At 42.5% G+C, this 72,089-nt stretch overlaps 1 protein-coding gene across 1 annotated transcript; it reads right to left on the reverse strand.

The window, feature by feature from the left end:
* Positions 1 to 9,503: 9,503 nt before the first annotated feature.
* Positions 9,504 to 34,181, reverse strand: LOC148513870 (uncharacterized). Its single transcript, XM_088481237.1, has 3 exons — positions 34,101 to 34,181; positions 15,813 to 15,872; positions 9,504 to 13,689 (listed from the first exon to the last, which is right to left on the reverse strand). Exon 3 carries the CDS (start codon positions 13,507 to 13,509, stop codon positions 12,052 to 12,054), a length of 1,458 nt encoding a protein of 485 aa, XP_088337363.1. The 5' UTR covers positions 13,510 to 13,689; positions 15,813 to 15,872; positions 34,101 to 34,181; the 3' UTR covers positions 9,504 to 12,051.
* Between the last annotated feature and the right edge of the window lie 37,908 nt (positions 34,182 to 72,089).

The raw sequence follows: 72,089 nt of genomic DNA on the forward strand, positions 1-72,089 counted from the left end.
TCTTCACTCATCTCAAAATATCTCCCAACCCGACCTCTCTGCTCAGCACAAGAACTGCGTCTCTCATCCCCACGCATTACTTGCTCCCATTTACGGTTACAGGACTTTCTTCGGGCTGCACCCACTCTATGGAATGCCTTACCACACACAATAAGACTTACCTCTACTCTTCAATCCTTCAAGCATTCCCTGAAAACTCACCTCTTCAGACAAGCTTATCAGATTCCAGAACCGACCACATAACCTTCATAGCTTCCATGTCTTATCACATCCCCTCTCACAGTCCACACATAACCTCACATATTGTCTTTCTTTCACATACTCCTGACATTTTGCCGACATTCCTGTGTGACTGGATCATGCAGCCCACCAAGAAACTCTGCATTCTGGCCAGACCAAATTGCAATATATATAGCACCTATCCTTGTGTATCAATGCCTGTTTCCCTATAGATTGTAAGCTTGCAAGCAGGGCCCTCTTACCTCTATGTCTGTCTGTTATTACCCTGTTTTGTTCTATCAATGTTTCCAATTGTAAAGCGCAACGGAATATGCTGCGCTATATAAGAAACTGTTAATAAATAAATAAATAATCAATGTTTCAGGGCCATCTGCCCCTTCATTAGGATGTCATAGATATACAACATTGAAAACAAACATACTTTTATAACTTACCCCACTGGACATGTCAATTTTCTCCCAGTCTCTACGTTGCAGCGGCTCCCGGAACTCAAACAGCACACACGCGAGTAACCTCAGTGTGCGGCTGGCAGTCACGTGGCCCCGCCAGGTGCACAGGATGTTGAAACATGCATAGTAGGGGATCGGGAGTCATGACAACACTGTGTAACCTTGGTGATAATATGAACATAGGTGGACAAAGAAAAAATGTAACAAAAAAATGCTACATAATAAACAATCAAATGTGACTGGTGAAAAACACTTGTGTACAAAAACCATCAACTAAGAAACGTAAAAAAGTGCAAATAAAAAGATCATATGAGTGTAAGAATTGAAATATGGGAATGAAAGTGACAAGTGAATAATAGATGTATATTAACAAAATATGTAAGAAAACCCTACCAGATAGCCCACAACTCTGGCCAATAGGTATATTAATGAAAAAATAAAATATCAATGCAATAAATAAATAATTAAAATGTCATACCATTATCAGACTCCCCGAAAAATCCATGTTTCAAGCTGCAACAATTTTTTGGACCTGTTGCCTCTTATCGAGTCTGGAACACAGTCAATGATCTTACAGTGGTTATGCTGTGCTTTAGCAAAAAAAAATGCCTGGCGACCGGTTGGTCACTGCTGCCAGAAGAGTGGCTCTGATGGCTGCCCCGATGTTGAGCCATTCTCTCCTTGAAATGGCGATCTGTCTTGCCCACGTAGCCACGTAGTATAACCCACATGGGCAAGACAGAATATACACCACATACCACATGCTGCATGTAAGGGGCCAATTAATACTAAACTTTTTCCCAGAATGGGGATGAAAAACACAATTCCCTACCTGCATGTAACTGCACATGACGCATCCAAGGTGTGAGGTTCTGGTTTTGTTGTGGGCCCAGGGTGGTAATAGGCGCAGACACTGAAGCAGATTCAAAGAGTGGCTTAACAGACATGAATGTGGCAAAACAGAAAGTCTGGGTATAGCACTAAAGTACACTTGGGAACTGTAGTGAGGCAATGGAAAAAGTAATTAGGTAGTGATAATAGAAGGCAGTCCAGTATTCCAGGTTTTGTGAGGCTGAAATGAATTGCAGGCTGAAGTAATAATGTCCAGAGGAAATGCAAGTGGAGGCAGGTTGCAGGGTAACAGCTGACACAGGTACTCAGGCAAGGGAGAGGCAATGGAGGAGGCAGGAGAATCCAGCGGGGTTGGAACAGGCAGGGTGAAGCAGGCTAAGTAATGATCCCAACAGACAGGTGAATGAGCACAGTAACTCTCAGCTCTCGATGAGAAACATGTTGCATTGGCAATGAAAGGAAGCTCTGCACTCCCTTAAATACCCAGTGCCGCACTGTGACAGGTTGGATAGGGCAACTAGGTCACATGTCCGGAGGCAAGATGGCGGCGCCCATGCCAGAACGGAATGGAAGCACCACCATGCCTAACCAGACCAGAGTGACAGTATGCCCGCACAGGACTATGCGCAGCCAATGCACCCCGCCAGACACGAGCGCCACCGCCAGATGCCCCTCGCCATAGCATCACAGGTATTACCTGCTGGCCAGCATGCCAAGAAACCCTGGTTGTGACAGTACCCCCCTTATGGGTGGCCTCAGGACACTCACCAGGCTTTTCAGGGTGGACAGCTTGTAATTTCCTGATGAGTGCGGGAGCATGGATATTCCGGGCAACAGTCCAAACAGCGTTCTTCTGGGCCGTAATCCTTCCAGTCCAGAAGGTACTGCAATCGACCCCTACGAACACGAGAATCCAGAACCTGGAATACTTCAAACTCCATGCCTCTTTCAGTCTGGATGCGAGGGGGAACAGGGAGAACTTTGAGTAATTTGTTTAGGATCAAACGTTTCAGTAAGGAAATGTGGAAGGAGTTGGGGACTTTTAGGTATGAGGGTAGCTAAAGGTGATAAGCCACAGGATTGATTACTTTGGTGATGGAGAAGGGTCAGACGAAACATGGGGCAAATTTCATGGAAGGTACTTTGAGTTGTAGGTTCCGGGTGGATAACCAAACCTGGTCTCCAACTTGCATATAAGGTACCTTCCTTCACTTCTTATCTGCCTGAAGTTTGTAGCGAGGATGCTTTCTCCAAAACAGTACTCACTTGAGCCCATATTAATGCAAATCTCCGTACAGTATCTTCCACTGCTGGCACATCAAAAACAGGCAGACTTTGGAACTCAGGTACTCGAGGATGGAGACCGTAAACAACCTGGAATGGGGTTTGGTTTGTGGAAGAGTGATAGGCATTATGCGCAAATTCAGCCCAGGGCAGCAAATCGGACCAATTGTTTTGAGATGAAGACATAAAAATTCGTAAGAATGTCTCAAGTATCCATTGCTTTGTGGATGATAGGCTGTGGAGAAGTTTAGCTTTACTTGCAGAACCGAACAAAGAGCTCCAAAATCTTGCCACACGCGGTCTGGGACTATTTCGGCAGGAAGTCTGTGAAGTTCGAAAAGACGGAATATGTGCTGGACGAACAGATGAGCTAAATCCGAAGTAGTAGGCAGTTTCTTTAGAGGTACATAATGGACCATTTTCGAAAATCGGTCAACCATGACCCAGATGGTAGTGTAACCCTGAGAACTCGGCAAATCAGTTACAAAGTCCATGAAGAGATGCATCCACGGATGTGATAGAATAGGCAGGGGCAACAACAGGGGCTTGACGTGAAGATTTGTGTTGAGCGCATGAAGTACATGAAGAAATTAATTCCAACACATCAGTTTTCATCGATGGCCACCAGTAGGCTCTCTTTGAGAATTCCAGAGTCTTCCAAGTACAGAATGACCTGCGAAACATGAGGAGTGAGCCCATGTGAGAAGCTGCTTCCTTAAATCCAGAGCCACAAAAGGTTTTCCTGGTAGGAGGTTGTAACTAGATGGTGGCAAACACCCTTGACTCCACTACGAGGGTACTGGGTAGAATTTCAGAATTGTTATCACATGAGAGGGATCTAGACAAAGCATCTGTTTTCTGGTTAAGTGCTCCAGAACGGAAGGTCAGAGTGAACTAGAAATGTGCGAAGAATATTGCCCATAGGGCCAGACAAAGACTCACACTCTGGATGTTCTTGAGGAAGAGGAGGTTACTATTATCGGTGAAGACAGTGAAAGGAAACTTAGCCCCTTCCAACAGGTATCTCCATTCCTTTAGTGCTGCTAAGAGTTCTTGTTCTCCTATAGCATAGTTCTTTTCAGCAGGAGAAAATTTCTTGGAAAAGAAACCACAAGGGTGAACTCGGTTATCTTCATAATGCTGGGACAGAACAGCTCCCACTGCCTCTGATGATGCATCAACCTCCAATAAGAAAGGTCTATCTAGGTCTGGTTGTCTGAGAACTGGAGCTGTCATAAAAGCTTGTTTCTAAAGCTGGAAGGCTGTCTCTACCTCAGGTGACCAAAGGGCAGGATTAGCGCCTTTTTGGGTCAGGGCCATGATGGGAGCCATCAAAGACGAAAATCCCTTGATAAAGCGTCTCTAGTAGTTGGCAAATCCGAGCAGTCTCTGAATGGCAATGTTTGAGGTCGAGACCAATCCAGGATCGCCTGAACCTTTTTGGGATCCATTTCTAGACTGGAGCCAGAAATGACGTAACCAAGGAATGGCACACTGGGTACACTAAAACAAATTTCTCCAATTTGCAGTAGAGGTGATTCTTCCTTAAACGGGATAGTACTTCCTTCACATGTTTATGATGCTCTTCTAGAGAAGATGAAAAAATCAATATATCGTCCAAATAGACAACTACTGAAACATATAATAAGTCTCGGAAAATTTAGTTAACAAAGCCTTGAAAGACAGCAGGGGCATTGCACAATCCAAAGGGCATCACGAGGTATTCAAAGTGCCCAACTCTGGTATTAAAAGCGGTCTTCCACTCATCACCAGAGCGCATACGAATAAGATTATAAGCCCCTCGAAGATCTAACTTAGAAAATATGACGGATCCTTTGACTCTGTTGAATAACTCGATGATTAATGGAAGCGGGTATCGATTGTTGACAGTTATATCATTAAGACCCCGGTAGTCTATACATGGTCTTAATCCACCATACTTCTTACCAATGAAAAAGAACCCAGCTCCTGCAGGAGAGGTGGAAGGACAAATGAATCCTTTGTCCAAGTGCTCTTTGATGTATTCAGACATTGATTTGGTCTCTGGCAAGGATAAAGGATAGGTGCGGCCATGAGGAGGCATCTTGTCAGGCAAGAAATTGATTGGACAATCCCATTCCCTGTGAGGAGGTAAGATATTCACTTGTTGTTCAGATAAGATGTCAGTAAACATTTGTTACTCCTTGGGAATTGCTGGAGATACTAATGAGACTGTTTTCCTCACAGGTCATATCTTGGGAAGACAGGATTTCTGACAGTCAACTCCCCATGAAATGATTTGCATTGAGCACCAGTTGATCCTGGGATTGTACTGGCATAACCAGGGTAGCCCTAAAATTATTTCTTTGGAGGCCTCAGGTATCATTAAGAATTTTAGAGACTCAGAATGGAGTGCCCCATTATGGACCAGTACTGGTTGAGTTTCCTTGGTGACAACTCTGTTAGCCAGAGGACGTCCATCTACAGCAGTCAGGGAAATTGCGTGATCAAGGGATGAACAAGGAATCTGTAGCTTGTTTAAACTGGAGGTCATAAAATTTCCGGCTGCTCCAGAATCTAGTAAAGCAGTAACGAAGACAGGTTTTGACTTGAGATCTATGGCTAAGATCAATACGAAATCTTTAGAATTTTGGGGACGGGCTCATAACTCCTAACTTGATGTCCCCAGGGTAGGAGTGGGCGTTTCCCGATTTTTTGGGAACAGGAGACCACCAGGTGACCAGATTCTCCACAGTATAGGCAGAGGTTTTTTAATATTCTTCGCTGACATTCCTCTTTGTAGAGATGTGTATGATTCACCTGCATTGGCTCTTCATCTGTAGAAGGAGGGGTTGAACTTGTAGTAGAGGGAGGAGTAGATGACCTTTGCCGGTCAGTTCTGTGCTTTTTAGCCTGACATTATCTAAAGCATAGGTCAATCCTTTTACAGAGGGAAACCATATCGTTTAAGTTAGCAGGAAGGTCACGGGTGACCAGATCATCCTTTAGTCAATCAGAAAGCCCATGCCAGAAAGCTGAGGTGAGGGCTTCCTCATTCCACTTGAGTTCTGATGCTAAAATCTGAAACTGTACAGCATATTGGCTGACAGGACGGGATCCTTGTTTCAGTGTCATAATACTAAATGAGGCAGATACAGTACATCCAGGCTCATCAAAAATCCTCCTGAATGATGTCACAAGGTCAGTGTAGTTATCCAGCAGAGAATCTGAATGCTCCCAGAGTGGGGAAGCCCAATCCATGGCTGAGCCGGACAAAAGAGTCACAATGTAAGCCACTTTAGTTCTTACAGTGGGAAAATTATCAGGCTGTAAGGTGAAGTGTATATCACACTGATTCAGGAATCCACAACAAAGCTTAGGATTGCCGTTGAATTTACTTGGCATAGGAAGGTGTAAGCGGGGGGAAGTCCTGTAACCTACATTTGCAGACAAAGGAGCAGGTGTAACTACTGTTGCACTAAGAGTGGATAGAGAAGTTTGCAAATTATCCTGCCATTTAGTTTTTCTTGCATGAACTGAGCCATTTGGTGCTGCATAGCTTCCAGGTTTTCCAAGCGGCCCGCAATATACTGGAATAAATCCACTCCAGGCTCCTGTCCCATGGTCAGGTCTATGGAGCCAGTGCAAACTGTGAGGTTCTGGTTTTGTTGTGGGCCCGGGGTGGTAATAGGATCAGACAGTGAAGCAGATTCAAAAATAAATGTGGAGTTTTTAATGAGTGGCTTAACAGACATGAATGTGGCAAAACAGAAAGTCCGGGTATAGCACTAAAGTGCACTTGGGAACTGTAGTGAGGCAATGGAAAAAGTCCAGGTAGTGATAACAGAAGGCAGTCCAGTATTCCAGGTTTTGTGAGGCTGAAGTGAATTGCAGGCTGAAGAAATAATGTCCAGAGGAAATGCAAGTGGAGGCAGGGTGCAGGATAACAACTGACACAGGTACTCAGGCAAGGGAGAGGCAATGGAGGAGGCAGGAGAATCCAGCGGGGCTGGAACATGCAGGGTGAAGCAGGCTAGGTAATGATCACAACAGGCAGGTGAATGAGCACAAGAACTGAGAAACACGTTGCACTGGCAATGAAAGGAAGCACTGCACTCCCTTAAATACCCAGTGCTGCACTGTGACAGGCTAGAGAGAACATGTGACACACCAGGATAGGGCAACATAGGTCACATGTCCGGAGGCAAGATGGCGGTGCCCATGCCAGAACTGAAGCACCACCAGGCCTAACCAGACCAGAGTGACAGTGTGCCTGCACGGGACTACGCGCAGCCAATGCACCCCACCGGACACCAGCGCCCCTGCCAGACGCCTCTCGCCATAACATCCTCACAGGTATTACCTGCCGGCAGGCATGCTAAGAAACCCTGGTCGTTGTACCAGGCATTTGAAGCATCCATTTTGCAGCTCAGGAAATTTTTTGTGACTGGTGCCTTAAATGATGTAATATCAGTTTTCATTACATAATCTTTAATATTACGGCTGCATGTGTAACTTGCCATGACTCAGGTGTTGTGTAATAAGGAAATATCTGGATCAGTGGCAACAAGAGGCCACCATTTTTTGACGTGTCGACATGTGTCAAATTTTCACATTAAATTCATTAATCCATGGTATAACCTGTTGAGCATATTTCTTCACCTTAGCTAATAACAGCTGATGTCTACTTTTACTCAGTTTTTAGCTTTTTTGGAATAACTTAATAGGATACCTTCGATTCAAGAATTTCTTCATCATTATATCTAATTGTTTACTAGTTTCTGTTTTAGAGTAGGGTAGGCCAAACACTGTAGATCGAGGATGAAAGCTGTTGTATCGCAACAAAGTATTGTGATCTGTGGGCTTTACATACACAGATGTGCTAATGATGGAATTATTGATTTTAATATTAATGTCAAGGAAATTAATCTCACAACAACTATGTTGAGTGGTTAATTTGATTGGACTAGATGAGGCATTTTGTGCAGAGGCAATGGTTAGCAGCTCTTGCACATCTACTCTCCAAAATATCAAGAGGTCATCGATGTATCAATAGTACAAAAAAATACGCTCAGCGATAGCTGGATTTTCAAAAAAGAGACCTTGTTCAACTTGCCACATGTATGTTAGCAAAAGACGGGGCTGCTGCAGAGCCCATAGCACATCCCATCCTTTCTCTATAAAATGTACCATCGAATAAAAAATAATTGTGACAATGTAAATTCAAGAAGTGACAGAAAAAAGCTGATCACTCAGTTCACTGAGACCACCCACTGCGTCTGCATAATCTCTAACCCACTTGTGCAAACTCGGCATCACAGCTGACCACACAGTTCGCTGAGACCGCCCCTTCTTCTCGTGATTAACAATAGATGTATGTCGCCCTAGCGGACTAATAATCACTTAAAAGAGTAGTTTTCAGAGCATATATATGAAATAAACTAATAAAAAATACTTTATTTACAAAAAGGAGTACAATGCTTAAAAAGAATGTTACAAAGAAAACAAGTTACAGAGGTACATACATGTATAGCAATATAAACAGGAAGACTTACAAATTAAATCTCAGCTAATTGCCCCCAGGAAGGAATGGTAGAAATGCAAGGTATGCAGGTTACACTTCAATGCGACATTGATCCCTCAGTTTGAACCCAGAACACAGGACTTCAATCCTTTTTTAACAGCAGAGCCTCACACCTAAAATGATGTCATCCCAGTCGTCTCTGAGGTGGATTAAGATAATTTGGGGCCTGGAACCTCCCAGCTAAATTTTAAATTCCTTTAAATTTAAAACTGAATAATCCTTTATAACTTCCCTTGTGGAAGGATTACCTAAAATATGGGGTGTTCATCTTACCTCTCCTTATTTAGCTATTATATGAGTGTAGATATCATGTGTTTGTGTATTCTTGACATATCTCATATCTTTGAAACTGTACATCCCAGTGATTTGTGACTCGCACCCAACCTGGATGCTGATTCCAGTTATGTGTATATGATTTTCCAAGCTTCCAGCTATCACTGATACATCAGTTTTATCTCATATTCCATCTGAAATATGACTGATCTGTGATCTGGCTATATATAATCACACCTGAATGTCAGACAGACTACTCTTTGTTTTACCCCCCACGGTGCTTTCTACCTATAGCTGAAGACACAAAGGGCTGAGCAATCTACATGTCCTGATGACGTTACCCTAATTGAATGAACACACAGATGGGCTCTTAATTCCATTACCTGGGCTATTACAACAGAACCTTAACCAAAAGGCCTTTCTGCCCTGTACATTTCAAAACAATATTTATCATGTGACAGTGAGATGTTGAACCGATTTCCAATTCCTGGGTATACTTAACAATTCTTAAAATTCTGAATGTGAAAAGAGGCCTTTTCAGGAACATACAGAGCTAGGTTACATCTGCATGTCACATGGTTAGCTTGTCATCTGTCCTGTCTTTCATTAACCTGTAACAGGACTCACAGAACACATGACCTAATAAGGACAGTCAGCTTTGCTGCCCTCACACTTTCCTCAGTTAGAAAACCAGTTCTATGGCTTTTATTACCAACCTGTTATTACATGAAAACTATAAGTTACACTATGTGCCATATCGCTATATTCTTCACAAGTATAAGATAGACCAGAGAGGATACCTGTCAGGTGATATAGGGCAGTGTGTAGGGTTCAGGCAGGGATATATATATATATATATTTATTTATCAGTGACTTGCAGTGAGGTAAATGACCGGGGAGGCACTGGCTGGTATCAAAGTCATACTTACAGATACATATATGAACATATATGAACCCGAGGGTTCATGTGGGCCATATATAAAAGTAAGGCAGTATATAGTGCTGGAAATTTTGCGAGTTTTGATCAAGAATGAGTGGAAAAGGCAGACAGGGGAGGCAGCACCTCACCTACCATACACTTTTTGCTCCAGAGTTTTGACTATAAAAATTATTAGAGTACAAGGAATTCCAGGACGGCATAGAGGGCCCATGGTGGTCCAGAAAGTGGGTGGATCAGTTGACGTGACCATATGATCACATCGTGACCCGCCCCCCACCTCAATACAGTGCCAAGAAAACGCATTGTCTAGCAAGGGGCGGGGCTATGTTGACAAGATTCACTGTGAATCGCCTCAACCCCCACTTGTAATCTAAAGATGTGCCCAGCTAGTTTGTTGCTCTATTCAGCCATGTGGCACACCATGCATCTCGTGCCACAGAGTAGCCTTGAGTCACACCACACAGACTTTCTTAATGTAACGTAGCGTAGCACTGGAAAAAAGTCATATTGTGTAATACAACTTTTTGTCCACCAGGTGTCACTTTTCCTAAACTACACAGCACATGCATCAGAGTTCCAATGCATTTTCTGTATCACTGCCCGATGTTTGACTGACAGAAGCTGTGATTGAGTACACTATAGTATAGCATTTTGGTAATGGAATCAGGGCTGTAGAAGAATGTGTAAAAGTATTAAATAATAACAGAACAGTATGTGTGTGAGTCCTGTACTGTTAAAATATATATATATATATATATATATATATGTATATTTGTCTCATGGGCTTAGATAGGGGTCACAGGCATGCACAGCTTTCAATGAGACATTAAGACTAGGTAGCGCAAGTGCCTTTTATGCAACTTTTTACCTTCAAGTGCATCTGAATCATAGAGCAAATCAATTTAATAGCACAAGCAGCTACTGCTGATTAAAATGATATGCAGCATGCCTATATTCTGTGAGCCAGTTCGGGTTTATCTGCACGTGAAACGTTACATTATACTAATAGCGACTATAACACTTTAACGTAGTGATTTGCTTGCAGATACACCCATACTGGCTCATAGAACATGGGCATGATGCATATCATTTTAATCAGCAGAAGCTGCATGGGCTAATAAGACACATTTTAGGGTACAAAGACACATAAGAGATGCATAAAAGACACTCGGTGCTAACGAGTCACACAGCACTCCTGTGCTTTGTGGGCCTGATTCAGAGCCGCTCGCTCTGACAGAGCGCTCACTCTGAATCAGGGCCGGGCTTTTTTTTTTTGGGAGCGGCCTCTTGGCCGCTCACATAGCTGTGGGTGACCACCCACAGCTATAGCGAGCGGCCTTGATGATGGGCACGATGGTCAAGACCATCACGACCTTTGGGCTTGCGATGAGACCCTTGCCGTAGGGTCTCATTCATCGCAAGACCCAGAGAGCTATCGGCTCTAACAGAGCCGGAAGCTCTCCAATGACATCACTTGTAATGTCAGTGGGGCTGCCCCCAAACGGCAGGCGTTCTCATGGGAATGCCTCCATTTGGGCAGCCACCCCCCCACCAAAGGGGGCGAGCTGTCAGTCAACATTGACAGCTCACCTTCTTTGGTGCGAGACCCAGAGCGACGGATTGCCCGTTGCTAGCCAGGTCTTGTGCATGCGCACGACAGAGCCGGCTCCATCGTGTGCATACGCTGTTGGCCGCCATCGACCCGGTTGTGAGCGATCAGCGCTTGCAACCGGGTCTGAATCCCGCCCTGTGTGAGCAACTTGTAGCACACGGAGGACAGATGTATATGGACTCATCTCTATTACTGTGCTGCAAAGTACCTGTCCCCAAAAGTTACCCTACAGTAGATGCATTTTACTGTACTGAGTCCCAATAAAGCAGCCGTAGAGTAGCTAACATTGACGAGAAGATGCACACTAAGCATTACATAATGACAGAGCGACTGAAGTTCAGTTATTTTAAAGAACTCTACTGAACTGGAAGCATTTCTCTCAACAATCCAATGCAATACAATTTTTTTATCAGTGGAGCACTTGCCACCTAGAGGTTAAGCAGTGTATTACAAGAGGTTAAGCAGTGCATTACAAGAGGTTAAGCAGTGTATTACATGCCATGGCTTATCTTTCATTGTAGAGGCCTGAATAGCTGGGCATATCTGTATATGTGGGTGGCTGCGGGTGTGTTGCAAGTGGGTAGAGGGGGTTCCACACAGGAGGGTGCTTGAGATGGTTGAAGGTGTGGAAGTCTTGCCTACTTTTCTGGGTGGTGGGGAGCACCACCCAATTTTTGGGAGCCTCCTGACCATTTCTGGGAGTGTAGGCAAGTATGAATTGTGGTGATGCAAGATAACTTATTTATGAAACACTTGCTACATTCAGGCCCTCAGAGTGAATCATCAGATCATTAATAATTATTATCTTTCTAGTAAAACACTGGCTGCATTCACAGCATTAAAATGTTTTTTCTCCTGTGTGAATCCTCTGATGTCTGACAAGATGTGACTTATGGGTAAAACACTGGCTGCATTCTGAACATTTATATGTCGTCTCTCCTGTGTGACTCCTCTGATGTGTAACAAGATTTGCCTGCAGGGAAAAACACTTGCTGCATTCAGAGCATTTAAATTGTTTCTCTCCTGTGTGAATCCTCTGATGATTACGGAGACTAGACAAATAAATAAAACATTTACTACATTCAGAGCATTTATATGGTTTTTCTCCTGTGTGACTCCTCTGATGTATAACAAGATGTGTCTTATGGGTAAAATATTTGCTACATTCAGAACATGTAAATGGTTTTTCTCCTGTGTGAATCCTCTGATGTATAACAAGATGTGACTTATGGGTAAAACTTTTGCTACATTCAGAACATGTAAATGGTTTCTCTCCTGTGTGAATCCTCTGATGTATAACAAGATTTTTTTTAATGGTATAACACTTGCTGCATTCAGAACAATTATAACTCCTCTCTCCTGTGTGAGTCCTCTGATGTGTAACAAGATGTGACTTAAGTGTAAAACACTGGCTGCATTCAGAACATGTAAATGGTTTCTCTCCTGTGTGAATCCTCTGATGTCTAACAAGTTGTGACATTTGGGTAAAACACTGGCTGCATTCAGAGCATGTAAATGGTTTTTCTCCTGTGTGACTCCTCTGATGTAAATCAAGATGTGACTTACGGGTAAAACATTTGCTACATTCAGAACATGTAAATGGTCTCTCTCCTGTGTGAGTCCTCTGATGTATAACAAGAATTGATTTACTGGTAAAACTGTTGCTGCATTCAGAACATTTATAAATCTCTCCTGTGTGACTCCTCTGATGTATAACAAGATGAGATTTCCTGGTAAAACTGTTGCTACATTCAGAACATGTAAATGGTCTCTCTCCTGTGTGACTCCTCTGATGTATGACAAGATCTGTTTTAATGGTAAAACACTTGCTACATTCAGAACACGTAAATGGTTTCTCTCCTGTGTGACTCCTCTGGTGTATAACAAGATTTTTTTTAATGGCATAACACTTGCTGCATTCAGAACATTTATAAATCCTCTCTCCTGTGTGACTCCTCTGATGTGTAACAAGATGTGACTTAAGTGTAAAACTGTTGCTACATTCAGAACATGTAAATGGTCTCTCTCCTGTGTGAATCCTCTGATGCATAACAAGATTTGACTTCTGCATAAAACACTTGCTGCATTCAGAACATGTAAATGGTTTCTCTCCTGTGTGAATCCTCTGATGCATAACAAGATTTGACATCTGCGTAAAACACTTGCTGCATTCAGAACATGTAAATGGTTTCTCTCCTGTGTGAATCCTCTGATGACTGAGAAGCTGTGATTTATATGTAAAGCGTTTGTCACACTCAGAGCACAGATGCGGTTTCTCTCCTGTGAGACTCATCATATATTTGGTGAGAAACAAATAAGCTGTTGAATGTTTCTTCAATTCAGAAAATGAGAATAGATTTAGTGAATCCTCCAGAGGTGTAAGAAGAAATGACGTATTTATTTGGCTTGGTCAGAGAGCAATGTCCCTTTCCGCAATGACTCCTAATATTCTTATTGGAGGTCCTGCTCAGTTGTCCTGCAAGAAAGTTTTAAATAGAGGTGTTATATTGTATACAGAACATAATGTATATTTATATATGATAACATATCGCTGTAACTAACCATTGCTTTTAGATTTGTGTACATTGCTAACTTGGGAGGACTCCACTCCCAGTCAGATGTGCAGCACAAAGACCTCTCCCCTCAGCAGACACCAATACTTTTATAATACACACAGTCTGTTATTGTTATTAAGGAAATGGTACAATCCTCATACTCTGACCCCAGTACATGCAGATTATACATTACTCATCCACTGCACTGATCATAGATGGGTAACACATGCTACCGATCCTGTTACTACTACACTGATGTACAGAGTAATATGTAAGATACTATGATGGAGTTAAAACCTATATACCCCTTTATATATACTAACCTGATGTACAGAGTAATATGTAAGATACTATGATAGAGCTGCCACCTAGATACCCCTTTATATACACTAACCTGATGTAGAGAGTAATATGTAAGATACTATGATAGAGCTGCCACCTAGATACCCCATTATATATACTAACCTGATGTACAGAGTAATATGTAAGATACTATGATGGAGCTGCCACCTAGATCCCCCTTTATATATACTAACCTGATGTACAGAGTAATATGTAAGATACTATGATGGAGCTGCCACCTAGATACCCCATTATATATACTAACCTGATGTACAGAGTAATATGTAAGATACTATGATAGAGCTGCCACCTAGATACCCCTTTATATACACTAATCTGATGTACAGAGTAATATGTAAGATACTATGATAGAGCTGCCACCTAGATACCCCATTATATATACTAACCTGATGTACAGAGTAATATGTAAGATACTATGATGGAGCTGCCACCTAGATCCCCCTTTATATATACTAACCTGATGTACAGAGGAATATGTAAGACACTATGATGGAGCTGCCACCTAGATACCCCATTATATATACTAACCTGATGAACAGAGTAATAAGATACTATGATGGAGCTGCCACCTACTGTAGATACCCCTTTCTATATACTAACCTGATGTACAGAGTAATATGAAAGACACTATGATGGAGCTGCCACTTACATACTCTTTATATATAAAATAACCTGAGTCAGGTTAGGTCTCTCATATCCAAATATTCTGAAATACAGAATTGTTTGAGCATGCCTAAGATAGTGATACCTTTGCTTTTTGATGGTTTAATGTATACAAACTTTTTTTAAGGCACTAAATTATTAAAAATATTGTATAAAATTACCTTTAGGCATTCTATATAAGGTGTAGATGAAATATAAATGAATTTCATCTATGTACACAAACACAAACTTTGTTTGAGTCACAAAATTATTGAAAATCTACTATATAAATGTGAAAATTTGTCCTTCTGTCTTTCTATACAAATCCACAGTTTAGAGGATACGATCGTGAAATTTTACATACGACCGAATTAAAACATGGCGGAGGCAACTAAAAAAATGTTAAATCGAAAATAATTACTGTTAATTTTTAATTCATGAAAAACCACAGTTTTTGCATATCATTCGCCCTCTACAGGTCAGGTATAGAATTACAAAATGATTTAGCTGATCAGCTATTTTTTCTTTTCTATCTTCTCTACTAAATCGAAATTAATTACTGTTACTTTTTAATTAAAAAACACAATTTTTGCAGAGCATTCGCCCTCTACAGGTTATGTACAGAATTAGAAAAGGATTTAGCTTATCTACTATTTTTTCTTTTCTATCTTCTCTACTATATAAAAGCGAAGATCGTGACATTTTACATATGAGCATATTAAAAGATGGCAAAGGCAACTAAAACAAAATTTGTAAATTGGAAATTAATTACTGTTAATTTTTAATTAATTAAAACCCACAATTTTTGCTGGACGCTCATTGTGTGGCCTCACAGCATATGGGTAGGGCCTCAGAGCAAGCGTTTTGTGTTGTCATGTTTTGTCATTATCTTAATGTTTATTATCAAAGAGAGCTTTAGCAGGCTTTGACAGCATTCTCAGCTCTCTGACTGTACCAAATTATGAATCAACATTCACTTCTTTCTTACAACTGTGTCAAAATGATGACTATGGGCAAAGCCTATTTTGCTTTCTCCTACCTGTTCCTGTAGTTCTCACTACCTGCTGCTGCTTGGCTGGGTCACAGCAATGTTGGGGCTCTGTTAAGATAAATGAATATATATGTGAGATATGGAAAGTCTACAAGGAGTGATCACTGTAGGGCTTCCTCCCCCCAACCAGCACCAATGTTATAACAACATCACCCATGTAATAAATAGATTTTCATGCCTGCAACCAGCCCTGAAAAAAAAAGGAATAACATTCAAAAAGTAGCAGACAGCTTATACCTATACACAGGACAGCTGCTAGTTTCTATGAGCTTCTATATTTCCTGTTACCTATTTTAATGTATAAAAGTCACAATGGGATGTGGAGGGGGGAGTTAAAGGTATTTTAGTATGATTGTATAGTGTGAGACAGTGGAGCTAAAGGAAGAGAGCACACATTTGATTTTCTACAATACTCTCCACTGTGCATGAGAATATATGAAGGAAGTGACTGAAGTGAGAGTGCCAGGGTTAGGGAGCAGAGCTGCACTGAATGTGACAGGTGAGGCAGTAGAGTAAAGGGCAGAGGTGAGAGTAGAGTTGTAAACTGAGATGTAGGGAGAGAAGGAGGTGAAAGTGACAAAGACAGCCCAAAGGAAAGAAGAGAGTTATGGAAGGCATTTTATATGCAAGTAAGAAATTAAACCTCCGAGTCTGTAGTCTGCCTCTGGACAATCATGGGTTAATGTTTTTAGTGAGATAATGGGGGGAGGAGTTAAGAGGGGTTAGCCTATTGAAAGATTTTGTGGGAAGGGTTTCAGGGCCATTTTGTGGATTGATTCAGAATCCATTTTAGTGTGTTCTGGCTTGGAAATCGGTTCCCGCCCGCCATCCCCTTGGATTTCTGTTTGTTTAGGTATCGGCTTTGTTAAGGCTGGAAAGAACGGTGGCAGTCGGTATCTGTCTTTTGCAGCTTGAGGTGCTCTCCCTTCCAATACATGGCTTAGGCTGATTATACCCTACTGGGGTCAGCGGCAACTGCCTAACCAGGTTTGCCTTATGCTGTGTCATTGGGGTGGGAGTTGGATACCTTGAGGATGCTAATGGGCTGGATGCTCGCCACCCATTTGGAAGACCAGAATCAGTGTGCAGATAGTGATATTGCTTATCGGGGCCGTTCTGTCTGCTCCACCATACTATGTCTATTCTTTCCTTCTTCTTCCTTTACTTAGTTAGTTGAAATCCTAAATAGTAGGTTAAATAGTTAAAAAGTTTATTTTTCAATAAAGCTGACCTTTCTTTCCCCTTAGGTAAGTCTCCGTGTCTTTATTTCATTATGGTTAAAGTGTTAAGATGTTTTACTCATGTTGGTAGGAGGGAGCACTTATCAGACGATGGGGAGTTTAGATGGTGGTTAGTGAGAGAGAGAGGGAAATTATTTACATCAGAGATTTCACAACAGTGTAACAAGACCAGATCAGGTTAGTGCACTGCTGGAATGTGTGGGTGAGGTGCCTGGGAGATGGCTGGTAATGCAGGTAACAATGGCCCATCTAATGGATGTATTATAGGAGCGTCACAGGCGTATCAGTGAGAGCTGCTGTATTCCCGCCATAGCCACACAGAGAAACTGCATCTGCCACTAGCAAACATTACTTCACCATACAGGCTCACTGGGCATGATTCAGAGCTGGGCAAAATTTCAGCCGCAACTGTATCTTTATGCAAATGCCACAGACGATGATCTTCCTACTTTTATATAAGTCAAACATGTTTGCCCCTTATATACTATCTGACTGCACCAATAGGAAAAAATCAAGCACAATAGCTACCACCAAAAAACATAAAACATATAAGCTTTACATGAAAAAAACAAACACATTAGCATTGATTAGAGAAAAATAAAACACCGCACATCACTTAAAAAATAAAACATATAGGGCCTCATTTACCAATGAGTTTGATCACTCACAACAAGTTATATAATGAACGGCGTATGGTAAACGGTGCCCCAGCCAATCAGCTCCCAACTGTCATTTTTCAAACAGAAGACAAAAAGGAGCTGATTGGCTGGAGCACCATTATCATACACAATGAGTTTTATCACTTGTTGTGAGTAATAAAACTCATTGATAAATAGGCCCCAAAGGCTTCACATGAAAAAACACAAACACATAGGACCCGCTAGCAAAAAAAAAATACATTGACACTGAAAAATATAAATAACAATTGTGACCACAGAAAAAAAATAAACATATAAGCTTTGCATAAAAGAAACAAATACATTGTGGTCCCCATCCCACCCACACTGTGTTCTCTTCCCTCCTCCCACCCACACTGTGTTCTCTTCCCTCCTCCCACCCACACTGTTCTCCCCTTTCCACACTGTGCTCTCTTCCCTTATACTACACACACTGTGCTCCCCATCCCACACTGTGCTCTATTCCCTTATCTCACACACACTGTGCACCCCTTCCCTCCTCCCACCCACACTGTGCTCCCCTTCCCTCCTCCCACCCACACTGTGCTCCCCTTCCCTCATCCGACCCACACTGTACTCCCCTTCCCTCCTTCCACCCACACTGTACTCCCCTCATAGGCAAAATGCAGGGGGGGTTTCCGTCTGCCTGAAAACCCCCCTCCCCAGCCCACACCATGACCACAATAGAAATAGTAATATAATAGAATGTTACTATCCCTGCATGTTCTTCTCAGTATCACAAATGAAATAATTAGCACCACATGTGTATCAGCCAGTATTAAATCACCTGTGCACCAACTAGGAGATCTGGAAAACATGCACTGTTAGAGATGTACTGCTATAGAGCCCAATATGTACATATATGTATAGGGCAGTGCTAGGTACTTCTGCTGCTCCTCCAGGCTCCCGGACTTGCTCCAATGCTCTGGAATGGTGCCCACATATAAAATAAATACATTCTGCTCAGGCAGGATGGCCTACTGATGCATCTAATAGCTTACTGTGATCACTGGTCCTGTATATGCTGGAATTATTACACAGAATACAATTTGTATGACGATTATTAAAGTATTAATTCTGCCTCTTCATTGACAGGCCACACTTGCTCTAAAATTAAGTATTTGGAAACCCCCCTCTGGAAATCCTGCATTTGCCACTGCTCCTACTGTGCTCCCCTTCCCTACTCCCATCCATACTGTGCTCCCCTTCCCTCCTCCCACCCATTCTGTGCTCTCCTTCCCTCCTCCCACCCAAACTGTCCTCCCCTTCCCTCCTCCCATCCATACTGTGCACCCATTCCCTCCTCCCACCCATACTGTGCTCCCCTTCCCTCCTCCCATGCATGCTGTGCTCCCCTTCCCTCCTCCCACCCACACTGTGCTCCCCTTACCTCCTCCCACCCACACTGTGTTCTCCATCCCTCCCACCCACACTGTGCTCCCCTTACCTCCTCCCACCCACACTTTGCTCCCCTTCCCTCCTACCCACACTGTGCTCTCCTTCCCTCATCCCACCCATACTGTGCTCCCCTTCCCTCCTCCCACCCACACTGTGCACCCTTTCCCTCCTCCCAGCCACACTGTACTGTCCTTCCCTCCTCCCACCCACACTGTGCTCTCCTTCCCTCATCCCACCCATACTGTGCTCCCCTTCCATCCTCCCACCCAGACTGTGCTCCCACTTCCCTCCTCCCACCCACACTTTGCTCCTCTTCCCTCATCTCACCAACACTGTGCTCCCCTTCCATCCTCGTACCCACAGTGTGCTCCCCTTCCCTTATCCCACCAACACTGTGCTCCCCTTTCCTCCTCCAACCCTCAATTTCCCCCCTTCCCTCCTAGCACCCACACTGTGCTCCCCTTCCCTCCTCGCACCCACACTGTGGTCCCCTTCCCTTATCCCTCCCACACAGTACTCACCCTTCCCTCATCTCACCCACACAGTGCTCCCCTTCTCTCATCTCACCCACACTGTGCTCCCCTTCATTCATCCCACCCACACTGTGCACCCCTTCCCTCCTCCTACCCACAGTGTGCTCCCCTTCCCTTATCACACCAACACGGTACTCCCCTTCCCTCCTCCCACCCACACTGTGCTCCCCTTCACTCTTCACACACATACTGTGTTCCCCTTCCCTTATTCCACCCACACTGTGCTCCCCTTCCCTAAGATGGAGCTGCCACTTAGATACACCTTTATATATACTAACCTGATGTACAGAGTAATATGTAAGATACTATGACGGAGCTGCCAACTAGATACCCCTTTAAATATACTAACCTGATGTACAGAGTAATATGTATGATACTATGATGGAGCTGCCACATAGATACCTCTTTATATATACTAACCTGATGTACAGAGTAATATATAAGACACTATAATGGAGCTGCCACATAGATACCCCTTTATTATATATATACTAACCTGATCTACAGAGTAATAAGTAAGATACTATAATTTAGCTGCCACCTATATATCCTTTATATAAACAAACCTGATGTTCTACAGAGTAATATGTAAGATACTATGATATAGCTGTCACCTAGATACCCCTTTATATATACTAACCTGATGTACAGAGTAATATGTAAGATACTATGATGGAGCTGTCACCTAGATACCCCTTTATATATACTAACCTGATGTACAGAGTAATATGTATGATACTATGATGGAGCTGCCACCTAGATACCCCTTTATATATACTAACCTGATGTACAGAGTAATATGTAAGATACTATGATGGAGCTGCCACCTAGATACCCCTTTATATATACTAACCAGATGTACAGAGTAATATGTGATAAACTATGATGGAGCTGTCACCTATATACCCCTTTATATACATTAACCTGATGTACAGAGGAATATGTAAGACACTATGATGGAGCTGCCACCTAGATACCCCTTTATATATACTAACCTGATGTACAGAGTAATATGTAAGATACAATGATGGAGCTGCCACCTACTGTAGATACCCCTTTATATATACTAACCTGATGCACAGAGTAATATGTACGATACTATAACGGAGCTGCCACCTAGATACCCCTTTATATATACTAACCTGATGTACAGAGTAATATGTAAAATACTATGATGGAGCTGCCACCTAGATACCCCTTTTATATATACTAACCTGATGTATAGAGTAATATGTATGATACTATGATGGAGCTGCCACCTAGATCCCCCTTTATATATACTAACCTGATGTACAGAGTGATATGTAAGATACTATGATGCAGCTGCCACCTAAGAACCCCTTTATATATACTGACCTAATTCACAGAGTAATATGTAAGATACTATGATGGAGCTGCCACCTAGATACCCCTTTATATATACTGACCTGATGTATAGAGTAATATGTAAGATACTATGATGGAGCTGCCACAGATACCTCTTTATATATACTAACCTGATATACAGAGAAATAAGTAAGATACTCTGATGTAGCTGCTACCTAGATATCCTTTATATAAACTAACCTGATGTACAGAGTAATATGTATGATACTATGATGGAGCTGCCACAGATACCTCTTTATAAATACTAACCTGATGTATAGAGTAATATGTAAGATACTATGATGGAGCTGCCACCTAGATCCCCCTTTATATATACTAACCTGATGTACAGAGTAATATGTAAGATACTATGACGGAGCTGCCAACTAGATACCCCTTTAAATATACTAACCTGATGTACAGAGTAATATGTATGATACTATGATGGAGCTGCCACATAGATACCTCTTTATATATACTAACCTGATGTATAGAGTAATATGTAAGATACTATGATGGAGCTGCCACCTAGATACCCCTTTATATATACTAACCTGATGCACAGAGTAATATGTACAATACTATAATGGATCTGCCACATAGATACATCTTTATATATACTAACCTGATATATAGAGTAATATGTAAGATACTATGATGGAGCTGCTACCTAGATTCCCCTTTATATAAACTAACCTGATGTACAGAGTAATATATATGAAACTATGATGGAGCTGCCACAAAGATACCTCTTTATATATACTAACCTGATGTATAGAGTAATATGTAAGATACTATAATGGAGCTGCCACCTAGATACCCCTTTATAAATACTACACTGATGTACAGAGTAATATGTAAGTTACTATGATAGAGCTGTCACCTAGATACCCCTTTATATATACTAACCTGATGTGCAGAGTAATATATAAGACACTATAATGGAGCTGCCACATAGATACCCCTTTATTATATATATACTAACCTGATGTACAGAGTAATAAGTAAGATACTATAATGGAGCTGCCACCTATATATCCTTTATATATACTAACCTGATGTTCTACAGAGTAATAAGTAAGATACTATGATATAGCTGTCACCTAGATACCCCTTTATATATACTAACCTGATGTACAGAGTAATATGTAAGATACTATGATGGAGCTGTCACCTAGATACCCCTTTATATATACTAACCTGATGTACAGAGTAATATGTAAGATACTATGATGGAGCTGTCTCCTATATACCCCTTTATATATACTAACCTGATGTACAGAGTAATATGTGATAAACTATGATGGAGCTGTCACCTATATACCCCTTTATATACATTAACCTGATGTACAGAGGAATATGTAAGACACTATGATGGAGCTGCCACCTAGATACCCCTTTATATATACTAACCTGATGTACAGAGTAATATGTAAGATACAATGATGGAGCTGCCACCTACTGTAGATACCCCTTTATATACACTAACCTGATGTACAGAGTAATATGTAAGATACTATGATGGAGCTGCCACCTAGATACCCCTTTATATATAATAACATGATGTACAGAGTAAAATATAATGTACTATGATGGAGCTGCCACCTAGATTCCCCTTTATATATACTAACCTGATGTACAGAGTAATATGTAAGATACTATGATGGAGCTGCCACCTAGATGCTCCTTTATATATACTAACATGATGTACAGAGTAATATGTAAGATACTATGATGGAGCTGCCACCTAGATACCCCTTTATATATACTAACATGATGTACAGAGTAAAATATAATGTACTATGATGGAGCTACCACCTAGATACCCCTTTATATATACTAACCTGATGTGCAGAGTAATATATAAGACACTATAATGGAGCTGCCACATAGATACCCCTTTATTATATATATACTAACCTGATGTACAGAGTAATAAGTAAGATACTATAATGGAGCTGCCACCTATATATCCTTTATATATACTAACCTGATGTTCTACAGAGTAATAAGTAAGATACTATGATATAGCTGTCACCTAGATACCCCTTTATATATACTAACCTGATGTACAGAGTAATATGTAAGATACTATGATGGAGCTGTCACCTAGATACCCCTTTATATATACTAACCTGATGTACAGAGTAATATGTAAGATACTATGATGGAGCTGTCTCCTATATACCCCTTTATATATACTAACCTGATGTACAGAGTAATATGTGATAAACTATGATGGAGCTGTCACCTATATACCCCTTTATATACATTAACCTGATGTACAGAGGAATATGTAAGACACTATGATGGAGCTGCCACCTAGATACCCCTTTATATATACTAACCTGATGTACAGAGTAATATGTAAGATACAATGATGGAGCTGCCACCTACTGTAGATACCCCTTTATATACACTAACCTGATGTACAGAGTAATATGTAAGATACTATGATGGAGCTGCCACCTAGATACCCCTTTATATATAATAACATGATGTACAGAGTAAAATATAATGTACTATGATGGAGCTGCCACCTAGATTCCCCTTTATATATACTAACCTGATGTACAGAGTAATATGTAAGATACTATGATGGAGCTGCCACCTAGATGCTCCTTTATATATACTAACATGATGTACAGAGTAATATGTAAGATACTATGATGGAGCTGCCACCTAGATACCCCTTTATATATACTAACATGATGTACAGAGTAAAATATAATGTACTATGATGGAGCTACCACCTAGATACCCCTTTATATATACTAACCTGATGTATAGAGTAATATGTAAGATACTATGAGGTAAATTTACTAAGAATCGAGAATGGTCGAGTTTCATTTTTTTTTCTCGATTTGCATCGCTGAATCTCAGATGATTTTATAATTTTTCATCTAAAAAATTTACTAAGAAGTGAGTTTAGCTGAAAGTGAGTTGGCCGATGGTGAAGCAGAACGAGATATCTCCCCTCAAGTTGCAAGAGAAGATACGATTACTCACTCGAGATTGCAGTGTTTTCTTTCTGCAAATCTCTCCAAAGCTAGCAGCCTGCACATATCAGTGAGATATGTGCTAGCTCATTGTGTGTTAAGACCTGTAAAAAACAGGTAAAAATTTTATTTAAAAAATGGCATAGGCTCCCCCCCATAAAGCTTAACCAGCCCCAGACTTGCCAGCCTGTCCTGGTACCTTAAATTATGGGGAACAAAATGAGTAGGGTACCACCGTAATTTAGGTAATTTAGGTAAGAGTGTGAGTAGTGATCGCCAGAGCGACAGAGTCCAGAGCAGAAGTAAGGGAGGTGTTGTATAGGGAAGTGGCTTGTTCAGGGCAGGAGAGAGAGAAGATAGGGGAGAGAAGCGAGTCAAGCAGGGAAGAAAAGGAACCTGTGTCGTTAGCGTCAATGTTACGCTTAGTAATGGAGGCTTTTGGAGGTTGAGGGGAAGGAGAGAGGGACAGTTTAAAAGAGAGAAGGTGATGGCCATAGCCGGCACCCATAGCCTCACACACAGACCTATAATCACACACCCCCATAGCTTGCACCCACAGCCTCACACACTGACCTATAATAACACCCCCCCATAGCCTGCACTCATAGCCTCACACACTGCCTCATAATCACACACCCCCATAACCTGCACCCATAGCCTCAAACACTGCCTCCTAATCACACACCCCCATAGCCTGCACCCATAGCCTCACACACTGCCCTATAATCACACACCCACATAGGCTGCACCCATAGCCTCACATACTGACCTATAATCACACACCCCCATAGCCTGCACCCATAGCCTCAAACACTGCCCCCTAATCACCCACCCCCATAGCCTGCACCCATAGCCTCACACATTGCACCCTAATCACACACCCCCATAGCCTGCACCCATAGCGTCACACACTGCCCTATATTCACAGACCCCCATAGCCTGCACACATAGCCTCAGACACTGCGCCATAATCACTCAACCCCATAGACTGCACCCATAGCCTCACACACTGCCCTATAATCACACACCCCCATAGCCTGCACCCATAGCCTCACACACTGCCTCCTAATAACACACCCCCATAGCCTGCAATCATAGCATCACACACTGCCTCATAATCACACATCCCCATAGCCTGCACCCATAGCCTCACACACTGACCCCTAATCACACACCCCAATAGCCTGCACCCATAGCTTCACACACTGCCCCATAATCACACACCCCCATAGCCTCAACACTGCCCCATAATCACACATCCCCATAGTCTGCACCCATAGCCTCACACACTGCCCTTTTATCACACACACCCATAGCCTGCACCCATAGCCTTACACGTTGCCCCAAAATCACACACCCCAATAGCCTGCACCCATAGCCTCACACACTGCCCCATAATCACACACCCCAATAACCTGCACCCATAGCCTCACACACTGCCCCATAATCACACACCCCCATAGCCTGCACACATACCTTCACACACTGCCCCATAATCACACACCCCCATAGCCTGCACCCATACCCTCAGACATTGCCCCATAATCACACCCCCCCAGCCTGCACACATATCCTCACACACTGCCCTATAATCACACACCCCAATAGCCTGCACACATAGCCTCACACACTGCCCCCTAATCTCACAGCCCAACAGCCTGCACACATAGCTTCACACACTGCCTCATAATCATACTCCTCCATAGCCTCAACACTGCCCCATAATCACACATCCCCATAGTCTGCACCCATAGCCTCACACACTGCCCCATAATCACACACCCGCATAGCCTGCACCCATAGCCTCAACACTGCCCCATAATCACACATCCCCATAGACTGCACCCATACCCTCACACACTGCCCCATAATCACACCCCCATAGCCTGCACCCATACCCTCACACACTGCCCCATAATCACACACACGCATAGCCTGCACCCATAGCCTCAGACACTGCCCCATAATCACACACCCCAATAGCCTGCACCCATAGCCTCACACACTGCCACAAAATCACACATCCCCATATTCTGCACCCATAGCCTCAGACACTGCCCCATAATCACACACCCCAATAGCCTGCACCCATAGCCTCACACACTGCCACAAAATCACACATCCCCATATTCTGCACCCATAGCCTCACACACAGCCCTATAATCACACACTCCCATAGCCTGCACCCATAGCCTCACACACTGCCCCTTAATCACACACCCCCATAGCCTGCACCAATAGCCTTACATACTGCCCCATAATCACACACCCCCATAGCCTGCACCCATAGCCTCACACACTGCCCGATAATCACACACCTCCATAGCCTGCACCAATAGCCTTACATACTGCCCTATTATCACACACCTCCATAGCCTGCACCCATAGCCTTACATTCTGCCCCATAATCACACACCCCCATATCCTGCACCCATAGCCTCACATACTGCCTTATAAATACACCCCTCCATAGCCTGCACCCATAGCCTCACACACTGCCCAATAATCACACACCCCCATATCCTCACGCACTGATCATATAGCCTGCCATCATATCCTCACACACTGCCCATATTGCCTACCCTCATATCAACACACACTGCTCATATAGCCTGCCGTCACATCCTGCTCATATAGCCTTCCATCATATCCTCACACACTGCTCATAGCCTGCCCTCATATCCTCACACACTGCTCATATAGCCTGCCATCACAGCCTGCTCATATAGCCTGCCAGCATATCCTCACACACTGCTCATAGCCTGCCCTCATATCCTCACACACTGCTCATAGCCTGCCCTCATATCCTCACACACTGCTCATATAGCCTGCCCTCATATCCTCACACAATGCTCATAGCCTGCCCTCATATCCTCACACACTGCTCATAGCCTGCCCTCATATCCTCACACACTGCTCATAGCCTGCCCTCATATCCTCACCCACTGCTCTTATAGCTTGCCCTCATATCCTCACACACTGCTCATAGCCTACCCTCATATCCTCACCCACTGCTCTTATAGCCTGCCCTCATATCCTCACACACTGCTTTTATACCCTGCCCTCATATCCTCTCACACTGCTCTTATAGCCTGCCTTCATATCCTCACACACTGCTCATAGCCTGCCTTCATAGCCTTACACACTGCCCATGTAGCCTGCCCTCATATCCTCACACACTGCCCATGTAGCCTGCCCTCACACACTGCTCTTATAGCCTGCCCTCACACTCTGCTCATATAGCCTGCCCTCATATCCTCACACACTGCTCCATAGCCTGCCCTCAAATCCTATCACACTGCCCATATAGCCTGCCCACATATCCTCACACACTGCTCATATAGCCTGCCCTCATAGCCTCACACACTGCTCATATAGCCTGCCCTCATAGCCTCACACACTGCTCATATAGCCTGCACTCATATCCTCACACACTGATCATATAGCCTGCCCTCATATCCTCACACACTGATCATATAGCCTGCCCTCATAGCTTCACACATTGCCCATATAACCTGACCTCATATCCTCACACACTGCTCATATAGCCTGCCCTCATATCCTCACATACTGCTCATATAGCTTGCCCTCATATCCTCACACACTGCCCATAGTCCGCACTCATATCCACACACACTGCTCTTATAGCCTGCCCTCATATCCTCACATACTGCCCATATAGCTTGCCCTCATATCCTCACACACTGCTCATATAGCCTGCCCTCTCATCCTCACACACTGCTCATATAGCCTGCCCTCATATCCTCACACACTGCTCATATAGCCTGCCCTCATAGCCTCACACACTGCTCATATAGCCTGCCCTCATATCCTCTCCCACTGCTCTTATAGCCTGCCCTCATATCCTCACACACTGCTTTTATAGCCTGCCCTCATATCCTCACACACTGCTCTTATAGCCTGCCTTCATATCCTCACACACGCTCATAGCCTGCCTTCATTGCCTTACACACTGCCCATGTAGCCTGCCCTCATATCCTCACACACTGCTCATATAGCCTGCCCTCATATCCTCACACACTTCACATATAACCTGCCCTCATATCCTCACACACTGCTCCATAGCCTGCCCTCATATCCTCACACACTGCCCATATAGCCTGCCCACATATCCTCACACACTGCTCATATAGCCTGCCCTCATAGCCTCACACACTGCTCATATAGCCTGCCCTCATAGCCTCACACACTGCTCATATTGCCTGCCCTCATATCCTCACACACTGCTCATATAGCCTGCCCTCATATCCTCACACACTGCTCATCTAGCCAGCCCTCATAGCCTCACACACTGCTCATATAGCCTGCCCTCATATCCTCACACACTGCTCATATAGCCTGCCCTCATATCCTCACACACCGCTCATATAGCCTGCCCTCATAGCTTCACACATTGCCCATATAACCTGCCCTCATATCCTCACACTCTGCTCACATAGCCTGCCCTCATTTCCTCACACACTGCTCATAGCCTGACATCATATCCTCACACACTTCTCATATAGCCTGCACTCATAGTCTCACATACTACTCATATAGTCTACCCACATAGCCTCACACACTGCTCATATAGCCTGCCCTAATATCCTCAGACACTGCTCATATAGCCTGCCCTCATAGCCTCACATACTAACTCATAGACTGCCCTCATAGCCTCACACACAGCTCATAGCCTGCCCTCATAACTTCACACATTGCCCATATAGCATGCCCTCATATCCTCACACACTGCTCATAGCCTGCCCTCATAGCCATACACACTGCTCATAGCCTGCCCTCATAGCTTCACACAGTGCCCATATAACCTTCCCTCATATCCTCACACACTGCTCATATAGCCTGCCCTCATATCCTCACACACTGTTCTTATAGCCTGCCCTCATATGCTCACATACTGCCCATATAGCCTGCCCTAATATCCTCACACACTGCTCATATAGCCTGCCCTCATATCCTCACACACTGCTCATATAGCCTGCCCTCATATCTTCACACTCTGCTCATATAGCCTGCCCTCATATCTTCACACACTGCTCATATAGCCTGCCCCCATAGCCACAAACACTGCTCATATATCCTGCCCTCATATACTCACCAACTGCCACTATTGCCTGTCTTCATAGCCTCTTCATACACTGCTCATAAGGCCTGCCCCCATAGCCTCAAACACTGCTCATATATCCTGCCCTCATATCCTCACACACTGCTCATATAGCCTGCCCTCATAGCCTCACACACTGCTCATATACCCTGCCCTCATAACCTCACACACTGCTCATAGCCTGCCCTCATAGCCTTACACACTGCTAATATAGCCTAACCACATAGCCTCCCACACTGCTCTTATAGCCTGCCCTCAAATCCTCACACATTGCCCTTATAGCCTGCCCTCTTATCCTCAAACACTGCTCATATAGCCTGCCCTAATAACCTCACACACTGCCCAAGTAGGCTGCCCTCATATCCTCACACACTGCTCCAAGCTTGCCCTCATATCCTCACACACTGCTCTTATATCCTGCCCTCATATCCGCACATACTGCCCATATAGCCAGCCCTAATATCCTCACACACTGCTCATATATCCTACCCTCATCTCCTCACACACTGCCCATGTAGCCCGCCCTCATATCCTTACACACTGCTCATATAGCCTGCCCTCATATCCACACGCACTGCTCATATAGCCTGCCCTCATATCCTCACACACTGCTCATATAGCCTGCCATCATATCCTCACACACTGCTCATATAGCCTGCCCTCATAGCCTCACATTGCTCATATAGCCTGCCCTCATATCCTCACACACTGCTCATATTGCCTGCTATCATATCCTCACACATTGGTCATATAGCCTGTCCTCATAGCCTCACACACTACTCATATAGCCTACCCAAATAGCCTCACACACTGCTCATATAGCCTGCCCTCATAGCTTCACACATTGCCCCATATCCACACACCATTCATAGCTTGTCCTCATTGCCTCAAACACTGCTCTTATAGACTGCCCTCATATCCTCACACACTGCTCATAGCCTGCACTCATAGCCTTACACACTGCTCATATAGCCTGCCCTCATATCCTCCCACACTACCCATATAGCCTGCCCTCATATCCTCACACACTGCCCATATAGCCTGCCCTCATAGCCTCACACATTGCTCATATAGCCTGCCCTCATATTCTCACACACTGCCCATATAGCCTGCCATCATATCCTCACACACTGCCCATATAGCCTGCCCTCATATCCTCACACACTGCTCATTTAGCCTGTCGTCATATCCTCACACACTGCTCATATATCCTGCCCTCATATCCTCACCCTCTTCCCTTATAGCCTACCCTCATATCCTCTCACACTGCCCATATAGCCTGCCCTCATATCCTCACATGCTGCTCATATAGCCTGCCCTCATATTCTCACACACTGCTCATAGCCTGCGCTCATATCCTCACACACTGCTCTTATAGCCTGCCCTCATATCCTCACACACAGCCCATAGAGCATGCCCACATATGCTCACACACTGCGCATATAGCCTGCCCTCATATCCTCCCACACTACCCATATAGCCTGCCCTCATATCCTCACACACTGCCCAAATAGCCTGCTCTCACAGCCTCACACATTGCTCATATAGCCTGCCCTCATATCCTCACACACTGCCCATATAACCTGCCCTTATATCCTCACACACTGATCATTTTTCCTGCCCTCATATCCTCACACACTGCTCATGTATCCTGCCCTCATATCCTCACCCACTGCCCATAGCCTCAAATACTGCTCATATAGCCTGCCCTCATATCCTCACCCACTTCACATATATCCTACCCTCATATCCTCACACACTGCCACATAGCCTGCCCTCATATCCTCACACACTGCCACATAGCCTGCCCTCATATCCTCCCACACTGCTCATTAGCCTGTCCTCATATTCTCACACACTGCTCATAGCCTGCCTCATATCCACACACATTGCCCCATAGCCTCAAATACTGCTCATATAGCCTGCCCTAATATCTTCACACACTGCTCATATAGCCTGCCCTCATAGCCTCTTCCCACACTGCTCATATAGCCTGCCCTCATATCCTCAAACACTGCCCAAATAGCCTGCATCCATAGCCTAACACACTGCTCATATATCCTGCCCTCATATCCTCACCCACTGCCCATGTAGCCTACCCTCATATCCACACACACTGCCACATAGCCTGCCCTCATATCCTCACACACTGTCAAATAGCCTGCCCTCATATCCTCACACACTGCTCATTAGCCTATCCTCATATCCTCACACGCTGCTCATATAGCCTGTCCTCATATTCTCACATACTGCTCATAGCCTGCCCTCATATCCTCACACACTGCCCATAGAGCATGCCCACATATCCTCTCACACTGCTCATATAGCCTGCCCTCTTATCCTCACACAGTGCTCATATAGCCTGCTCCATATCCTCCCACACTACCCATATAGCCTGCCCTCATATCCTCACACAGTGCTCATATAGCCTGCACTCATATCCTCACACACTGCCCATATAGCCTGTCCTCATATCCTCACACACTGCCCATAGAGCATGCCCTAATATCCTCACACACTGCTCATATAGCCTGCCCTCATATCCTCACACACTGCCCATATAGCCTGCCCTCATATTCTCAGACACTGCCCATAAAGCCTGCCCTCATATCCTCACACACTGCTCAAATAGCCTGCCCTCATAGCCTCACACACTGCTCATAGTCTGCCCTCATATCCTCCCACACTGCTCATATAGCCTGCCCTCATAACCTATCACACTGCTCATATAGCCTGCCCTCATATCCTCACACACTGCTCATATAGCCTGCTGTCATAGCCTCACACACACACTACTCAATGTCTGCCCTCATAGCCTCACACACTGCTCATATAGCCTGCCCTCATAGCCTCACACACTGCTCATAGCCTGCCCTCATATCCTCACACACTGCTCATATAGCCTGCCCTCATATCCACAGACACTGCTCATATAGCCTGCCCTCATAGCCTTACACACTGCTCATATAGCCTGCCCTCATATCCTCACACACTGTGCATAGAGCATGCCCTCATATCCTCACACACTGCCCATAGAGCATGCCCTCATATCCTCACACACTGCCCATATAGCCTGTCCTCATATACTCACACACTGCTCATATAGCCTGCCCTCATAGCCTTACACACTGCTCATATAGCCTGCCCTCATATCCTCACACACTGCCCATAGAGCATGCCCTCATATCCTCACACACTGCCCATAGAGCATGCCCTCATATCCTCACACACTGCTCATATAGCCCGCCCTCATATCCTCACACACTGCCCAAATAGCCTGCCTCCGTAGCCTCACACACTGCTCATATAGCCTGCCCTCATATCCTCACACACTGCTCATATATCCTGCCTCATATCCTCACACACTGCTCATATATCCTGCCCTCATAATCTCACACACTGCTCATATAACCTCACACACTGCTCATAGTCTGCCCTCATATCCTCACACACTACTCATATAGCCTTCCCTCATAGTCTCACACACTGCTCATATAGCCTGCCCTCATAGCCTCACACACTGCTCATAGCCTGCCCTCATATCCTCACACACTGACCATAAGGTCTGCCTTCATATCCACACACACTGCCCATATATCCTCACACACTGCTCATATAGGCTGCCCTCATAGCCTCACACAAAGCCTCATTCAGAGGTGGTCGTAGGATGCAAGCGGTCATTCTGAAACAGGGCGGCCGCTTGCATCCTGTATGGCCGCCTCCATGTCGGTCGTTAGGCTGTGGGTTAAAACCCACAGATCTAACGATTGACAAGTGTGATGGTCATGATGGTCAAGACCATCGCGACCATCAGGGCTTACGACGAGAGCCCTGCATAGATCCATGAGATCTGTGAATGTTTCTGTGTTAAAAAAGCTAGTAAAAAGTTTTAAAAAATATATATATATTATGTGGTGATCCTACCTTAAAAGAACAACCAGTACCGGGCTTTTTTGAGTTGGTCCTTGTTTTGAAAATACAGGGAGACAAAATGAATAGCCACAATCATCTCCAGATTCTTTTTAGCGGGGATGTTATGCAATGGCTGTGGGACTTAGATGGGTCCCCTTGCCAAAGTATTTGCACCCCATTCTAGTAAGCCCAGGTCAGGGATCCCTGGGGAGGTGGGGCCCCCCAATAAAGGATTTTACCCTCACCAGGGCACCCCAGGCCTGGGTTGATAGCCCAAACTATCTGAGGCACTCCTGGGCAGTGGGATCTGGGTTGATTGTGTAAAAAATTAGAACAAATTATGTTGTAATTTAATGGAAAACTAGAGGTCCAAGCAAGTCTCCCCCTCAAGATGTAGTTTTTGGTCTAGGCCACGCTATTGATGGTACTTGGGGAAGCAAGTCATTAAGAACCTACTGGTACCTCTAGTTCACCTACAAAAGAAATTAAAGAAAATAGGACACACACACACTGATGGTTTCAATCTTTTAGTACCAGCATGCCGGGGAGATTTGCTGGGACCTCTAGTTCTCCTGTAAAGAACAATATTTTTTATTCTAGTTTTAACACAATCAACTTGGCACCTTTTGCCCAGGGGTGCTGGGGATAGTTACGGGCTATCTAAACAGGCCTGGGGTGCCCTGGAGAGAGGGAACCCCTTTATTTGGGGGGTTCTCACCTCCACAGGGTTTCCCAGCCTGGGCTGAGTAGTGTGTGGTGTGAATGCTTTGGCCAGGGAACCCAGTTACACAGGTCCCACAGCTGTTGCAAAACACCCCCACTATAAAGAGTCTTGAGCTGATTGTGGCTATTATGTGCGACACACAGAGAGGCACTGCATCACCCATCTTACGAATGCATTCAAAATATTTGTAATCCACTGTAAGATTAATACAGCAATCAGCAATCAGTACAAAGTAAGTAAGGCATTGACCCCCTATGGGGACTTAATTATGCCCCAATAAAGTGATTAGCTGCAGTCTTACTCACCTATAGAAGGATCTTCTTTATATATGATAGCAATGTGTGTAATATGCTGCATGCACCAGTCTCTACATCTCCACAGATCCGTGCACTAAAGATCTGTTTGTCAGTCACAGGAAATGATGTAAGCCTGCTGGAATGTATGGTTGGTGTGTGAGGCTGAGAGCACAGAGCAGCAGCAGAGGAAACAGCCCAAGTACACTGTATCACATTACACAGATTGTTAGTGCAGGGCATATGTACTAAGCATGAAGAGAGAAAGTACATACTAATCAGCTCCTGTCATTTTTTAAACACAGCCTGTAACATGACAGATTATTAGGCAAGCAGCCACCATATACTGTACAGACACACACAGTAATACTGCTCGTATGCACAGCCATACGTTCTATTACAGTGTGCTCAGTCTTGCTCACATAGAACTTGCTACAAGTGTAAGAGATGATGAAAGGTATCGCCTGCTTACACAGTTAGTACATATGAAACATCCCTGCTTTCAGTTATTCAAAAATTAACCTGATGTTGGTTTATTTAAATGTGTTACATCTGATTTTATAGCATATGCTGCACATGGTTGCCGACTTTTAGCTCCCTCCTTCTGGGAGGGTGCTGTCAGGCTTCATCAGGGGGGGGGGGCAGGTAAGTGATGCACAAATGGGGGCGGGGCATGGACGTGGCAGCATGATCGCGACCCCAACCCCTCTTCACAATGCAGAGAATAATGGCATTGCGAAGCAGGGGGCGGGGCCACGATGACGCGATTCAGCGTGAATCGCGTCACCAGACCTCTGCTGCTGGCGTTTATATGGTGATCATGGGGGGGGCAGATGGGTCGCCGTGGATCGGGAGGCTTGCCTGCCTTTCCAGCACCAAATTTTCGGGAGGCTCCCAGTCGAATCGGGAGGGTATGCAAGTATGATGCTGCATATATTGGTGATGGTTTGCACTTAATTAGACTTTGACATTAGAGCAGTTGTGTCTGTGATGGACTGCAGGCATCTGACCACTCCTGGTGTTACTATAAAAAATTAGCTGTGTCATACCATTTATACTGATGAAAGAACTTTAAAATATAGCGCTAAAACGTTTATGTAAAGAATTCAGGTTTGGAGTACTACTTCAATATGACGAGAGTGAAGCCTATCCTACACTGATTATATATATATATATATATATATATATATATAAAGGCAACAGTCGTGCCCTTATATTAAGGCTGAATCAAAAAAGATGGAAATCTCCACAGTGAATTCCAATAGGAGGGCAGGGTGTTTTTAAGGACTACACCTCAAAAGTTATTGGAGGTACGGAGCTGAAATTTGGCATGGGTGGGTAGAACTGTTGCTCAGTGCTGCTTGCCAAATTTCAGGAGGCTTTGGGAGTAATCTGAAGCTCCAACTGTCACTTTTTATTGGAATTTCTCAGGACAAATTTTCTGCTATTCTCAATGGGGGACTATTATGAAGGCATAACTCAGGGTAGGGGGCGAATTTAGACTTAGGGTTTGTTTTATTAGGTAGCTATTGTTCCAGAATAGTGCCTTTTGGGGTTCAGGTAATTGACAAAGTTACACTTTTAAACTACTATCTCACAAATCTGCCATTATACAGTTAGGAAGTTTAAATTCCTTGCGCAGCCTCATTAGGAGCCTTCAGCAGGTGTACTTACTGTGGCTTCACCTGGGTGTACCAAGATGGCTGGATTTTGCAGCCTTTAGTGGTGGACCAACCCAGCAATGGAATCGGTTGTAAGCAGGGACACAGAAGCAGTCAAGTGGGCGTCAGCGATAGTAGAGTGGGCTACGGCATCTGTGCAGGCTACAGCGGCGGTGTTGATGGTGCGGCCTGTGAGACCTGACAATGGCAGATGGTGGGATCTGGTGGCGGAACCTGGTAGTGTCAGCGGCGGGTGTCGGTGGTTGGCCTGGTTCCGAGAGGCGCCTCAGGGCTACTTTTGAAATTCAGAGATGGCCACCGCGAGCCAATCATGGCTCGTGACGTCATCGGAAGCGGGCAGTACCAGGACCTGGCAGTCTATGCAGGCATCGGGCTGGGATCCCAGAGGATTCTGTCACTGCCAGCCATTTTGTCGAGTACGGCAGCGGTGCCCATTTAAAAAATGGCACCTCAGTGCCATTTTTGAAATTCAAAGATGGCCACCGCAAGCCAATAACGGCTCATGATGTCATCACCCCGCCCTCTTGGCTAGCTTATATAAGCCAGCGCAAGGAGGCAGCATTGTAGTCTGTCAGCTGGGTGGGATCAGAGAAGATATCCTACAGATGGAAGATGCCAGTAGCCCTAGTGGGCGGTGGCCATGTAAAAGAGCTGACACAGGCTGCTGCCCACTAGGTGAAGAGGACAACTGAAGCCCTGGGTAGGTGGCATCTGTGCAAAAAAGCTAATTGGCTACCACCCCCAGGTGAAGATTCCAGAAGCCATGGTGGATTGATGCCCTTTGGGAAAAAATGCTGAAGCCCTGGCGGGTTGGTGCCCACCAGGCGAAGATGCCAAATGTCCTAATGGGCGATGGCCAAGAAAAAGAGCTGCCACAGGCTGCTGCCCAGTAGGTGAAGGCGCCAAAGCCCTGGTGGGTTGGCGCCTGCCAGGCAAAGATGACAAAGCCCTGGCAGGATGGTGCCTGCCAGGCGAAGATGCCAAAAGCTCTAGTAGGAGGCGGCCAAGAAAAAGCTGAAACAAGCTGCCGCCCACTAGGCGAAGGCGCTCAAGCCCTGGCAGGTTGGCGTCCTCCAGGCGAAGATGCCGGATGTCCTAGTGGGTGGTGGCCAAGAAAAAGAGCTGACACAGGCCGCCACCCACTAGGCAAAGACACCAAATCCATGGTGGGTTGGCGCCCATGAGGAGAAGACACCAGAAGTCCTGGAGGGTGGCGGCCAAGAAAAAGAGCTGACACAAGCTGCCACCCACTAGACGAAGATGCCGCAGCCCTGGCGGGTTGTTGCCCACCAGGCAAAGAAGCCTGAAGTGCTAGTCGGTGGCATTCAAGAAAAAGTGCTGACACAGGCTGCAGCCCATTAGGCGAATACGCCAATGCCCTGTGGTTGACGCCTGCCACATGAAGACAACAAAGCCCTGGGGTGGTGGCAGCCACGCAAAAGAGCTTAAAGGCCGACGTCTCCCAGGTGAAAACACAGTAGAATAAAGTTTTACAATTTAAAACTGTATTGCATTTATTTTAATATTATCTTTACAGGTGGACTATAGGTGCCAGTTGCCCTGCATGCTGGTACTTATGGTTTTCCAAGTACCAGTATGTATTGGAGGCTTCCTGAGACCTGTAGTTCACCTGCAAAGTACAATACACTATACACAATCAACACAGTACCCACCACCCAGGGGTGCCGAGATAGCCTTGGGCTATCAGCTTAGGCCTGGGGTGCCTTGGAGAGGGGGACTCTTTTAATGGGGGGTCCCCAGCTCCCCAGGGATCTCTGGCCTTGGCTGACTACCGGTCATGTTTAATTCTTTGGCCAGGGGGTCCAGTGAAAGAGCTCCACTGGCTGTGGCATTAGACCCCTGCTAGAAAAAGTCTGGTGCTGGTTCTGGATTATACAGGGGTACCCTACTCTTTTTCCCCTGTATTTTTAGAACCACGACTGGATCAGAGTCCAGTGCTGGTTGCGCAAAGTACGGGAGACCCCTATGTCATTTGCCCCCTGTATTTTGGCAACCAGGGCTGGTTCTGACTTGCATGGTGCTGGTTGTGCTTAAATAAGGGGAATCCCTATGTCTTTTGTCCCCTGTATTTAAGCACAATCAGTACTGGCCTTTAAAAGCCTGGGGGTGGTTAATACACACAATCAAACCGGCACCCACTGCCCAGGGGAGCTGGGGATAGCCCCAGGCTATCAGCCTAGGCCTGGGGTGCCCTGGAAAAGGGGACCCCTTTATTGGGGGGGTTCCCAGCTCCACAGGGATCTCCTGCCTGGGCTGACTAGTGGTCAGGGTTAATGCTTCGGCCAGGAGGCCCAGTGAAATGGCTACCCTGGCTGTAGTATTAGACCCCCGCTAGAAAAAGTCAATTGCTGGTTCTGGATAATACAGGGGCACCCTACTTATTTTTCCCCTGTATTTTCAGAACCAGTATCGGATCAGAGTCCAGTGCTGGTTGTACAAAGTATGGGGGACCCCTCCATCGTTTGTCCTCTGTATTTTGGCAACCAGGGCAGGTTCTGACTTGCCCAGTGCTGGTTGTGCTGATATGGGGCACTCCAATGCTTTTTGTCCCCTGTATTTAGGAACAGCCAGGACTGGCCATGAAAACCCCATGTCTGGTTGTGCTTTGGGGGGCTCACCTTTTTTTTAAATTAAATTTTCAATTTTAACATAGATGCATAGATGGATCTCACTGATGCATCAATTCATCTGTCACTTTTTGATTTTATTTTCTCAGGTGCATGCCCAGTACTGGTGAGCCCTCTGATGCCGTTTTTCACTACCCCGCTTCTGCCACTGCTCTTCACCCCTGCTGGTTCTGCTACCCCACATGCCTACAGACTGCCCCTCAGTCACTCTACAACTCCCAAACCAACTTTGTGCTGGCCCCTCTTCCACCTCCGTTAGTGTACCATTTTGTTGCCCTTCTCCCCTGCACGTGGCCTGGTTTGCTCCTCCAAACCCTGATAGTTAATACATTTATATAAAGCTATGAAATTCCATAGACAAAAAACCTTATGGTTTCACATGTCCCATTAAGGCTTCTTAGACATGATCAGAAATTTCACAAAACTTTCTGAATTTGAGCCACTCAAATTAAAAAAGGCAATGATCATTAAGACTGATGCATTTGTGGATGTGTTCCTTTTGTAATACAGATATGGTATGCCATGACACCATGTGGTTAACTGCAGATTCAGCACTCTCACAGAGTGAGATTACTGTCACTCACAAAATGGTTTAGCTGCTAATTCACAGAATTGTGTTCTCATTGGAATACGCACATGCAGTCTATGCAACTGAGGTCTGAGCAGTTATGTGGCACACTCAGTGCTGTCGAAGCTGGATAATTGGCTGAGACAAGATCAGTTTAAAATTGAATCACAGCGACACCATCTTGCGACTGGCTGCAAGACGCCATCTTGGAAATTAGATCGCTAGACACCATTTTGCGAATGGCCGCCCAAGCGCCATTTTAGATAAACTCACACTTAAGTACATATGGCGATATTACTATTATCAACATGCGACTGCATCTTTCAGCATTTCCCATTCACACATAAATACGCACAATTGCGCTGTTAACTAGTCGCATATTAGCGAATGCATAAGATCTTATATGAAAACGCTGTTTATTAGCTTCATGCGCACGCATCTGCCCCAAGTTAACTAGCGTCTTTATATCAAACCCCAAATACTCACACATTACATATTCACATAAAAGGTTTCATAAGCTTTAAGGTATAAGATTCAAGTATGTTCATTTATTATAATTGCTGTGAAATAAAGGTTATTTGGTAGCTAAGGTTTAATACATGATAAGTAAGTCATGTTTGATATTATACTGATCTGCACTCTTTCAACAGCATTTCGGTATCATCGGTGTGAAGATCGCAACAGGAATTCTCAACTTATGAACCGAAGAGATTTAAAGCAGCAAAATGTATTTAAGTGAATGTTTGCATGAGGCAGGAAACCAGAGACCACCAGTTGTTAGAGGCTGGACTGTGTCTATTTGAACCAACCTGTTAAATGCCTTGTAACATATGTACTCTCCTTTAAGACAATGGTATTAGCAACAAACTTCTCTATTGTGTTGTCTATTTCTGGGGGGTATAAATATGTGTGCTCTGACCCTGGGTTGCTAGTCTTCTTGCTGAATACTGATTGACGGGGGTTTCTCGCTGATGCCTACATCTGGTCCAGAACGCTGCTTATGAATAACTGTACTTGGGTCTGTATAATTTCTTTGCACTAAATTGTACTTAGATAATTGCGTGTAACTGACTGTACTTTTACTTGAATAATACTTTGTGCTTTGAAACCACAGGTTCTAGGTCTGGAGTCTTTATTTACTGTATGACTGCGTTCGCAAAATAGCGTCATCCTTACAGGTTTATAGGAAGGATATTAGAAGGTATAGGCAGGACATTAGAAGGTGTAGGCAGGAGTGTATAGAGGTTCTAATTCAATATCCTTAGTGCCTACAATCTGCCCATTCGGTCACCACAATAATCCCACTGGATTTCAATATCCTTCTTACTCAGTACATCCATCTCATTAATTACACACATTCAGCTCCTTAATTGCTAAAACTATCATACTCTATGCATGTGCATCTTCACCTCCATGCTGCCATAACTTCCCCAATCCCTACAGCTGTGTGGTCTCCCTACTGTGCCAGTCTGTATGCCCTTATCCACACTAATATGTCTTTCCCCATGTGCACTGCCCTGTGGGCCTGATTCAGAGCCGCTCGCAAAAGCAAGCGCTCGCTCTGAATCAGGACGGCCGCTTTTTTTTAAACTGGCCTCCTGGCCACTCGCATTGCTGTGGGTGACCACCTACAGCTTTTGCAAGCGGCCAGGTGATGGTCATGACCATCGGGCTTGCGATGAGACCCTTGTGGTAGGGTCTTGTTCCCACAAGCCCCAGTGAGCTTTCGGCTCTAATAGAGCCGGAAGCTCACCACTGACATCACTCATGATGTCAGTGGGGTCACCCCCAAATGGCAGTTGTTCCTTCAGGAACACCTCCATTTTTACCACTCACCCCCCCTGCCCACCTCCAAAACGGGGCGAGCTGTCGATCAACATCGATAGCCGCCCCATTTGGATGCGGGCACCGGAGCAAGTGATTTTTCGCTCGCTCCGGGACATCATGCACGTTCAGTGAGCATGCCGCGCGTGCGCACTGCCCGGACATCGACCCGCTTGCGAGCACATAGCATTTGCGAGCAGGTCTGAATCAGGCCCTATGTTCCTACATCCGTGCCACTGTGTTTCCTTTCATCTGCACCACTGCCTTGCGCCCAGCCATGCCACTCTGTCTTCCTCTCATCTCTGTCACTCTTTCTTCCTCCATCTTCACCTCCCCATCTTCACCACCCCAACCATGCCATTCTGTCTTTCCCCTCCCACCCGCACCACTCTGTCTTCCCACCCATCCACACCAAATTATCTTCCCCAATTCCTACTGTTGTGTGTTCTCTAATTGTGCTAGTCTGTATTTCAAATCCACACCAATCTGTCGTTACCCATCTGTGCTGCTCTGTCTTCCCCCGTACATGCTACTCTGTACCTCCAATTTATGTTGCTTTTCTTTCAAACCATGCCACTTTGTCTTCCTACCATGTGCACCACTGTTTTCCACCAATCTGCATCACTTTGGCTTGCCCCAATCTCTACTGCTTAATTTCCCCTCTCCATGCCTTTCTGTCTACCCCATTCACACCACTTTGTCTTCTCCCCATCCACGATACTCTTTGTCCATCTGCACAGCTCTATGTTCTGCTCAGACCTCCATTGCATAGACTGCATGTGTGTGCGTATTCCAATGAGCACACAATTCTGTGAATTAGCAGCTGAACCATTTTGTGAATGACAGAAATCTCACTCTGTGAGAGTGCTGAATCTGCAGTTAACCACAAAGTGTCACGGCATAACATATCTGTATTACGCAAGGAACATGTCCATTAAGGCATCAGCCTTAATGATCATAATTTAATTGCTTTTTTTAGTTTGAGTGGCTCAAATTCAGAAAGTTTTGTGAAATTATTGTTCATGTCTAAGTAGCCTTAATGGGACATGTGAAATCGTAAGGTTTTTTGTCTATGAAATATATGAGTTATTTTATGCAGCAGCCATTTTGTTTAGATACACTACATTTTGCTTTTAGCAACTATTTAATAAAGATGACAGTCATGTACCTCATGTACTTTTATATTCAAATTTAAGTATCTTTCTTTGGGAAAGATTTATCGCTATGCCTTAATTTGAATTTTAGCTACGCATGTACATTTTTGCTGGAAACAATGAACATTGTCCCATGATTGGTTAAGGCGCAGGGATGGGGAACGTCAGGCCTTGGGGCCATAAAAGGCCCATGGAATCATTTGGTTTGGCCCTGAGCTTTTTTCTGCTAGCCTCATCTGGGTAGCAGGATGCCAAGAATGGCACTTTGCAGCCAAAATCTATGCAGCAGTGCCACCTGTAGCATCCTTAGAAAGTACAAGGTAAAAATGACATAATCTGGAACAGCATTCCGGAACTGCATAATAAGTTCAATTTTTTTAATGAAACACTAGTTGTTTACTACAGTGCACACTAATACCTAATACCTTTTGCCCACCAGCAGCACAGCTTGTCTCTGACTGCTGTGCTACTGACTGGGTTGGTGGCCTTCTTGCTGATTCCAGCTGGCTGCTCAGGGTCATGGCAGGAGCCTGTCCACCTCAGTCTGCAGCACTACAGTTAGAGATATGCTGTGCTGCTGCTTGCTGCCAAATGCTGCAGTATATTGCCCCCAGGAGCACAAGCTGCGCTATACACAGTGTTTGTGTCAGTGTCAGACCGAATTCAGCGCAGCTAAAATGCTGGGGAATCTGGAGAGTCCTGGCTGTTAGGGCATTGAGCAGCCAATCACATTCTTCTGACACATGACCTGATTCAGCAAGAATCGCAACTGTGATTACACATGCAATCGGCTGATTGTTGCATCTATTGCAGTGACTATAGAGAGTGATTGACAGGAAGTGACATTTGTGGCTGGTGGCGAGGCGGTGATGAGCGAAATGCTGGCGTTCGAATGCCGTTGCAAGGGCATGCATAAATTTGGCACTGAGATGCCATATGCAGCCTGAGTACTCATAGCAAGTGATGAGGTTAGTAATTCCTGAGTAAGGTCAGAGCCTGTGCAAGTGTGCGTGAGGCTGTGATGGTACTCCATGTTACTGATGGTTTCACAGTCTTCCTAAACATTACGGATGTATGTAAGGTAAGGTGGGCATCCTTATGTAGTGCTACGACAGCAGAGCGATCACAATGGATTAGCATACTATCGCAGTGAGACTGTGTGAGTAATCGCAGTGGCAATCCGTAGTGAGTCAGGCCCAAATGGGGGCCCCTTAAAATGTATTATTTTAAGTGGATAATACTTTTTTTGTGCATTTTATGTGGATCTGGCATTTTCAATATTAGTATGGATTGTGCTTTTCTTATATATGTATATTCAATGTGGCTTTCCCCATATTTTGTGTGTGTGTGTTTTTGATTGTTTTCTGGTAATTATCACATTGTGGGGACCAGAATATGTTTACACAGTCACATCGTGGGGGCCAAAAAGCTGGTCCCCATAAGGGAAACCCTTTCAAATGAATATAGAAGGTATTCTAAAGGTGCTGGTGTGCTTTTTAGCATTTGCACTATACATGTATACCGGTCAATGTGTGTGGTGCTTAGCTGCTCCTCCTTATAGTTTCTGGCTGATATTGCACTCACTTCCCCAACACACACACATTCCATATACGGTAGGGTACCACCCACTTCCTGCTGGTCCCCGTTAGGAAGGATTATAACAGCAAAATACATTTTCTGTGTTAGGGGTGGAAATCCACATGGTGGAGAAGATTATTTGCAGGAGATGCAGGCTAAGGAGCTAAAAACTTGTGCATTGAGCAAAACTTAAATACAAGGTAAGCATATTTGTACAACAAACCAGTATGACCAGGGTTCAACCCTTAAATTAAGTTAATTAGTGTTAATTATTTTGCACTTTAGCTAGCTAGCTGTAACTAAATACAGTGACTACAGTATTTGTAGGGCTCAAATGTTTTACTATGTTTTCCCAACTAGCTAGCTAGTTATATGCAATTTATTGTGAAGGAGTTTAGGCAAACTAAGTAGACCCTGCTAAATCTTTAGCCTAACTGACTGCTCTTGAAGGTCATGTGGTGAAATTGATGTACTAAGCACTGAAAAGTGATAAATTGGAGAGTGATAGACCACCAGCCAATCAGCTCCCAACTGTCATTTTTCAAACACAGCCTGTAACATGACAGTTGGGATCTGATTGGCTGGTGGTTTATCACTATTCAGAGCTTAGTACATCTCCTGAGTCTTTTTAGCTTTAATTAATGTATGATATTAATTTTACTATGATGAATGTAGTGATGTTGCATTTAAGTAAATTTACAGAGTATATTAGAAACCAAAGAGTCTGCAATGTGAAAATATGATAATGAATGCATTTCCACTGCTGTTGCAGCACAAAATTCAGACGCCCAGCACTACATAATGCCGCCCACTTATCTTCTTCTCACATCCGTACTAATGTGCAAGTTTGCTAAAAAACATCAGTAACATCGAGTAAAATCGGTTCCCAACGCAGAATAGTGGTTGACCTGACCCTGCCGCAGACCTACTGTAGCTAAACTTCCTACATGCAGTGAGATGCCAGGCTGCGTAGGCACTCACAGTGGCTAATATATGCACACCACAGAAACAGCAATGGAACGCCCTGTCACGCCTGTGTATTGCTAACCACCCTCCCATCACACTCCCACATGGCATTTCCTGTCAATCTCCGATGTTTCTGCGTACACACTGATCCCTTACCTGATCGCAGTGAGTGGTTCACGCACATGTACCGCGATGCATACACATGCTCAGAACTCTACCTTCGACTGGCTGCACGCGTCTTTTGCACTTGCATTTGCTGCTGAATCAAACCCTATGACCAAAATGCTTCTCAGAGAAATGTGCGGGGCTGGCGATTCCATTAGGCAGCTTTAGGCAACTGCCAAACGGGTTCCGGGACCTGGGGGGTGGTGCGCTGAGGCTGCCAAAGACTCCCTGGCAGCCTCACTCTTGCACAGTGTACTATAACTGTGTGTATCACATGGAGAGGAGCTGACAAGGTTAAATAATAATGATATTCAAGAGGGCACAGTAGTATATACAAGAATGTAAGGTAAGTGTCACGACCATGTCTAGTTTTCACCTTTTGCCTGTTGACTTATCACTGCCAGCTGTCTCCATGGATCTGTATGTGTAATTTGCCTGGAGGGTAGATGGCAACAACACAGGATACAGCACCAACGCGTTTCAACCCAAATAAGGTCTTTTTCAAGGTGTGACACACCTTGAAAAAGACCATATTTGGGATGAAATGCGTTGGTGCTGTATCCTGTGTTGCTGCCATCTACCCTGACTGTGGGAAGGTATTGCTTAAATAGGGGGAGCAGATAATTTACCCCTATATGCCTAAAACTGTGCCTTTCTTTAAAGGTTTTGGATGGTACTGTACGTGACTATTTTATATTAATGTTGTTTTGAATAAATGTTTTATGGTTTTACACTATGTATTCTCCCTTCTTTTTGTCTTATATGGCCTTTTGATGCTGAGGGGTATTAGTGTGAAAAACCAAGTGGAGAAACCAGGTTGCTGACTCTAAAGAAAATAAGGATGTACAACAGTTGAACTATAAACAAGTGACTATTTTATGTCAATTGGACAACACTATATTTTTTACTTTACTTGCACCTTTACTTGAGCGCTTTTAACATTCTTTGTTTGAAGTTGAACTGCAATGTCAGTCCCTAATGCATTTTCCTGTAATGTGACGGCTTCGCCAAGAAGGTGATGTAATAGAATCTCTATTGGGGCACCTTATATTCCCCTTCTGATTAGTCTTAAAACAATAAAATCGCTGATTAATTAATTAAAATAGGTGTATCCTGAAGTCATTTTTCCATTGGTGTTTTAACACTTCATTTGCATTATAATAAATTTGAAATTAAAATAAACAACTTAATCAGTGTTTACAATACATAATATACACCGCTTATATAAGGTTTAATAAAATATCATTACATCCACTATATTCCTAAAGACAGAGACGGTCACTCTATGAGAAACTGCTAAATACTCCAAATATACCTAAAGAGCATCTGTGGTATAGCAAAGCCTAATAGCTCAATAATGCTCCATAGCACACTATGGGTGTCCTGGGTTCAAATCCCAGTGAAATATCTTTTTGTTCTTAATATTTTTAAATGTCTAAATATAGACCTTAAAGCAGCATATGATGTAATAGAGCTCAATGGCTCAGGAGACTAACATCCCGGACACAGAAAGCAGATATACTAGGTTCAAAACCTAGTAACATGTGTTTCATTTTACTATGTTCAGCCTTTATCTAAAATAGACATTTGTACTATTCGTAGTTTACTAATCACATATAATCCCTAATGGATCAAGTCCCATATGACTCTAAGGGATAATAAATGGCATAGAAACACACTCCACTATTAAATATTATTCATCTCTATATTTTCATTTAGACCCCCAGGTGTAAGGGTACCTAGAGCAAATATCCAAAATGCTTCTCTCCTTGATAGTTGGATAAACCTATATCTTCCTCTACTTGTGGGTAAGATTTGTGCAATGCTTTGTATAGATAAAACATTAATATTACCTCCATGTTCTTGCATAGCATATGAAGTATACTCTTCTTAAGGACATTTCTTCTATGTTCCAAAAAACGTATGTTCCTTGTTCTAATAGTGCGTCCGACATACTGTTTGCCACACACACACGAGAGTAAATAAACCACATAAACCGATTGGCAGTTAATAAAACTGTCAATAGTGAATTTAGCATTCAGTGACACAGAACAAAATTCATTACCTTTCTGTTTAATAAATTTACAGGTAATGCATGAGCTTTTACCACACATAAAACAACCATTAGGTTTTGTGGACAACCAATCTCCTCTCGTTTGTTTCTTGTGCATATCTCTGACAAAAAAACTAGGCAATATATGATTCTTTAGGTTTTTAGCCTTCCTAAAGACTACTAGTGGATACTTATCCAGGATGTGGTGCTAATATTTGATCTATTTTAAGTTGGGAATAATTATTCACAATTATTTAGTTTATTTGTTTATCTATGTCTAATATATATCTATGTCCAATGAACTGACTGGGGCTTATGTAATAGGGTGCCATATGCAGCCACTACAGGAACTCCAGCAAGTCTTTCTCCATTTTGCTTTAAAAATATGGTAGTTCCACGGTGGTTGCAGATAGAACCCTATTATATAAGCCACACTATATCTAATTACATTCTTGTGTCTTTTTATATTTTATTTTATTTTTCAAAAACTCAGAGCCAAAGATTTTCACTGATGTTTGGTGTATAATTTATAAACAAAAAGCTAAAATTATATAATGCATTATGTCTATTGCGGTAGGCAAAGCTTTGTAGAAATGTGATTTAGCCCTCATCCTCCAACATATTTTTTGCTTGTTTAAAAGAACAGAAATTGTACCACACAATAGTTTTTATGTTACCTTAGCTGCACCTATTTATTATAAAGTACCATGATAAAACTGCTGCTCACCTCAGTTACATCAGGAATTCCTAGCTGGTACATCTCCATTTATATTGAGGTTTCCTACTTCTAATTATCTCTGCTTTGAGGAATCATGGCAAACAACTCTAGGCTATTGTACAATATATTGCACATCTCTGTCATACAGTCCAGTTAGTGCTGCAGAAGAGTCATCTAAATTTTCAGTCATTTTATACATTAGTATGGAGTGTTTTGTAGCTCTAGTAAATCCAAAGAGAATTTACTTATGCAATTATAATCAATTGTCTCAAGAGGAATACTATTTGTGTGATCTATTGTCTAAGAAAATAAAAATGTTAATATCACAAGTTTTTTTGAGATTAAAATTTGAATAATTCTATTAGTCTGCAAACATTGAGTTTGGAAAGTAAATTTTTAAGAAAAAACTCTTTTATGAAAACTTTTTAGAACAGCTCAATGGCTAAGAGGTTGGGGCTATACCTTTGTGTTAGATGTAGCAGTGTGGATGACTGCGTTATATATTACTGTATAGAGAAATGTAGTTATAGGGACAAAGCAATATGAGCAAGAAAGCTTATGGCCATTCAGTCATATTGGACATACATAAAGAAATACACAAAAAGTAGGCGGCATCTTAGAACACATATCAGGGAGTGTATTTATAAACCACCTTTATTTAATGCTGAAATATCAGTATATATAAACTTTCAAAAATATCAATAAAACTCCTGGGAGTATAAGAATAATTCTATACACACAGTATGTATTTAAATAAATAACATGTCTTCAAATGAAGCACAAACTTACAATTAAAAAATAAACAATCACAGTAAAATATGTCTATTATTCTCAAATTGATGGATTGAACATCTGAGCTCTGATACTTCAAAGAGCCAAGTGAAAATGACCCAGTTAGCAGCAATGTTCTGAATAACTGAGAAAAAGAATTTATATTTTCATGTAGCAATGAATTGAGAGCTGAATGGCCCAATAAAACTAAGTAGCTGACAAAGTGCCACAATGCGCAGTGAATGTGCGCTTCCAATGTGATAATGCGGAATGAGAGAACTCAGTTCTCCGCTGTACTCACTCCCCTCTTGACGGTCCCGCCGCTCCAGTGGCTTGCAGATGATGGTTGCTCCAACTCAAGCAGCATATATAATATAAATTGCACACAAAACCACCATCTGTTCTGATGGAGAAATCCGTCCACAGTCCTCCGAGTGTCTCACTCACAGGAGGCTGCGCGGGTCTTCAGCTGTGTGTATGATGTGTGAGCAGGAGAGATATATGGAAATAGTCCCAGGGGATGAGTCTGCAGCAGCAACTGGGTTCAGCTCTCACAAATAGTCCGTGTCCTCAACTAGTTTCTCCGCACACCGGCGGCTTTTTCCTCTTGAGATTAGTCTGTTTCTGTGCCTGCAATTAGTCTCATCAGGTAGCACCTCCCATTATATATAGTCAGGTTGTGCAGTCCAGAAATCTTTCCCATATACTCCATTTAATGTGCTTTATTGCACTTTTGAGGGAAAGGAGAGGCCCTCAGTCTGGATTAGCAACCTTCCTTATTGGTTTAAAAAGCATGGAGTCTGGTAATGTATATGCACACTGGTATTAGGCACAATTCTAGGTAAGTCCTACAAGTTATATACTGTAGTGCAACTTTGGTTCATTTTTGGGGCGTGGGTCCCCCTGGATTGCAATGGTTGATCTGCTTCAGGGCACCACATTATAACACATTTTCCTTCATTACACATTTTAACCTTTCACTGTGTGTTTAATATATATGTACTTCACTTTTTTAATTTCTTTCTTTATATGCAGCTGTAGCTGCTCCTAACTATCTCTTTACACTGCACTTCTCTTACTATGGTGGTGCCTTGGTGCAGCTTGGCTGGGCCAGTTTTGGGGTGTCCTCCGCTCTGGATTTGAACCCTAGTATGTTAGGGACCTACCCGAAAGAAGTTACCTGGATATGGTGGGTAGGCCAATAACCTTGGCAATGATTATGCTAAAAACCTCTATTGATTGCAAAATTTTATTGTATTTATGTATTATTAATAATTTGGAGTTGTGCACCATAGATTAGTCTGTTTCTGTGCACACATGTACAGTTACAAAGACACATATCTAAACAGACATTTATATATATATATATATATATATATACAGTATATATATATATATATATATATATATATATATAGTTGCACCTAATACTTGCAGCTGTTGCAAGCAATGTCTAGACATCCTTTACTATTGTGGTAGGCAGCCTCAATGGCACCCCCTAGTGGCCGGATATAGGCAGTTACCTAAAGCTGCCTAATGGTAGCGCCGGCCCTGTGTCATCAAAAACTTACCATGTGATCAGGCACTACTCATAGCAGGTGCCATGGCCATTTTCCCATCGTTTGTTCATGTGCAATACAGGGAAAATGGCCACCACAGCCATTTTCCTGGTGACCTGTGCATACTCTACAGACTATGGGCACACTCTAGTGCCCATAGTCTATAACTCCAGCGCTGGGCGTGCACAGCTCAGTGCGCTGCTGGCCACCATATAGAGTGGAGTGGGCCCATGTCAGGACTGAACATGGGCCCCCTCCTCTCTAGAAACACCTCTGACTCATAGGGATTCCATTTATAACCTGTTTCTCTGGCTGCTGCTCAAATGCCAGAAGGAGGCCCCAAGAGGATCAAAATAAACCATTCATTGTTATATACATTGCTATCAGAACTCCCATGAACCCACTCATGTAGAATGCAGTCAAATCTGATTCATTTTTTTGTTCTCCATTTCACCAATTCAGAGCAGTTTCAGAACAAGCCTGTTATCATGAAACTAAGAAACTGCAAACTGCATCCTGAGATGCAATGTCTATTTTTAGCAATAAAATTAATAAGACTTCAAACTCAACTGGGACACAGGGCCTGATTCAGACCTGCTCACTAGGAAACATTCGCATGCAGGTTGCTGATGTTTGCATTGTGCGCATGCGTATGCATTGCAACGTGCGTGCGTGAACCAGTCCGAGCGTGAACCAGTCTGAGCAATCCGGAAGGGTACGCTCGCTGTGCACAGACAGCCCAGCTGAATGAGTGACAGGACAAGCCATTTGTGGGTGGTGACAGGAGTTGGTTGATGGAAATGGGGGAGTGATGGTGCGAACGCAGGTGTGCCTGGGCATCTTAGTGCCATTTCAGAGGCGTACATAATTCAGAGGCAGCGTCAAACTACACGTCACTAGGCTGAATTTTACGCTGAACTTTTCGCAGTGCTTGCGGCAGGGTATGGTCAACCACAAGTGCTGCATTTGCTTTCGATGGTACTGATGGTCGCATACACTTCCTAGAGATGATGTGCACAAGTGGGCATCTTAAGATAGGCTGGTGAGCATCTGCATACACAGTGTGGTTGCACGCCAAGACATAGTGGGCTTGCTAATGCCTTGCTATGCAATCGCCTGCTCTGCTGGGGGTGTGCCAGATTTGTATATGCTGGGTGCGTGCGAACGCATCTAGTGAGCGGGTCTGAATTGGGCCCACACTCTGATCATATTTGTGATTATCCTAATTTAGAGTACAGTACTTTGGTCAATGTCCAAGAAGACTCTAACCAAATTACTGTGATTTATAGGAAATAAGTACCACCTTCTGAATAGAACTTACTTGCACCACACTTTACATAATCAACCCAGCACCCACCGGCAAGGGTGTGGGGGCTAGCCCTGGGCTATCTTCCTGGACCTGGGGTGCCCTTTATTGGGGGTCCCTAGCTCCCCAGGGATCCCTGGCCTGGGCTGACTAGTGGTCAGGGGTAATGCTTTGGCTGGGGGGGCCTGGTGAAAGGGCTCCCCTGGCTGTGGCATCAACCCCCCACTAGAAAGGGTCCATTGTTGGTTCTGAGAAATGCAGAGGGACCCTACGCATTTTTCCCTGTGTGTTTCCAGAACCAGGACCGGATCAGAGCCCAGTGCTGGTTGCACTGAATACGGGGGACCCCCATATAATTTTTCCCCATATTTAGGCAACCAGGACTGATTCTGAAAAGCCTAATGCTGGTTGTGCTTCATATGCTATGACATAGGAAACCCTATGTTGTTTGTCCCCTGTATTTAGCACAACCAGTACTGGCCTTCCAAAGCCCGACACTGGTTGTTTTTTAAGGGGTGTTCACACCATTTTTTTTACACTGTTTTTTTTTTTTAAATACAGAAGCATAGAAGGTTATCACCAATCTAGTCCCTGCTTCTGTGTTTGTTTATTTATACACATATGCAGGTATCACAGACCTTTCAGATCCGAGCCTTCATCTGTATGCTGCTTCCTCCCCCGGGTCCTGCCACCTTCACTACTGCTGTCTGCACCACTGACGCTAATGCCCACTACCCCTTCCTCGGTTCCAGCCTCCGCACCCGCCCAGAGAGGACAGTCATCTTGGTGCACCCAAGTGAAGCCACAGTGAATACACCTGCTGAAGGCTCCTACTGAGGCTGTGCAAGGAATTGAATCTTCCTATCTCTATAATGGCGCAATTGTGAAGTAATAGTTTAACAACTGTAACTTTCTCAATTACCTGAACCCATAAAGGCCCTACCCTGGAACAATAGCTACCTATAAAACAAACCCCAAGTCTCAATTTGCCCCCTCCCTGAGTAATGCCTTCCCAAAAATACCCCATAGAGAACTGTAGAAAAGTGGTCCAAACTGAAAGTGTCACAAAAAACTGTCAGTTGGAAATTTAGATTACTCCCAAATACTCATTTTTTATTTGTTTGCCCTGAAATTTGGCAGTGCAGCACCAAGCAACAGTTCTACCCTCCAGTGCCAAATTTCAGCTCGGTACTTCCTATAGCTTTTGAGGTGTAGCCCCCACCATGCCCCCCTCCAGAATTATCTATGTAGATTTCCAATTTTTTCGATTCAGCCTTAATATTAGGGCACAAAAACTGTGCCATTATAATTTATATAAAATATGTCACATATGCATTCACTTTTTGTGAATGCAAGTTGCACCCATATAACTAAGAACTCTACATCAGCCCCAAAATACATAAATATGACCATGATTTTCAAAAGATCAAAAAATAAATATTTAATTGAAATACATTTTTTTAAATCTTTCTATGTAATAGGTATGTAAATGTAATATATAAACACTACAAAATATTCTGAAAATAAGCAATTTTAAGGTCAATCTTCAATAGAAACCCTGCTTAATATTTTGCCTAGCACACCAACTATCCCACACTCTCTGTCTCCCACACTGTGTACTTTTTTGACTTTTCTCTATTTGAAAAATGGCTTGCTTGGTAAACTAGTTAGCAGGAGGTGATGTATTTGGTCAGGTACTCGACTATTTTAGAGGTGTGTTAACTGACAAAACCCACTATTGCACTATTGCAGTTGCTAATTAGACTAAAGTGGTCTTAAAATAGTGTAGCAAATTGTACATTCTATTTTGAGTCATGCATCTATTGTCTTATGGTATGCTTGTTAGTTATTCTATCATACATTAAGCATCCATTATATATTTAGATTTTTTAATATTAGCCCCTGAAGAAGTCTATTAGAGATGAAACATGTTGGATAACCGATCACTGGACCCACTCTGAGTATATGGAATTGTGGATATTGCCTCCAACAAAAGGGTGAACTGTACATGCTCAGATGTGGGATTATTTTATGCATCATTCATTGATTGTTTATGATACTTATTAAGCTGACTAAGTGCAAGTGTTTTATAAAGCAAATACCATTTTGTTTTTATAAGAATGTCATATATTATGTCAGTAATCTTTTAAAAGGACTATTTCAAAAATGACTGTAACCATAAAGGTTTACTTGGTAGAATTTATTCACTTTTGACTATGTTCAATCTAGAACAGAGCCCTCTCATAGACATTGCAGCCATCTTAACCTTTGGCCTCACCAAATAACAGTAGTCCCTTTGAGAGGTGAAGCTTCAAAATCTGCTTTTTTGTTTTCAGCTTTTTTTCTGCTAGGAAGCAAATAAGGGAAATGTAAAAACCTTTTTCTTAAGGGAGGTTGACCTGCTACATCACATTATCTTACTCTGCTTGCTAAGCGTTTGGTGGGTGGCCATGTTTTTTTTTATTAACCAGAAGATTTAAAAATAGAGCAAAGTAATTATTATTTGATGCATGTTATTTTCTTCCCCTTGTGAAGTAAAAACATTTGGTTTTACATTGAATATTAATATGCAAACATGTGTCAGACAGATAGCAATAATTGTGTACAATATATTATTATTGGTTAAATGTAAAACTTGTGAGACATTATGTACAGTACATGCTTATTGATACTGAAATCAGATTTCATGACCACCTTTTAAGAACAATGAAAAAAAATCTACTTACAAAAGACATTGACAAGTGCATTCGGAACAAATATATCCTGACTAATACGGTCCCAGTTATATGCAATATTCTATTATTTGCAAAACATACAAAAACAACTGACAAATCCATCTGTGATGCTCGAATCATATTGGGAATCAACTTCATAACATCAAAATAGTCCCAATATTTTACCACTTTCTCCAACAACATAGAACATATCTGATTGACACCACACAGGTTCTTCAAATCTCGAGCAATCTTTACTGGATACAAGTGACATGACATCACTATATACAGGTATTAACCACCAATAATATATAGTGGGATTTAACTATTTGTTGTGCAAGACAAATCCTTGGATGCCTCACAATACAAATTCATTATCAAAGGCTTAAACAACATTCTCCATTCCAATTATGTATGGTTTGATAACAATTATGTTTGTAGAAATATGTTTTTTATTTTTTTTAAAGAAACAATACTGCTAAATTTCTGTGCATATTTTATAGTTGCAAAAATGTAAAACCTGTTTAACGTGAAGGAAGATGGATGTATGAGGACCCATCTGTATATGTAGTTGTATAAATAACAGATTTCACACACCAAAGTAATTTATTTTTAATCCTGTAGTGAAGATTTAAAAACTAAAGGAAAAAAAGAAAAAGTCTCCCCTTCCATGAATCGAACCCGGGATACCAAAGGTGCAAGGTGCACACCATAACCACTAGCCCACACACACCATCCATTTTGAGAGCTGCACCTGTCGTGTACAGTAGGTGACGTGAAGTGTGCAAATTAAAGCAGGCAATGTATAAAATGTCAATAGCGGGCTCAGCATGCATCGGTACTGAATAGAAGCAAATGATGTTGGGGGTGGTGCAGAGTCATACAATGAGCTCAGTGGAGTTTAATAGTAATGTGTGATGGTGGGGGGAGGTGGTGAAGGAACTTGGGTGGCCATACACAGAGAGGAAGGAGGAGGGGAAGTGCAAAGTAGTGTATTTTAAAAGTATTGAACCTAACAAGATCTCTCTTTATGAAAAACTTCCCCCCCCTGTAATGTGTACAATACAATGTCTACTGTATATCAGCAATGCCAAGTGGTGGGATGTTGAGAGAAATGTTTTTAGTTCAGTAGAGTTCCTTAAAATAACTGAACTTCAGTTGCTCTGTCTTTATGTATTGCATTGTGTGCGTCTTCTGGTCAATGTAAGCTACTGCTGCGTTATTGGGACACGGTACAGTAATATGCATCTAGGGTCACTTTCAGGGTCAGGGACATTGCAGCACAGTAATAGAGATGAGTCCACATACATCTGTTCTCCGTGTGCTACAAGTTGCTTCACACATAGGGCAGTAGTGCTGAGTGACTCGGTAGCGCCGAGCATCTTTTTGTGCATCTTTTCTACCCTCAAATGCATCTTATTGGCACAATCAGCTTCTGCTTATTAAAATAATATGCAGCATGCCTATGTTCTGTGAGCCAGTTCATGTGTATCTGCAAGTGAATCACTACGTTACATTGTTACAGTCGCTGATAGTGTTTTTTTGCGTTCGGATACACCTGCACTGTCTCATACAACATAAGCATGCTGCATATCATTTTAATCAGCAGAAGTTGCTTGTGCTATCAATTTGCTGTATGATTCAGATGCATTTGAAGGTAAAAAACTGCATAAAAAGAAACGCTATCGAGTCACGCCATGGTAAGGCACAACTACAGTAGAAGGCCTGGTTAACATGCAAGGAGGCTGGATGTATGAGGACCCATCTGTATATGTAGCATAGCATTTACTGTAACATGGCATTTATTGTAACATAACATTTCACATGCAGATACACCTGCACTTGCTCACAGAACATAGACATGCTGCATATCATTTTAATTAGCATAAACTGCTTGTGCTATCAATTTGCATCGCTGTGTGATTCAGATGCATTTGAAGGTAAAAAGTTGCATAAAAGATGCTCGCGCTGCAGAGTCCAGCCATATTAGTACAGTACATGTAAACACATTCATCATGTCTGAGCCCTTGAGATTAAAATATATATATTTTTTTTAAAGTACAGGACTCACACACATACTGTACTGTAATTATTTAATACTTTATTACACAATCTTCTACAGCCCTGATTCCATGGCCAAAATGCTGTCCTATAGTGTACCAAATCATAGCTTCTGTCAGTCAATCATCGGGCGGTGATACAGAAAATGAATTGGAAATCTGTCGCATGTGCTGTGTAGTTTAGGAAAAGTGATACCTGGTGGACAAAAAGTTGTATTACATGATATGACTTTTTTTTCAGTGCTACGCTACATTCCATTATGAAACATTCTGTGTGGCACGACTCAAGGCTTCTGTGTGGCATGAGATGCATGGCACACTACATGGCGTATGGAGCAACAAACTAGCTGGGTACATATGGAGCTGGATGTTGAAAAACTTTCTTGATGGAAAATTTTGGGTGTGACCCTGTAGTACTCTTGGTACTGCACCACAAATTTGATAAGTTATCAGTTGTCATGTGTTTATTGTTGGTTTGCTTATGGATAGCTTGTGTGAGGTCAAGAAAATATCTGGTGAACTGAAATGCAGTTGTGGATTTGTGAGTTTGTAGAGTTGTTTTGTGATGCAATTAAAATGTTGTTTGCTTGCAATTTGAGTCACCATGAAGGTATTTTAAAATCATCATGTACATGCTGGCCATCAATGGTGATCATATTGTACATGCTGGCCATTGATGGTGATCATATTGTAAATGCTGGCCATTGATAGTGATCATATTGTACATGCTGGCCATCGATAGTGATCATATTGTACATGCTGGCCATTGATAGTGATCATATTGTAGATGCTGGCCATTGATGGTGATCATATTGTACATGCTGGCCATCGATGGTGGTTGGTCTTGAGGCTGATGAATAGAATGTTGTTCCTCTGTGAACTCATCATTTTGTCTTGTGTTCTTTTCTGTATGTTATTTAAATAAAGTGGGAAATATGTCATTCTGTTCCTTCTCTGGGTGTACAGGTGATGCTAGTGTAATAATGGCATGTGATGCACCTGACAAAACAAATGTATAAGTATTACACAGTGCAATGTTAATGTGTTGTATAAATACAGACCTTGTTTTTTTTAATTCCTGAAATGACACTATAAGTTACTCTCTGTTGTATTATCACGTGCCATCTGTTTTGTACATTTTCCTATTTTGCAGTAGATTTCAAGAAAAATTTTACTGTCAGTTACTAAAACAAAGCGTGAAATATATAACACTTTTGATGAGGAAAAACCTTATGACATCACAGAGACAGTAGTTCCATGCAATGTTAGGTCAGCCTCTCGGTGCTGTACACCTGCTTGAGAACTGTTGAAGCTGGATAATTGGCTGAGACAGAAGCTGTTTAAAATTAAATCTGCATGATGCCATTTTGCGAATGGCCGCACAGCGCCTTTTTGTGAATGGCCGCACAGTGCCATTTTATCAAATCCCATAATATAAGCACATACGGCGATGCTATTATTTAGCGTCGTGCGATTCCCACGCAATAGAAAGATGTTAAAAGTCCCCTCTATATAAATACTGACAGTTACAAAAACATATAATATGATCAACCTTGCAAAACACGTATCACGGTGTACTTCACAAACACGTAGTCGCACAATGCTAACTAGCATCTTTTCCCAATACCCCAATACTTGCACACTGCACACTTACATAAAAAGGTTCCCTAGCATTAAGGTTAATATTTAAGGTTTAATTCATTATCAGTAATGTTGTGTAATACATGTTAGTTGATATCTAAGATTTAGTACATGATAAGCAGACCATGTTTGGTGTCATTCTAAACCACTGTGTCTTTGCAGATTTCCAGTCTCATCGGGGAAGAAATTGCAACATGTGTCTGCAAGTTATGGATCATAGAGAGTTAGGCATTGAAATGTTTCCTGTAATGCAGCCAGTCTAAATTGTTATGCAGCAGGAAAATGGACACAAAGAGCTGTTGGAGGCTGTATTGTGACCATATGAATTGACCTATGAACTGTGCTGTAACAGAAGAACAAGGAAGAAGAACCAATGGAATCATGCCAATCTGTTCTATTGTATTGCCTTTCTCTGTAAGGGTATATATGTGGGATCTCTGAAACTAGATGCTAGTCACTTTTTCTTTGTTTCTGACGGAGGTTTCAAATCTTTGATGCCAGGATCTGGGTCCAGAAGCGCCTGCGTAATGTATTGACTGTACCTTGCATGTCTGAATAATTTGTTTGCGCTAATTGTATTTAGATCACAGCATGTAACTATCTGCTTTTATGGTGAATAATAACTTTTTGTGCTTTGGAACCACAATCAAAGTCTGAAAGCAATTATTTCTTGTGCAACTCATAACGCTAAACAGTGACAATTTTAGAACGTATAGACAGGTAGGAATTGATAGAACCATGTGTGTTTAGATTCATTATATAATCAGATAACTGCCTCCATTCCACATGTCGATAAATATTGGCACTTTCACTGCTTTTAGTATTGAAATTGAAGTCTGGGACACCTACAGTACATTGAGAGAGTGGCCTGAAGTTGCTTTGCCAATAATGTTCCAGAAAACATAGATGTGGCAGTTTTGTTAAGTGTTATGGGCACCAAAACTTAAAGTTTATATATCTAGTGACACCTTTGAAACCAGCAGATAAATATGGACACAGAGAGAGGTTTGCAGAGAGGTTTCACTTTCATTAAAGATGCCAAAGTAAAGATGAATCCATCACAAAGTATATGGCGGAGCTAAGTATATTGTCTGAGCATTACCAGTTCCTGATAAATTACCAGACCAAAATAAGTTTCCTCACAATTCCAGCTGTCTGAAATAACTCATATTTGACCTGATTTGGCACAGGATATCCATTGTTTTCCAAAACTGATGCATAGTAAATATGAGTTTTTTCTATTTGTATTGTTATGCTCCATGGAGGTGTCTGACTTCACAAATTAATATATTTTACAAAGTAATTTCCTTATTCAGATACTGGTGTGTGTTTGTTGCATTAAATGATGTACTACACCATATCTATTTCTTATGTGCAAGTGTATTCTACATATACATGAAAAAGGAGGTGTCACTGTATAGAGAAATAGATAATTTTTAAGTATCATAAAATAAATGCTACAAATTTTAACACAATTGTTGCAGTGTGAGTATGGTACGCATGGCAACTTATGGAATATGGAAAATCATGGTGATGAGTTAGATGTTTCTTCCATGTGGTTACTGCTGATAGATATAAAGAAACCTTTATGCACATGATTTACTACTTAGTCTTGAGAATGGGGTACACTACCCTTTATTAAACTATTTGATATAAGGATACTTCTATTCACATAGTATTTCCTTATCCAGACACTGATGGGTGTTTGTTTTCTTTTAAGACTTATTACACTATAAGTATTCTCTATTATTTTTTATGTACAAGTGGATTCTACTGATGGACAGAAATTCCAAAAAGGAAAGTTGATGGAATCTTTTTGGATGGTTTAAAGATCTTGTTTCTGATTGAGAACTCCCAGCAATGTGGAAGAGTTCCAAAACTTAAAATTATTTTTTTCATTTACTCTTGTGCTATAGAATTGGTGGTCTAATACTCATAGGGGCAGCATCAGCCATTTAAATTTGTGTCTTGGGACATTATTCTATTTTTGTTTACTATACTTGGTATCTTCAATATAATCACAGCACCTGGAGTGAATCTAATAAATGCACTTTTTTATACCTGAACCCTAACTAAAGGATATGTCAGGAGGCTCTGGAGAGATCCATTACATCTCATACATTAAAATAAAATAAAAATATATATATATATAATAAAAAACTACATATAAATCTTTACAAGAATACCTAAACCATACATAACAAAATACATACATAATATAAAAGATATATTACTGGAAAGGGCACATGAGAAAAAAATGTGTCAAAAAAAGTTTAAAGAAAAATCCTATTAATACCCCATAATCGCTAGTCGCTTTTAGCACTGGAAGTCGCATAAGAAATAATTGCTTTCCAGCCCAACTGTGTTTCCAAACCACAAAAGTTATATTATTCACATAAAAGATAATATGCGCTTTGATCTAAACAATTAGCGCAAAGAAGCAAGTAAATACAAAAGGTACAGCTTGATACATATGCATGCGCACCGGTCCCAGTATACAGTCGTCAATCCTGAGGTCTGTGGTCATTCAAGAGAATGGCTACTGACTGGGACCGGGACACAAGTTATATACCCTACAGATCATAATAACAACAATGTAGACAGACAAACATAATTCCATTGGTTCTTGCTCTTGGTCTTTGTAGTACGCTTTAGTTCCTAGGACAGTTCATATGTTGTCACTAGGGGAATGTTCCAATTCTCCAACAGTCTCTTGAGATTACATTGTCTTTCTTTAACTGGTTTAAACTAGCTAAAGACACTACATACAGAGTATACATTCTAACCAATAATTTCCTATAATCCATAACCATAGAATGCAAGATGCAATTCCCTCGCTGATAGATTTGGATATCTGGAAATAAACAGGGTGTCAGTATAGTACCAAACATGCCATGTCTACCATGTTGTATACCTTAAATATCATATATGCACACTTTATACCATAACAAAACCTTTTCTATATGTGCTTGCATAAGTAATAGTGAGATATTTACAGAAATAAATAAGTATGCGTTATGCATCTGAGCACAGCGCAAATGTTGCAGTGCGTGTATGTATTGTGCACAACACATTTGTGCCCTGTGTATTTGTGCATTTTATCTTACATATGCTAATGTGTGTTGTGCATCTTCATATTAAAATAGTTACAGGGTATGTTTGTGGGTATGTGTGTACACATGAGAGCGTCTATTTGTTCGCATTGTGGATACACATGCGATTGTCTGTATATGCATGTGCGTGCAATTGTGCATTAGTGTTTGTGTCATGGATTAAAATTATATATATATATATATATATATATATATAGCTTTATCCAGTAACTGGTAATTTTGACATTATATCCATCTGAATCTAATTACAAATGGTCATATAAAATGAAGTTTGTCCTGCTCACAGGTGGAGCAAACCTTGGCCATAGTCAAGAAGTCTGAAGACTTTAACAAAGGCTTTCCTATGCTTACTTAGAATACAATTGTCAGTTCTTCTAAACCACATCAGCATTGGACACAAGGCATACAATTGCTAATGGTAATCAAACTTCTGACAATTGTTTCTAACTCTACATTCAGAACACTTCCTCTGAGCATATCAGTGTATGTGTTACATTTCAATTGCCACAGACATGCTGTATCTGTATGCGGAGCTTCTCAATATATATGCAAACACTCACAGTATCTTTGTGTATTTTTAATTACTTGTCACAGACCTACTCCTGCTTCTCACACACTTGACTAAACCTTGAATTATATATATACTGTGTATATATATATATATATATATATATATATATACGCATTTGTGCGCATCGGCTTGCTTCCGATGCAGAGTAGCATCCGATTTACTCTTTATCAGCCCATAAATGACTAGATCGTCAGATAATAATTACAAATGATCATAACCAATTATATGACTTCCACAGTCCACCCTTTGATAACAAACAATACGCTATCACACTCTGATATTAACCTTTTGTAGTCATGTATAATAATGTATTATTCAAGGTTTAAAATGGTGCAACACAAGTAGGTCACTGAACCATTAATAATGCATTTCAAGAGGGTAGAACAACCCTTATATGCCATCTGCGGATCTATAGGGATCATTGGGATGTGGGATCTCATCGAACCTATAAAGGAAGTTTGAGGGGGATTGAGACTACATTATCTAGGATGTTTAAAAATAACATTAATAATACATCTATGCATGACCACACGATTTTAAATTTCATCATCTGATGGTACACTCTAATTCAGGGTTGTAATACAGTTCTTCCTTGACCTCGGTATCCATAATATCATTGCTTACCACCATCATAATCTCTGTTCCTCTGTTTGGCCTTTTACATTTTCCATACTTCAATACATTAGGAAAACACCTGACACATAAGCCAATTACTAAGATGACAATAAGTATGAGGATCAGGAGCTAACCCACAATAGCAACCAGTTCCTGGACCCACTCTCCTAGACCGGAGAAACTTTTCACAGGGTTCAACTAAGAAGACCACTCTTCTACCTTGTCCTCTACTTCAGCCAGTGAAGCATTATTGTTCTTTCGAAATTCCCATTTCAGTTGCAGAATTGCATCCATCTTCCGGTCTATCACCTTCTTGGGGTCACAAGTGTTATTGGTGATGTACGTGCAACACTTGACACCAAATTGGGTGGCCAAAGTCACACAGTACCCTCCAGTAACAGCTGTTAAATTATTTAACACTAGCCAATGTTGCACAAGTACTTTCTTATAAGCCTGTAACTCTTTACCTGGATTCCTGAACATGTCGTCATACATCTCGGTGATATTATCTATTAATTTTGCAAGATCTTGGATGTATCTCAAATTTAAAGTACCCTGAGCGATCCTGGTGGGATCTAGTGCTACCAAAATTTGAAAACCAGTTGTTTCACTAATCAACTGTGTAGCTGCATGTATGTCACCAGATATCATTTTTCTTTTGTCACAGTGTTCATAATGTGTATGAAGATATGGTGAGAGTGTGTTTTTATGGATACCAAGCATTTCATAAATGTGTAAGGGTCATAACCTATGGAAGTACCCTTCCGAGATAACATAAACCTTCAGAACTCGGAAAGTGCCACTTATACGCTTTCCTTCCACATATAAAATACACATCATCTGGGAGTAATAAAGGAATGGAATGCATCATTATCATCAGGCACAATTCTCTGACAAATAATCCTACCCCAGATTTTCTCATTTGACCGATACATGTTTTAGGTTGTACAATAACTGCACAGTACCCTTCTGGTACTCTGCCAACCATTACCTTGGTAGAACTAAGTGTATACTTATAGCGGAAGTATCTTCCACTAGTAATGTTGCATATAAGTCCACCACTACTGGTTCATTGTCAGCTCTGTGTGAAAAGGCCATTGTCTGATTGTTCCCGGACACCTCACAATTTCCTGGTTTATTGGATTGGTGATGTTTAAACATAACAGGGATCTATCCACCTGGTTCTGATGGAGCTTAAAATTTGAAGGCTTGGACATAATAAATTTCCCATCCAGCGTCTTCCCCTTATGTAATCCAAGGACCTCAGAGACATTTAACGGTAGTGGTAGTAGTGCTACATTATGTTGTCCCTGAGGCATGTGAGAGCACACCCAACTTTCAGTCTGATTTAAGACTAGCCTACCAAGGCATGGTAATCCTCTAAAGGATACCCACCCCAATACTGGTTATACTTGGGCTGGCACCGTTGTAGACATCTCTCATTGCTTAGGATCCCACAATACTCACAAATACTGAATTCCTCAGACAATAACCCCTCACACTGTCTCTGAGTTTCTGGGATAGCAGATCTCTTAGCAATTACTGTACTGAGTTTGGTCAGATACCACCCTTGTGAATGTATTGCTCCTTCTCCCGACTCCTCTCCATCGATATCACCATCAACCTCTCACTCCATCATCTGACCTCCGTTACAAAAACAGAACACCCCAAAACAAACAAGGATGATTAAAAATCTGGAATGAAACAGAAACGCAACCCCAGCCTGCCACTCCTTTGCTGGAATTGTGGACTACAATTTCCCTAGCTCAGGTATCTCACTGTAGTCTTTAACTCTCCCGGAACAAGCTCGCAATTGACAGGTCTACATTATCTGCCTCGGCTCTGCCTTGTATCTCCACCGGTTGATTGACTTTTCTGCAGTAAGTGGAATAGACCCAGGACCCAGGTATCTCTCTCTGCCACTTTCAAAGATGTTGTACTTGTCAGCAACACTTGATACGGACCTTCCCTCTAAACTGTCAGACAACCTGAATGTAAGAAATTTCTGATCATAACACATTCTCCAGGTTCAACATCATGACAGTTTGTTTCTGGCATATCAGGTGACAACAATTTCAGTTTCTGCTGCTGCCGTTTCAACTATTTACTCATTGTTATAAGATACTTCACAGTAACCTCATTGTTACTCTTCAAATCTTCCTGTGGACTTACAATCAAATGAGGTTGTCTCCCAAACAGTATCTCAAATGGGGACAGATTAAGAGGGGGTCTAGGAGTTGTCCTGATGCTATGAAGGACTAGTGGTAAGGCATCTGGCCATCCAATCCAGTTTCTGCCATGATCTTACTCAGTTTATTCTTAATAGTACCGTTCACTCGCTCCACCTTCGCACTGGCCTGTGGTTGATAGGGGGTGTGAAGTTTACTATTAATACCCATCAACTTACACATGTTCTGGAAGACTTCACCTGTGAAATGAGTACCCCTATCACTTTCTATGATTCTAGGGATACCGTACCTGCATACAAATTCCTGAACAATCATTTTAGCAGGAAAGGCAGCAGTATTAATGGCAGCTGGATATGTCTCAACCCAATTAGAAAACATCTGTACAAACTAATACATACTTGAGATTCCTGCAGGGTAGTAATTGAATGAAATCAATTTGAATTACCTGAAAGGGTCCGTCTGTCGGAGGGATGTGGCATGGCTCGGTTGGTATTGTTTTTCAAACGTTCTTCCTCAAGCAAGTCAAGCAGGACATTACCCTCTTTTCAGCTTGAGAAGAGAAACCTGGTGCACACCAATATGCCCTGACCAACTTGCACATGCCTTGCTTTCCCAGGTGAGTCAGACCGTGCGCTGCCTCAGCCAAGCTTGGGTAGTATGCCTTGGGTGCCACCGGCTTACCTTGTCCATCTCTCCAGAGTCCAGAGGACTCCTGTCCACATCCCTTTGATCTCCAGACTGCCTTTTCCTGAATGGAACACAAATTTGCATCTCAATTAACTTTTGCATGTCCATTGCCTGAAAAACCATAATGTGGCTAACTGGCATGTTAATTCTTAACCCTGTTGCCCATTTGGCAGCTGCCTTGCTATTGCCCAGTGACTCTGGGTCATCTTCACATGTATGGGCTTTACATTTGATGACAACTACTTCTTTTGGTAGCTGAATTGCTGTCAACAGTCCTTTTATATGGTGTGATTGTGCGACTGGTGTACCTGCTGCCGTCATAAAATTTCTAAGACCCCATAGAGCCCCAAAATCATGTACTACCCCGAAGGCATACCTGGAGTCAGTGTAGATGTTAGCTGAGTTACCTTTCACCAGGTCACACACTCTCTTTAGTGCCACCAGTTCAGCCACTTGTGCTGAGTGAGGTGGACCAAGTGGTTCAGCTTTTACAACATCAGAATCATTTACAATGGCATAACCTGTGTATAATTCTCCTGTGTCAGTTTGTCTATGACAACTCCCATCCGTGTAAAATGTCAAATCTGCATTTACTAGTGGTGTATCACGTATATCTGGTCTAGCAGTAAAGGTCTGATTTAAATACTCCATACAATCATGTGTGTCACTAAACCTGCAAAACTCACATTCAATCAGCAACTCAACTCTCTCCACCCTTTGTGCATCTCTAGGCACATATGGCAAGTATGTTGCTGGATTTAATGTATTACACCATTTAATGGTAATGTTTGCAGGTGCCATTAGAGCTAGTTCCCATTTCGTGAACCTAGCTGAGGAAACATGTTGAGTTTGGGCAGAATTCAGCAGTGCAGACACAGCATGTGGTGTATAAACAGTCATATCATGACCTAATATTACATCCTCACTCTTATCAACCAGAAGAGTGGTTGCTACTACACTTCTTAAACACGTTGGGAGTGATCTTGCCACAGTGTCCAATTGGGCACTGTAGTATACTACAGGTCTGCTAGCATCACCATGTGCAGCCGTCAGCTTCCGTACAATATAACTCAAAAGGTTTTTCATAATCTGGTATTCCCAGGGCAGGTGCTCTTGTCAGACTACCCTTAAGGTTAAGGAAATCCTGCTCTGTTTACTCAGTATGTATGACATGGTCAGGATTTGAGGATGATACCAATTCCTGCAATGGTAATGCCAAAATAGAAAAACCTGGGATCCACATCCTGCAGTATCCACACATGTCCTAGAAGTTATGGATTTGCTGTTGGTTTTGTGGCAGTGTCACAATCTGTATGGTCTGTATTCTGTCAGTTGTCAAATGTCACAGGTCCTGGGTTAGACAGTGTCCCAAATATTTAACCTTAGTCTGGCATGGCTGTAATTTGTCCTTTGCAACCTTGTGCCCTTTTTGTGAGGGATAAAGCAACAATAGTTTAGTATCATTCAAACATGACATAAATGAATCAGAGCACAACAATAAATCATCTACATATTGAATTAGAACAGATCCATTGGTGGGTTGAATAGATTGCAAACAGTCATGTAGGGCCTGGGAGAAAATACTGGGGCTGTCTATGATGCCCTGGGGCAATCATGTCCAAGTGTATTGTACTCCTCTGTATTTAAATGCAAATAGGTACTGACAGTCAGGGTGAAGAGGGCCAGAAAAGAATGCAGAACACAGGTCAATGACAGTGAAGTGGGTTGCAGACGGTGGGATTTGCATGAGGATGACAGCTGGATTTGGCACTATGGGGAATTGGCTAAGGTCCTGTACTAACCTATTGCCCCTCCCCCCAGCCTTCTTTACTGGAAAAATTGGACTATTTGCTGGGCTAGCTGTATGAATTAAAATCCCCATTTGTAACAACCTCTCAATTATGGGATAAACCCTTAACTCTACAGTAACACTGGTTTTAATGGGTACTGAGTGATTTTTGGAGCTTGCCTACCACTTTTTAAATTTACAACTACAGGAGATATATTTGCCATCAATCCAATGTCCTGTCCATCCTTGGTCCAAAGTGAACCCGGTATGTTGGATAACATTTCTTTAACTTGGGATGGGCTTTGTTCTGAAATGGTAGAGTGAAGCATTAACCTTTGGGGAGTGTCCAATATATCCCTTACCTCATGCACAACCTTCTCTGGGATATCTAGGAATATACCATCAGGGGTACAGTAAATGACACATCCCATTTTACATAACAAATCCCTTCCCAGTAGGTTAGTAGGGACTGCTGCTGCTAGGAGAAAAAAATGCCTGGTATGCAGCGGCATGATAGTAACCTCTGCAGATTTGGTTAAAGGATAATGCTGCACTTTACCTGTTACTCCCATTGCTGTTACTGTCTTGTTGGTCACCTGTAAATTTGATGGAGAATTTAGAACAGATCTGGTCGCCCCTGTGTCTACAAGAAAAGTGTGTTTAGTAACAGCTACATCTACTGTCACTGTAGGCTCTTCCCCAGCACTCTCTGTTAACCTGACTGGCTGTAGACTACAGTTATGACCTGACCTCTAGAGCTGACTATCATTCTCCAGAAAAGCATTCACGGCCACTATGTGAGCAGGTGTTTGCTTAAAATCTACTCCATTCTGTTGGTATCCATTTGGTGTGAATTTATGTATTTTCTTATTATTTGTCCCCAATTCTTCTCTTGACAGTGTCTACTTATGTGTCCTCTCTGGTTGCATGTGTAAAATCTTACATTGGAAAGCTGTCGCCGTGTAGGTTGTTGTGCATGGAGAGTTTGTGGTTGCGGGTGGTGTGGGGTTTGTGGCTGGGCATGTTGATATGTGTTTTGTTGTTGTAGTTGGTATGGGTGTTGTGGCTGTGTGTAAAATCCTTCTAAAGCCTTGGTGGCTAACCTTGACACTCCAGATGTTGTGGAACTACATATCCCAGCATGCCTTGCCACAGTTTTAGCATGCCCTAATAGCAAAATGGTATCAGTGCATGCTGGAATATGTAGTTCCACAACATCTGGAGTGTCAAGGTTAGCCACCAAGGTTCTAAAGCTTGAATGCTAACAGCTATTAGCTTCTCACTTTGTGTTTCTCTCTTCCTGAGGATGTTTTTATCATGTTCTATAGCTGATTCCCTGAGGGCATCTACAATAATCCCCCTCCAGTTAGGCTGAGAGGTTTGAACCCTGGTCTTTAGATTGTCTTTAAGACCATCCATGAGTACAGTGACAGCTACTTCCCTATGATGGGTTTTATATTTTATATCTTCTATACCTGTATAATGGGTGATAGTCAGCAGCACTCTGGTGAAATAATCTGCTGCAGACTCTTTCTGTCTAATGGTAAAAATTTTTACTCCAGTTCACTACAACTGGGAAATATACGGCCAATTTGGTGACTATATGGGTGATGTTACTTTGATTATTCTCATCAGTTAAAGGGCCATCTCCATCCAATACACAATCCATGATAAATTTTTTGAATTTTCACATCGGTATTGAATAGAAGACATGCATGTAATACCATTCGCCAATCTTTGAGGGTTGGCTCATGAGCATTACCTAAATCTTTTAAATTTTTTTGGCACTTAGCTAATTCTTTTCTAGGGTCGGGAAACTCATTATTGAATGTATCTCTGCTCTTGTCCATGGACAATACATTGCTACATCCCTTGTGGGTACTACACCATGTCTATCTGGATTCCCATTGGGAACTGTTAGTGTCCAGACAGGATGCATACCTTCTGCTTTGCTATTTTTAAGGTTACTTATGGGAACTTTTATCTTGGTACTCTGGGGGTTCAATCTGTTACTAAAATGCACTATATTACCTTTACCAGTTTCCACTGCTGATACAGCTTGTGGAATCATTTATGTTACTATATTTGGTGGGGTCACTACTGTTGATACAGTTGGTTCCCTTTCTAGGTTTAGTGCTGTCTCTAACAGATTTACTGCACATGCAATGGCTGAAATTTCAACAGGTTCATCATCTACACACACATTTTCCTTATGGTTACTCAGGATTGGGTACAAATTACGTGTTACATTTTTATAATTTTTGGTATTGGCTGTACTGTTGCCTTCCACTGCATAGGGTGGTGGAGGTGCGCATGTACTAATGCCTATACCTTGGGCACTGCTACCTTGCGGTGCGTGCACGCTCCCTTGAGGCACGCACCCAAAACTAACCAGCACCTCCGTGTGGTGCATGAGCAATGCTGTCTTGCATTGCATGCAAGCTCTTTTGTGTCATGCTCGTGATGCTACTTAAAGGCGCGAGCACTCCACTTAACCACGTTTTCCCCTCATGCTGCCACAATTTTAAACAGTCATTATACTTTACATGTTTCTTTAGAGATTTCCCCATACATATGCTATCTCTAACATTATTCAACACCTCCACATCAAAATTGCCAATTTTAGGAAATGGTTTCAAACTTTCCTTGGTCATCTTAACCCATACATCACAGTACGCAGTTGCATACACACCATATTTTGTATACATTATATGCCTTGCTGAACCTGTTGGCCCTTCCAAAAGCAGCACATCGTCAACCATTCCCAGCATCAGCCTGGCACCCATCTGAGAAAACTCTAAGCACTTTTCACTAGTGAATGTGGACCGATGAATGATTCCAATAGAGCTACGTTCACGCATTCCTATCCCGTTGTGCACAACCGGCCCACTAACCGTTATGGACAGCTTGCACAACGAGGTATAGAATAACGTCTTCTACGATTAAACTGTCTTTCCGGACACATTTCAGCCCTTGTCTGGTAGCTTACCCTTTTTGAGTACTCTCTCCTGTTAGAATTTAAGTGTTCCAATAACACTTTCAATTGCCAGTGATTTCCTCCACTACCCCAAGACACAAACACAGTCTGCCCAACCGTGTGGTTCGGTCACAGTGTCCAGAGAACCTAACTGATCAATGAGCTCTGTGACTACAGTTGGGGGCCAATTTAAAAAAAAACCTTGTTTTCTTCAAGGTACAAAATCCCTGTCCTTGCTGCAAAACACCTGCTATGTGTACATACTCAGTAACTTTCTGCCTCGTCAGACGCATACTGAGTCTTTTAGGCCCGACACATGGTACCTCATCTATAGGCCCAACACACAGTCCCTATCTTTCAATTTACAAGCACACGTTTGCTCACACACACTCTTAGTTTTCTGCGCAGAAAATAAACTTTTCAATAGTATTTCAGTATGATGCGGAGGTTTTAAACAATGTAATCGCTATCAGTATGACAATACTATCAGAAAAATTGTTTTAAACATGTGGCAGCAATACAGGAAATACGTATACGCTACTGTGTGAATGGCACTTTAGCGTCGAGACAGACGATGAGAGAAACAAACTTTCCTCCTGCCCCAGGTTCTTGCCAGCACTCCTTGAAAACACACCCAATAGCGGATATCAGTTTCACAACACTGAATGGTGCAGGTTTTTGAACAAGTGCGTTCTTTCCTGCATATGGCGCCTTCCACCCTTTGTTACAAAATCGAGATCCGGTCGCTATAATGTGACATCTCGGTAGCTTGGCCTCCAAATGATGAGCCCCAAACTATGAATACCCCTTAATCGCTAGTTGCTTTTAGCGCTGCAAGTTGCATAAGAAATAATTGCTTTCCAGACCAACTGTGTTTCCAAAGCACAAAAGTTATATTATTCACATAAAGGATAATATGCGCTTTGATCTAAATAATTAGTTCAAAGAAGCAAGTAAATACAAAATGTACAGCTTGATACATACGCTGGTTTAAACTAGCTAAAGACACTACATACAGAGTATACATTCTAACCAATAATTCCTATAATCCATAACCATTGAACGCAAGATGCGACTCCCTCGCTGATAGAATCGGATATCTGGAAATAAACAGGGTGTCAGTATAGTACCAAACATGCCATATCTACCATCTTGTATACCTTAGATATCATATATGCACACTTTTTAACATAGCAAAACCTTTTCTATATGTGCTTGCATAAGTAATAGTGAGATAATTACAGAAATACATAAATATGTGTTGTGCATCTGAGCACAGCACAAATGTTGCAGTGCGTGTATGTATTGTGCACAACGCAATTGTGCCCTGTGTATTTGTGCATTTTATCTTACATATGCTAATGTGTGTTGTGCATCTTCATATTAAAATAGTTACAGGGTATGTTTGTGGGTATGTGTGTACACATGAGAGCGTCTATGTGTTTGCATTGTGGATACACATGCGATTGTCTATGTGTATACATGTGTGTGCAAATGTGCATTAGTGTTTGTGTCATGGATTAAAATTATATATATATATATATATATATATATATAGCTTTATCCAGTAACTGGTAATTTTGATATTATATCCATCTGTATCTAATTACAAATGGTCATATAAAAGGAAGTTTGTCCTGCTCACAGGTGGAGCAAACCTTGGCCATAGTCAAGAAGTCTGATGACTTTAACAAAGGCTTTCCTATGCTTACTTAGAATACAATTGTCAGTTCTTCTAAACCACATCAGCATTGGACACAAGGCATACAATTGCTAATGTTAATCAAACTTCTGACAATTGTTTGTAACTCTACATTCAGAACACTTCCTCTGAGCATATCAGTGTATGTGATACACTTCAATTGCCACAGACATACTGTATCTGTATGTGGAGCTTCTCAATATATATGCAAACACTCACAATACCTTTGTCTATATTTAATTACTTGTCACAGACCTACTCCTGCTTCTCACACACTTGACTAAACCTTGAATGATTATATATATATAAATATATATATATATATATATATATATATTAGGGGTGAGCAGGTTCGGATTTCTGAAATCCAAACCCCCCCGAGCCCCCCCCCGAGCGCCCTTGGTCCGAGGCTGATCCGAGTCAGGCTCGACTTTTCCCGCCAGACTCGGATCTGAAATCGAGGCAAAACGTCATCATCCCACCTTCTGGGTCTCGCAGGTTTTGGATCCTATATAAGGTACCCACGTCGGCGCCATTTTCTCACTCGGCTGTGGACAGTGAAGAGGGAGGGTGGGAGTTAGGGCTGGCTGGGCTGTCTAGTGTAGTGTAGGGCAGTGTAGTGTTGTGCTGTGCTGCGCTGTGCTGCTGTTGTCCATAGGGGCTGTGTCCACTACTTCAAAGTCCATAAGGGCTGGCTGGACTGTGTTGTGCAGTCAGTTGTCCATAGGGGCTGTGTCCACTCCAAAGTCCTGTGCAGTGTCCCAGTCCTAAAGGGGTGCTGTAGTGTTGTCCAGGGGGTGCTCTGTCCATCAGGGGTGCTCCCCACAAGTGCAAAAAAAAAATATTTTTTCTGTGTTTGTGAATTGTCTCATAAGTAAAAGGCCGGCTGGCTTGTCCGTTAAAGGGTGCCGTAACCCCCAAAGGGCCCTCCAAACAAAATAAAAAAATATA

This window comes from Taudactylus pleione, unplaced genomic scaffold (assembly GCF_031769625.1).
Source record: "Taudactylus pleione unplaced genomic scaffold, aTauple2 ptg000268l, whole genome shotgun sequence".
Classification (NCBI taxonomy): Eukaryota; Metazoa; Chordata; class Amphibia; order Anura; family Myobatrachidae; genus Taudactylus; species Taudactylus pleione.

Coding starts and splice junctions, on each gene's coding strand:
- LOC148513870 (XM_088481237.1), bottom strand. CDS start 13,509: ATGATGAGTCTCACAGGAGAGAAACCGCATCTGTGCTCTGAGTGTGAC.